Genomic DNA, 72,089 nt, shown 5'->3' with positions numbered 1-72,089 from the left:
GAGGTCCTGTATGTAGTCTCATATTAGCTGGCTGATTGATTTTGAAAAACATGTCGGACTCCTCAAAACGTAACAAATTAGAGGTCAATCAGAAAATGGATCATGTCAATTTGAATCTAAGTGAATTATTTTTTTGCAAAGTAAGCTGTAACCCCCCCCCCCCCTTTTCTCTTCATCTTTAGACAAGATACTTGCATCTGCGTCTGCGTTGGACATTATTTTTATGAATTGAAGCAGGACCGTTTCCTTCATTTTAACTATTAGTTCGGAGTGGTGAATAGTTGTATAAAGGACAGAAAAATCACTTGTATTATTACTATTTATAGAGGAAGAAGTTTGAGTTGCCTTTAGTCTACCAAATCGTTGGAGTTTTTTTAATAATCACATCTGATCCATGTTTCCCTAAAATAAAGATAGTTTTACAATAACTTTGAATTACAGCTTTGACAAATTATTAAAAGTGATGTTTATAATCAGGAACGAGGTTGAGTGGGCACTTGGAAGTCCCAACAACATAACGTTGTTTGTATTGACACTTCTGTGATGTAGACATCGATTACAGTGAAGGAAAGTGCCGATCTTCGATTGACCTTCAAAATTGAACATAAAATAGATCTATGATTCTTCCTTGGTCAGTGTTGTTGGGATATATGTTGAGTTTGTCAGTACATTCTCAATAAAAAGTACCGTTTTTAAAGCAGTCATTTTAATCGGATTTACACACTTTATCTGAGAAGACAACAAGATATTTGTCAAAGAGGAATATCAGTATCTTGGTTCTATGACGAGCTATGTTGCATTTGTATTTAAAGACCTCCTTTTTAAAATTTTAATCTCCATTAACGACAACATAGCCGTAGCCCTTTTGAAAAAGTATCTTGACTTAAAACATTAATTTTGTTCAAGTACCTGTTGTGATTCTAATTGTTAAATTCATGCTCATAATATTTCGAGACTTTTGAAAACACATTTCACAGAAAAAGTGTTGATAATTGTGATCAACTACATGTAATAACATGTCTAGTCAGATTATGTATGAATGGGGAACTAGTACTGTTGCATATAGAATTATAAGACATCAGAAACCATGTTAGAGTGGAACAATTGGACAAAAAGGGAACTTTTGCATGGACTGTTACATCCTTTGTAATACTAGTATTATGTAAAGACCCATGCACACTAGCATTTTTTTAATCGATCTAAATTAAACCAGTTATCGTGCATATAATCTTTAATCCTAAAAATGACATCGGTCTAATCTGAACCACTACAGTCACACAACAACAGAACAAGTAAACATGTAATTGGTTTGTCCTTATAACCCACGAAGAGAATTTCCTCATAGATACCAGGATTAAATTTTGAAAATGTAAGCGTTATTCATCATTAGAAATATTTAAGCAAAGTCATGATACATGAGCTTAAAAAGATAATTGATAATATCCTTCTTTCACTTAAATTAGTTTAGATGTTAATACTACTGTTTGTACAGTTTTAGTTAATTTTTCGCCTTTTTGCAAGTTATCCATTTTGAAATAATTTGGCGTGTTTTCTTATCGCCACACATGAGCACAAAGTCTATTTTTTGTTTAATCGTACTTGTGTATATCAATCTCTGCATTCACATTTAGAGTTGAATCGGTTTATTTTAAGTTGACTCAAATCAACTACCCTCATTTGTTGCATTATTGTACAACGTTTCAATATCGATTAAATATTGAATTCATATCGATCTAATGTAAACAGATTTAAATGTTTAATCGTAAACAAGGTATTTTTTCTCATTTAATTGCTAACCAAGACGAATTAGTCTACCTTAATAATACATGAAATTAATAATGGAAATGGTGAATGTGTCAAAGAGACAATCAGACCATATAGCAGACAACCTATATTATATTCTGTTTTTCAACCATGTAACATTTTTCTGTTCATTGTTATTTATATTGATTTTACCATATGTAGAAAATATGTATATTCAAAGAGAAGGTTTTGATGAAGTCATCTTTTTCACTAAAATTCAATTATAGTTTTAACCCTGTCAAAATAACATACTTTTTTTAGAATAAGATTAAAAAACAAATTGTCAGTTTATATCGATATGCCGTTTACATGGTTAATGGCAGTAGAAAATGTGTAACACGCGGACATATATTGCATGCCACAAGCGCACGTAAATAACAAAATCGAACACAATGAATGAAAAGTTCAACTCATCGGTGACGTAAATCATTCTACCTCATATCTATTAATTTAGTTGCTAAATGAAGCAAACGCTAAATTTATCGGACAAGGAAGTAAGATTAATCATGAAACCTTTTGCTACTTCTTTCCTTTTTCAATAACAAAGAGTTTAAAGTAAAATAATATTTGTTGATCTGTTATTAGAGGACAAAACAGTCAGAATAGTTTTATTCGATAAACTTTACCTGTTGTATGATATCAGCTATTTCGTTTAATTGTCAAGACAAAGACATATCTTCCTATTGTTGATCATTGTCAAAACATAATTTGTAGTCATAGGTACAATGCTTCAATATGATTAAGAATTTAACGCGCGATAATTCAAATTGAAAAAATGGTGTCGATTTGATTCGAAAGATCGGATAGTTTGGTAATGACATAATCGCTTATTCACGATATAGAATCACAGTTATGAAAATGTATGCTCTTTCGTGATGACAAGATAACATACTTATGAATCATTTGACATCGGTTTTAAACTTTTACCTTAAATAATTCATCCTTTATTAGCTCACTTGGTCCGTCGTCGTAAACTTTTTCAAACATATTCTCCTCTAAAACTACTAGTCATAATTTAACCAAACTTGGCTTCAATTCTCATTAGGGCATCTAGTTTACAAAATGTGTCCGATGACACGGCCACTCATCCAAGATTGCCGCCATGGCTAAAAATAGAAAATAGGGGCAAAATGTGGATTTTGGTTTATAAATCTGAAACCAAAGCATTTAGAGCAAATCTGACATGGAGGTTAAATTGCTCATCAAGTCAACATATATCTGCCCTGAACTTATCAGATGGATCGGATAACCAGTTGTTGGGTTGTTGTCCCTGAATTGGTGATTTTAAGGAAATTTTGCCATTTTTGGTTATTATCTTTAATATTATTATAGATAGAGATCAACTATAAACAGCAATAATGTTCAGCACAGATCTACAAGTAGGTCAACATGACAAAAATGATCAGTTGACCCCTGAAGGAGTTAATGCCCTTTATAGTGATTTTTACTAACTTTTCGTAAAGATATTTAATCTTTTACAAAATCTTCTCCTCTAAAACTACTGGGTCAAATTCAACCAGACTTGTCTACAACATTATTGGGGAAACGTTTTTTTTTAAAATGTGTGCGGTGACCCGACCAACCAACCAAGATGGCCACCATGGCTAAAAATAGAACATAGGGGTAAAATGTAGGTTTTGCTTATAACACCGAAACCGAAGCTTTAAGAGTAAATCTGACTTTGGTTCAATTGATTTCAAGTCAGGATCCATCTGCCCTGAAATTTTCAGATGAACCAGACAATCGGTTGTTGGATTGCTGCCCCTGAATTTGTAATTTTTATGAAAATTTTGCAGTTTTTCGTTATTATCTTGAATATTATTATAGATTGAAAAAAACTATAAACAGCAATAGTGTTCAGGAAAGAAAGATTAACAAAAAAGTCAACATGACCGAATTGGTCATTTGACCCCTTAAGAAGTCATTGCCCTTTATAGTCAATTTTTGACAATTTTCATGAATTTTGTTATTTCTTGTACATTTTTACGAAATAATTTCCTCTGTAACTAATGGGCTAGTTCATGTTGAATAGAGATAATTGTAAGTAGCAAGAATATTCGGTAAAGTAAGATCTACAAACACATCACCATCAACAAATATAAAAAAAGAAGATGTGGTATGATTGCCAATGAGACAACTATCCACAAAAGACCAAAATGACACAGACATTAACAACTATAGGTCATCGTACGGCCTTCAACAATGAGCAAATCCCATACCACATAGTTAGCTATGAACGACCCCGATAAGACAATGTAAAACTATTCAAACGAGAAAACTAACGGCCTTATTTATGTAAAAAAAAATGAACGAAAAACAAATATGTAACACATAAACAAACGACAACCACTGAATAACATGCTCCTGACTTGGGACAGGTACAAACATAAACAATGTGGCAGGGTTAAACATGTTAGCGGAATTCCAACCCTCCCCATAACCTAGGACAGTGGTATAACAGTACAACATAAGAACGAACTATAAAAATCAGTTAAAAAAGGCTAAACTCATCAGATAGACAAAAAATACAAGTGGACGTGACCGGGTACTTATACATCCCGACAAAAAAAAAGACACAATAAACAGATCTGAGAGTACTCGCAGTTATCGGACAGCTAGTTCAAAGCCACTAACAACTAATAAAAAAGCATGCCTCTTAGACTAAATAATCAATCCGTACACATCCAACATACAATGGATTTAGTGTAAAGACGTCATAAACAGCCAGAGAAGAACATGACCTTGTGCAATGCCAAGTTACAGGTATCGACAGATTGAATTGTAGATCCATGAAAATGTATATGTATATAACATACTAGTAATAATTAGTTAGCTTTTAATCTACTGATAACAAAATCAATATTTATACCAATAAAAACAATATTCAATGATCTTATTACAGTGTTGAATAGGTAACCTTTTAGAATAAGTTTATTTAAAGGAGCAACAAGTTTACATGGATTATTTCTAAATTTTCGGGCACGGTTTACAACATTTCCGTAAAAATGAGGATGTGCTATCCCGTTTGAAATAAGTTTTCTACAGGTACAACCAAACTTCAAAATCAAATCTTTATATCTTTAAAGCACAATTTTACCATGAATCCATCTGTGTCCTTGTTTAATACGCACATATACCAAGGTGAGCGACACAGGCTCCTTAGTGCCTCTAGTTTTTATTATCAACTTTGTGTTTACATAGTCTCACAGATCAAGTTTATTCGTTTATTATGTGTCTCTTTGTGTCACTTCTTTCTTTTGATTGAGTTAAGTCATTCCAATTTATATTTTATAGTGTGTCTTTCTATTTTGTGATGTTATACTACTGTTTCAGAAAAGGGAAGGTTTGGCACCATTAAAACATTTAATCCCGCTGCAATTGTTTGCACATATCCTAAGTCAGGAATCTGATGTTCAGTGGTTATCGTTTGTTTATGTGGCTCAAAAGTGTTTCTCGTTTCTGTTCTTTTTATATAGTTTACACCGTTGTTTTTCCAATTTGAATGGCTTTACATTAGTAATTTTGAGGCCCGTTAGAGCTTGCTGTTCGGTGTGAGCCTATGCTCTATCTTGAAGAACATACCTTGACCAATAATGGTATTATATTTATAAATTGTGACTTTGATGGAGAGTTACCATTGGCAATTATACCACAGCTTCCTATGTCTAATAAAGAAATGATTTTCCTTATTTATCAGACAATCGATTCGTCATTTTCGAAAATACAATTCCTCATTATTATTTGTTTATCTAAATTAAAAAGAACAATCCGCTCGGAAACAATTTCACAAGAATTATAGTAAATCATATAATTTTTCGCTGTATTAAAAAACCCATTGGTGACCTTCTGCTGTCGTCTGTTCTATGGCTGGGTTGTTGTCTCCTTGACACATTCCCCATTTCCATTCTCTATTTTAATTAGGTAGGTCACATTCGTGTTGAAAAAGGAAGTGGGTTGTAGTTACAACATAAGAAACATATCCGATACTATCTGTGAAACGGTTATTACTTAACGATCAACCAACTCGTGATGGCGCCCATAACGAAGGGATGATTTCAAATTTAACATTGGCGCCTTTTGGTTTAATAGCTTCCTTGTCAGCGGTAACCCTCTCTCATGAAAATCATGATAAGAAATACAAGCCGGGAATATTATTAAATATATACTCCGTAAAAGGCTCGACGCAATGAGTACAAATAAGCAACCGTAGAATAAACATATTTAGTACGATGAAAGAGCATTCCTGCACTTGTTTGCCTAAACTTTATATTGCATGCTGGTGATAAAACACTATTACCAATGTTTTTCATCGGATTGGGCGGAGCTTATGTTTCAATTTGCACAAGGACGGCCTGTTCGAAGACGTGTGTGATAAGGATGTTTGTTTTTATAATAATCATGTGTATGATGGAACTAAAAATTAATTATTTAAGATTATATCACATGTATGAGCTAAAAGTATCGGCTTTTGTATTATTATGTTGAAAACCTTTCAACGTGATTGATAAAAGGAAAACATAAAAATAAGATATTGAGACCCAATTGTTCCTTCCTTAATTTTGAAAAATTATATTTGGAACTTATCTCCGTGCATCCTTTACACAAAAGCAATCAGACTAAAGGCAGTTGCGGATCTAGAAATTTTCATTAAGTGGATGCATTGATTGCTTAGCTTAAGAGGGTGTCCGCTCTACATGCATTGATGGTACCCTAAATAATCAACCAAAATGTTCCCCAAAAAGTAAGGAGCAAACTAAATCCCCCACTGAAGTGAAAATAAAATGTATATTCAAAAGTTATAGAATAACGACATATGCTTATTTTACAACTGCTGTCGTGGAAATTATACTTTCATATCCACATATTTCAAAATGTGACAATTTGTATATGTTTTAAACTCCGCTTTACAGAACAATTGTTTTTTAGGGACAAGCTGAGATCCACCTTTATGTGTGGGATTTTCTCGCTGTGTTGAAGATGCTTTGGTGGTCTTCTGTTGATTTTGCTCTAAGATCGGGTTGTTTTCTCTTTGACACATACCTCATTTTCATTTTCAATTTTATATACCATATTGACAGGAACATTTTAAAAACTCATAGATAGAAAATAAACTAATATTGTTAAAAAGAAAAGGAAAACCCAGACAAATGCTAGTAAAATAGTTGCAACAAAGAACGCTAACCCAACCAAACACTGTGAGTGAACTCAGGTGCTCCAAAAAAGGTGAGCAGATTCAGCTCCACATGTGGCACCTGTGACGTTCCTCATGTTGTTACAAACCAGGCAAATAGTATAATACACTAGCAAACACAATTTCTGAAGCTATGATTTAATACAAATTTTCAATTGAAAACATTTTCTCTTTAGTTTTTGATATTCCTTTAGATATTATTTGCATCTCACTTTTCAATTGATTTCAAGTCAGGATCCATCTGCCCTGAAATTTTCAGATGAACCAGACAATCGGTTGTTGGATTGCTGCCCCTGAATTTGTAATTTTTATGAAAATTTTGCAGTTTTTCGTTATTATCTTGAATATTATTATAGATTGAAAAAAACTATAAACAGCAATAGTGTTCAGGAAAGAAAGATTAACAAAAAAGTCAACATGACCGAATTGGTCATTTGACCCCTTAAGAAGTCATTGCCCTTTATAGTCAATTTTTGACAATTTTCATGAATTTTGTTATTTCTTGTACATTTTTACGAAATAATTTCCTCTGTAACTAATGGGCTAGTTCATGTTGAATAGAGATAATTGTAAGTAGCAAGAATATTCGGTAAAGTAAGATCTACAAACACATCACCATCAACAAATATAAAAAAAGAAGATGTGGTATGATTGCCAATGAGACAACTATCCACAAAAGACCAAAATGACACAGACATTAACAACTATAGGTCATCGTACGGCCTTCAACAATGAGCAAATCCCATACCACATAGTTAGCTATGAACGACCCCGATAAGACAATGTAAAACTATTCAAACGAGAAAACTAACGGCCTTATTTATGTAAAAAAAAATGAACGAAAAACAAATATGTAACACATAAACAAACGACAACCACTGAATAACATGCTCCTGACTTGGGACAGGTACAAACATAAACAATGTGGCAGGGTTAAACATGTTAGCGGAATTCCAACCCTCCCCATAACCTAGGACAGTGGTATAACAGTACAACATAAGAACGAACTATAAAAATCAGTTAAAAAAGGCTAAACTCATCAGATAGACAAAAAATACAAGTGGACGTGACCGGGTACTTATACATCCCGACAAAAAAAAAGACACAATAAACAGATCTGAGAGTACTCGCAGTTATCGGACAGCTAGTTCAAAGCCACTAACAACTAATAAAAAAGCATGCCTCTTAGACTAAATAATCAATCCGTACACATCCAACATACAATGGATTTAGTGTAAAGACGTCATAAACAGCCAGAGAAGAACATGACCTTGTGCAATGCCAAGTTACAGGTATCGACAGATTGAATTGTAGATCCATGAAAATGTATATGTATATAACATACTAGTAATAATTAGTTAGCTTTTAATCTACTGATAACAAAATCAATATTTATACCAATAAAAACAATATTCAATGATCTTATTACAGTGTTGAATAGGTAACCTTTTAGAATAAGTTTATTTAAAGGAGCAACAAGTTTACATGGATTATTTCTAAATTTTCGGGCACGGTTTACAACATTTCCGTAAAAATGAGGATGTGCTATCCCGTTTGAAATAAGTTTTCTACAGGTACAACCAAACTTCAAAATCAAATCTTTATATCTTTAAAGCACAATTTTACCATGAATCCATCTGTGTCCTTGTTTAATACGCACATATACCAAGGTGAGCGACACAGGCTCCTTAGTGCCTCTAGTTTTTATTATCAACTTTGTGTTTACATAGTCTCACAGATCAAGTTTATTCGTTTATTATGTGTCTCTTTGTGTCACTTCTTTCTTTTGATTGAGTTAAGTCATTCCAATTTATATTTTATAGTGTGTCTTTCTATTTTGTGATGTTATACTACTGTTTCAGAAAAGGGAAGGTTTGGCACCATTAAAACATTTAATCCCGCTGCAATTGTTTGCACATATCCTAAGTCAGGAATCTGATGTTCAGTGGTTACCGTTTGTTTATGTGGCTCAAAAGTGTTTCTCGTTTCTGTTCTTTTTATATAGTTTACACCGTTGTTTTTCCAATTTGAATGGCTTTACATTAGTAATTTTGAGGCCCGTTAGAGCTTGCTGTTCGGTGTGAGCCTATGCTCTATCTTGAAGAACATACCTTGACCAATAATGGTATTATATTTATAAATTGTGACTTTGATGGAGAGTTACCATTGGCAATTATACCACAGCTTCCTATGTCTAATAAAGAAATGATTTTCCTTATTTATCAGACAATCGATTCGTCATTTTCGAAAATACAATTCCTCATTATTATTTGTTTATCTAAATTAAAAAGAACAATCCGCTCGGAAACAATTTCACAAGAATTATAGTAAATCATATAATTTTTCGCTGTATTAAAAAACCCATTGGTGACCTTCTGCTGTCGTCTGTTCTATGGCTGGGTTGTTGTCTCCTTGACACATTCCCCATTTCCATTCTCTATTTTAATTAGGTAGGTCACATTCGTGTTGAAAAAGGAAGTGGGTTGTAGTTACAACATAAGAAACATATCCGATACTATCTGTGAAACGGTTATTACTTAACGATCAACCAACTCGTGATGGCGCCCATAACGAAGGGATGATTTCAAATTTAACATTGGCGCCTTTTGGTTTAATAGCTTCCTTGTCAGCGGTAACCCTCTCTCATGAAAATCATGATAAGAAATACAAGCCGGGAATATTATTAAATATATACTCCGTAAAAGGCTCGACGCAATGAGTACAAATAAGCAACCGTAGAATAAACATATTTAGTACGATGAAAGAGCATTCCTGCACTTGTTTGCCTAAACTTTATATTGCATGCTGGTGATAAAACACTATTACCAATGTTTTTCATCGGATTGGGCGGAGCTTATGTTTCAATTTGCACAAGGACGGCCTGTTCGAAGACGTGTGTGATAAGGATGTTTGTTTTTATAATAATCATGTGTATGATGGAACTAAAAATTAATTATTTAAGATTATATCACATGTATGAGCTAAAAGTATCGGCTTTTGTATTATTATGTTGAAAACCTTTCAACGTGATTGATAAAAGGAAAACATAAAAATAAGATATTGAGACCCAATTGTTCCTTCCTTAATTTTGAAAAATTATATTTGGAACTTATCTCCGTGCATCCTTTACACAAAAGCAATCAGACTAAAGGCAGTTGCGGATCTAGAAATTTTCATTAAGTGGATGCATTGATTGCTTAGCTTAAGAGGGTGTCCGCTCTACATGCATTGATGGTACCCTAAATAATCAACCAAAATGTTCCCCAAAAAGTAAGGAGCAAACTAAATCCCCCACTGAAGTGAAAATAAAATGTATATTCAAAAGTTATAGAATAACGACATATGCTTATTTTACAACTGCTGTCGTGGAAATTATACTTTCATATCCACATATTTCAAAATGTGACAATTTGTATATGTTTTAAACTCCGCTTTACAGAACAATTGTTTTTTAGGGACAAGCTGAGATCCACCTTTATGTGTGGGATTTTCTCGCTGTGTTGAAGATGCTTTGGTGGTCTTCTGTTGATTTTGCTCTAAGATCGGGTTGTTTTCTCTTTGACACATACCTCATTTTCATTTTCAATTTTATATACCATATTGACAGGAACATTTTAAAAACTCATAGATAGAAAATAAACTAATATTGTTAAAAAGAAAAGGAAAACCCAGACAAATGCTAGTAAAATAGTTGCAACAAAGAACGCTAACCCAACCAAACACTGTGAGTGAACTCAGGTGCTCCAAAAAAGGTGAGCAGATTCAGCTCCACATGTGGCACCTGTGACGTTCCTCATGTTGTTACAAACCAGGCAAATAGTATAATACACTAGCAAACACAATTTCTGAAGCTATGATTTAATACAAATTTTCAATTGAAAACATTTTCTCTTTAGTTTTTGATATTCCTTTAGATATTATTTGCATCTCACTTTTCAATTGATTTCAAGTCAGGATCCATCTGCCCTGAAATTTTCAGATGAACCAGACAATCGGTTGTTGGATTGCTGCCCCTGAATTTGTAATTTTTATGAAAATTTTGCAGTTTTTCGTTATTATCTTGAATATTATTATAGATTGAAAAAAACTATAAACAGCAATAGTGTTCAGGAAAGAAAGATTAACAAAAAAGTCAACATGACCGAATTGGTCATTTGACCCCTTAAGAAGTCATTGCCCTTTATAGTCAATTTTTGACAATTTTCATGAATTTTGTTATTTCTTGTACATTTTTACGAAATAATTTCCTCTGTAACTAATGGGCTAGTTCATGTTGAATAGAGATAATTGTAAGTAGCAAGAATATTCGGTAAAGTAAGATCTACAAACACATCACCATCAACAAATATAAAAAAAGAAGATGTGGTATGATTGCCAATGAGACAACTATCCACAAAAGACCAAAATGACACAGACATTAACAACTATAGGTCATCGTACGGCCTTCAACAATGAGCAAATCCCATACCACATAGTTAGCTATGAACGACCCCGATAAGACAATGTAAAACTATTCAAACGAGAAAACTAACGGCCTTATTTATGTAAAAAAAAATGAACGAAAAACAAATATGTAACACATAAACAAACGACAACCACTGAATAACATGCTCCTGACTTGGGACAGGTACAAACATAAACAATGTGGCAGGGTTAAACATGTTAGCGGAATTCCAACCCTCCCCATAACCTAGGACAGTGGTATAACAGTACAACATAAGAACGAACTATAAAAATCAGTTAAAAAAGGCTAAACTCATCAGATAGACAAAAAATACAAGTGGACGTGACCGGGTACTTATACATCCCGACAAAAAAAAAGACACAATAAACAGATCTGAGAGTACTCGCAGTTATCGGACAGCTAGTTCAAAGCCACTAACAACTAATAAAAAAGCATGCCTCTTAGACTAAATAATCAATCCGTACACATCCAACATACAATGGATTTAGTGTAAAGACGTCATAAACAGCCAGAGAAGAACATGACCTTGTGCAATGCCAAGTTACAGGTATCGACAGATTGAATTGTAGATCCATGAAAATGTATATGTATATAACATACTAGTAATAATTAGTTAGCTTTTAATCTACTGATAACAAAATCAATATTTATACCAATAAAAACAATATTCAATGATCTTATTACAGTGTTGAATAGGTAACCTTTTAGAATAAGTTTATTTAAAGGAGCAACAAGTTTACATGGATTATTTCTAAATTTTCGGGCACGGTTTACAACATTTCCGTAAAAATGAGGATGTGCTATCCCGTTTGAAATAAGTTTTCTACAGGTACAACCAAACTTCAAAATCAAATCTTTATATCTTTAAAGCACAATTTTACCATGAATCCATCTGTGTCCTTGTTTAATACGCACATATACCAAGGTGAGCGACACAGGCTCCTTAGTGCCTCTAGTTTTTATTATCAACTTTGTGTTTACATAGTCTCACAGATCAAGTTTATTCGTTTATTATGTGTCTCTTTGTGTCACTTCTTTCTTTTGATTGAGTTAAGTCATTCCAATTTATATTTTATAGTGTGTCTTTCTATTTTGTGATGTTATACTACTGTTTCAGAAAAGGGAAGGTTTGGCACCATTAAAACATTTAATCCCGCTGCAATTGTTTGCACATATCCTAAGTCAGGAATCTGATGTTCAGTGGTTACCGTTTGTTTATGTGGCTCAAAAGTGTTTCTCGTTTCTGTTCTTTTTATATAGTTTACACCGTTGTTTTTCCAATTTGAATGGCTTTACATTAGTAATTTTGAGGCCCGTTAGAGCTTGCTGTTCGGTGTGAGCCTATGCTCTATCTTGAAGAACATACCTTGACCAATAATGGTATTATATTTATAAATTGTGACTTTGATGGAGAGTTACCATTGGCAATTATACCACAGCTTCCTATGTCTAATAAAGAAATGATTTTCCTTATTTATCAGACAATCGATTCGTCATTTTCGAAAATACAATTCCTCATTATTATTTGTTTATCTAAATTAAAAAGAACAATCCGCTCGGAAACAATTTCACAAGAATTATAGTAAATCATATAATTTTTCGCTGTATTAAAAAACCCATTGGTGACCTTCTGCTGTCGTCTGTTCTATGGCTGGGTTGTTGTCTCCTTGACACATTCCCCATTTCCATTCTCTATTTTAATTAGGTAGGTCACATTCGTGTTGAAAAAGGAAGTGGGTTGTAGTTACAACATAAGAAACATATCCGATACTATCTGTGAAACGGTTATTACTTAACGATCAACCAACTCGTGATGGCGCCCATAACGAAGGGATGATTTCAAATTTAACATTGGCGCCTTTTGGTTTAATAGCTTCCTTGTCAGCGGTAACCCTCTCTCATGAAAATCATGATAAGAAATACAAGCCGGGAATATTATTAAATATATACTCCGTAAAAGGCTCGACGCAATGAGTACAAATAAGCAACCGTAGAATAAACATATTTAGTACGATGAAAGAGCATTCCTGCACTTGTTTGCCTAAACTTTATATTGCATGCTGGTGATAAAACACTATTACCAATGTTTTTCATCGGATTGGGCGGAGCTTATGTTTCAATTTGCACAAGGACGGCCTGTTCGAAGACGTGTGTGATAAGGATGTTTGTTTTTATAATAATCATGTGTATGATGGAACTAAAAATTAATTATTTAAGATTATATCACATGTATGAGCTAAAAGTATCGGCTTTTGTATTATTATGTTGAAAACCTTTCAACGTGATTGATAAAAGGAAAACATAAAAATAAGATATTGAGACCCAATTGTTCCTTCCTTAATTTTGAAAAATTATATTTGGAACTTATCTCCGTGCATCCTTTACACAAAAGCAATCAGACTAAAGGCAGTTGCGGATCTAGAAATTTTCATTAAGTGGATGCATTGATTGCTTAGCTTAAGAGGGTGTCCGCTCTACATGCATTGATGGTACCCTAAATAATCAACCAAAATGTTCCCCAAAAAGTAAGGAGCAAACTAAATCCCCCACTGAAGTGAAAATAAAATGTATATTCAAAAGTTATAGAATAACGACATATGCTTATTTTACAACTGCTGTCGTGGAAATTATACTTTCATATCCACATATTTCAAAATGTGACAATTTGTATATGTTTTAAACTCCGCTTTACAGAACAATTGTTTTTTAGGGACAAGCTGAGATCCACCTTTATGTGTGGGATTTTCTCGCTGTGTTGAAGATGCTTTGGTGGTCTTCTGTTGATTTTGCTCTAAGATCGGGTTGTTTTCTCTTTGACACATACCTCATTTTCATTTTCAATTTTATATACCATATTGACAGGAACATTTTAAAAACTCATAGATAGAAAATAAACTAATATTGTTAAAAAGAAAAGGAAAACCCAGACAAATGCTAGTAAAATAGTTGCAACAAAGAACGCTAACCCAACCAAACACTGTGAGTGAACTCAGGTGCTCCAAAAAAGGTGAGCAGATTCAGCTCCACATGTGGCACCTGTGACGTTCCTCATGTTGTTACAAACCAGGCAAATAGTATAATACACTAGCAAACACAATTTCTGAAGCTATGATTTAATACAAATTTTCAATTGAAAACATTTTCTCTTTAGTTTTTGATATTCCTTTAGATATTATTTGCATCTCACTTTTCTGTTGTCTTCTGATTTTTGAATATCGCTTAGGTATTTTACTTACAATAGCGTATATTCATTGATTGAGTATGAGTGGAAATTTCAGTTCAGTTTATTGTCCCGAGGTTGCATACAATATACATAGGCATACGTGTAGTTAATATCCAGTCAGTAAGGGTTTTGTTATATAAAAAACGACAACATACAATACATGGTGGGAATAAATCAACTATCGTTATATAAAACGTAAAAACCCATTTATATACTTGCGGTCAAATAGTTTAATCTAGTTCCAATAGTTGAAATTTATTGACCAGAACGTAGTTATTCTTTCTTTTTTTTTTAAATATATGGGTTTGTGCAAACCTACTGAAGGTAAAAGCAGAAAATTTTTGTCCTGAATTTGTTTAAACGGAAAGATAAAGTATGATATTACATCTAATTTTCTGGCCCTGGTATTTACTTTTAAAAGTAGTAGAGTTGGAAAATGATGTGTTGAGACCAGATAATATCTTTTCGTTGTCAAGAGAAAACAGAATGATTGAATTTGGAAAAGAGAAAGAAAATAGATACAATATTATTGTAAACATACATAGCAGGTCATTATTATACATGTATATCTTTATACTTAGCAGGTTGCAAAAACAAATTAAAAATAAACTCTGGATGCTAGTGTTTCATAACATAAAACATGTAGAAGAGGGACGGAAGATACCACAGGGACAGTCAAACTCATGAATCGAAAATAACTGACAATGTCATGCCTGAAAATGAAAAAAAAACCAGATAACAACAGTACACATAACACAACATCGAAATTAAAGAATAAGCAAAACGAATCGCACCAAAAACTTGGGATAATATTAATGCTATGGTTCAAATGAAAAGTCCAACATATTTACATGTACACAATACATGTAAACGATTCACAAAAGATATTTTTGTGCAAATAACAATTGCTATAACATGTATAATTAAATGCATTTCTGACTCAAAACATACAAATATTACTGATTTATATTTGCTTACTAAAGGCGGTTTATAATACCTCGCTATTTTGGAACAACGCAACCTGCATAAACTAGTTTTGTTGGTGAACGCCTTAAAAGGCGTTGAACAAATCGCGTACGATAAAGCTCAATCAAGGGAACTTTTATCCGAGCTTGAAATTTCACTTTCAAATGTTACAATGCAGTTTATAAAATAGTGAATTGCAGATGATTTTTCAAATCAGTTACTATCATTTGAGCTCAAACAAATCTGTACCATATTTTCCAATATAATACCAAAAAGGATGAAGCATGTTTATAATGTCGGTTTTTATTCTTATAAATGAACATTCGCTATCGCAAGCAATTTTCTAGAACGATATAGAACGTTCATTTCTCGCAAATTAAATGTTTTAACGATTGTGTATAAAGCAACCTTTCCTTCTTCATTGCATATTAACACTATGTTTTTATCCTTACCAAAGTACACAGCTTGTGGTCTGTCCAGGCCGTCCGATTTTGTCAGTAATGTTTTTCTGTCTTTCCCGTCATGTTGTATAACTGTTAGATTATTGGAACGATAACCCACAACAGAAACGTTATGGTTTTTGTCTACTGTCATACCAAAATAATGTGAAACAGATTCACTTTTGACCTGCCACAGCTCTATTCCATCCATACGACAACAATGTACTATGTTCGTCCTGTAATCTGTATAGTATATCCTGTTCTTGAAAGTTGTAATGTTTAATATACTATTAAATGGTATTTTTAATGTTACAAATTCCTTTCCTGATAGTTTCATGACTTGTATTGTAGAGTATCCATTCCTCACGTAAAGTCTCCCATCACTGTAAGACATTCCATGGCAAACACTTTTTAATCGAATTCGTTTTTCAACAATGAAAGTATTGTTATTTAATATATCTAAGAAATGTGCGTCACTGTATGACAAGCAAATACGATTACGATTTATAATTGCAATATCAAACGGTTTACTTGAGACAACAATGTCACTGATATGTTCACCTATACCGCTGTACTCTATTAAATGATTGTCGTTTGTTGAATTCGCCATCAATAAATTACCATTAAGCAATATGACACAACCTGTAATATCCATTTTATTTTTACCTTTCATTTGGAATGTTTTAACTAGCTGAATCCCTTTGTTCGATATATTACCTAATGTTGGAACGCTGATTCTTATTTGAGTTTGTCTATTTTTTGGGTCATTGAAAGCTAACTCAGCTGCGCATTCCGAAGTCCTTATTTTTCCAAACTCTGTAACGTCGTTTAATAATTTCTCGATTAGCGTATGAATAGCTACCTTTAATTCATAATTCTGGAAGTTACAATGTCACTTTTAATAGTTTCTATCTCTCCGCAGATCGACTGATTGACCTGGGGCGTTCCAAGAAACACTTGAAAATTGTTTCATATGTAGCGTTTGTTTTCGTAAATATCATACCTATACATTTTCCATGAGGTACGTAATGTTATACATGTTAATATCCCATGAGGTACGAAATAGTCAAGGAACGAAATTATTTTTGCCAGGGTACGTAATGGGGCTACGAAATGGTTAGGGTACGAAATGACCATATATCGGAAACATTGAAATATCACAACTACAAATAATGGAAAACTTTTAAGGCAGTAATTCATATACAAATTGTTTTTATATTGCTAGATAGGTATTGGCCCATTGTTTTTGTTTTATGTGTCTTTAATCTATTTCAAAGATGCACATGCAAGGTACAATAAGCAGTTAACATAAGTATAATCAATGGTTAAATAGGACTGGGTTAAAATGTACGCGTTCAGATATCTTTTATTTAGAGCACCTGTCATTTAATTTGAAAAGAGGTCAGTGGTCAACAACATTTGTTTGGAAATACTCGAGTATTGAATGCATGTCTGTTTTAACTATGAATCGAAGATTCACTCAGATCTTATGCTTTAATGTGTCACGAACTATTGTTTTCGTGATATGCATTTTTATCCGATCAAAGTTTTGGCTGAATGTATTGTTTGGAAACTCAGTTAGAAATTATGCTTGTTAACACGTCCAAACATTTTCTTGAAGTATATTATAAATAATTTATGTTATGGGCGTGAATGTTTTAAGTTTTCTACCTTTATCTATACGGATTAATATAAACGTGACTCCAACAAACAAATTACAGATTATGAAATGAAAAAAATGCATGTAGCAAACCAAAAATACGTTTTAAAAAATTTAGAAATTGCATTTATAGTTGATTCCATTCACTTCCCAACGTAAATATGTTTTTTTAAAAGGATATTATGATAAAATAAAATAATATACGCTAGTGCAGACATATACATTTAGTTTGCATATCCCAATTTTCTGAAACGATAGGCCCAATATACTATGAACATTAAGGTTTGTAAAAGACTTTGTACAATGCCACATTTCCTTCTTCATTACATACAAGTAAAGTTTTTCTATCTGTATCAAAGACCACAGCTTTTGGACGATTCATGTCATCTGATTTTGTCAATAAATAATTGTAATTACTGTTTTCGCGTCATGTTGTATAATTGTAAGATTATTTGAATAAAAACCAACAACGTACATATTTTTGTAAGAGTCTACTGTTATATCGTAAGGAAATGAAATCAAGTCACATTCGAATTCCAATAATGCTTTTCCATTCAAACTACAACAATGTATTTGGTTTGTTTTGTAATTTGCGTAAAATATTTGTCTCTACTCGTGTTGATGGACGCCGCACCATTTGCTGCTGTTCTAAATTTTTTGAGTTGTCTCCCTGATAGCTCCATGACTTGTATGTTGTCTCCATATACTACGTAAAGTTTCTCATCCTCATGCGATACTTCGAAGCAACCATTTTGTGAACTAATTTTCTTTTCAATATGGAAAGTATTATTATTTATTATTTCTAGGTATAATGCGTCCCCGTACGTAACAACAATACGATTAAGATCTATCACGGCAATATCGTGCGGTTTACCGGATACTTAAATATCTCGGATATGCTCACCTGTATCACGGTACACTTTTAAATGATTCTCTTTTGTTCCATTTGCCATCAATAAATGACCGTTAGGTAATATGACACAAACATTAATTGTCATGCCTTTTGTTTTCTTTACTTGAAATTGTTTGGAAGGTTAATCTTAATATTGGATATGTTATTTGGTTTTGAGGCATTGATCATAATCTGAGATTGATCGATTTTTTGTTCTCTGCACTCTAACATGGTAGCGCATTCAGAGACATTTATTTTTCCAAACTCTTCAGCTTCGTTTGATTTTTCTATAAGGGTATGAAAAGCTACTTTCAATTTATAATCTTTTGCTGAACAAAGTTCACTCTTTATGGATTTTATCTCGCTTTCGATCCGCTAATTCATCTAAAGCTTTCCAAGAAAAACTTGTATGTCAGAAAAAAATGTTTCATATGTATCGTTTGTTCTTTTAGTTCGGTAAGCATTTCTTCTTTTGATTTTAGCTTCTGAACGATTTCCATATATTTTGATTTACACGTTTCAGTTGTTGACCTTAGATCTTGCAATAATTTCTCCATGGTGTTCACAGACCTGAGAGATGGAAACATTTTCAATCTTGCGGTAATCCTTTATTGTAATAACTTTATGGTTTCTTGATGTTTTACTTTTTCTATGAACATTTTCACAATCTTCACATATTCCTTTTTCACAGTTAGAACACAAGTTCCCTGCATCTTTTGTGACATCATCAAACAGACAAGGACCACATTGGATATTTTCTAAAGTCATTTGAAATCCTGTAAAATAATTTAATTACTTAAATTTAGTATCAATAAATTTATTGTTGTCCATCGACCATCCCCGATGTTTTTTGCATTAGATTTTATTGATAATTGGTTGGTAAAGGGATCTTCTTTAAACTCTTATTTAAATACTTAAGGAAATTTTGTTAACGGTGAACATTTGATTATCCACAAACCATTGATAAATTAACCAGACAAAAGAGTAATTAAAAAATCTTAATTTAGTGTTTTCATTAGAGAACACAATTTAGAAATTAAACATGTTAAACAACCTGATAAGCTGAAAAATCTGGACTAGCATTTGTCATTTCAGTTATAGAAGAGACATTCTAATTAGATGGAAGTGGCAGCATTTCCCCATACAGTGGAATTAGTCATTTGTTTCTCATTTCTTTTGCTACACACACAGTCATTTTAGAATTAAGGCTGTTTCTTGAACTAGTCAATACTGTATAAGTTTTCAGTTATCTAATCGATATCTGAAATTCTATCTTTTACGTTTGCCCATTACTGGCATTCATGACATAATACACCAATTTGTTAAAGTTTTTTTAATCGATCTAAATTAAACCAGTTACCGTGTATATAACCTTTAATTCTTAAGATGGTATCGGTCTAACAGTACATATGTAATCGGTTTGTCCTGCTAACCCACGAAGATAAAATCATCATAGATACCAGGATTAAATTTTGAAAATTTAAGCGTTGTTATCCATTCGTTTGATGTGTTTGGACTTTTGATTTTTGATTTTCCTTTTTGAATTTTCCTCGGAGTTCAGTATTTTTGTGTTTTTACTTTTTATCATGAGAAATATTTAATCAAAGAAATGATACATGAGCTTAAAAAGATAATTGATGATATCGTTCTTTCACTTAAATTAGTTAAGATGTAAATACTACTGTTTGTACAGTTTTATTAACTTTTTCGCCTTTTTTTAAATAAGTTGGCGTGGTTTTTTTTCGCCACGCATGAGCACAAACTAGTTTTTGTTTAGTCGTACTTGCGTATGTTAATCTCTGCGTTCACATTTATAGTTTCATCGGTTTATTTTAAATGGAATCAAATCAACTACCCTCATTTATTGCATTATTGTACAACGTTTCAATATCGAGTAAACATTGAATTCATATCGATCTAATATAAACAGATTTAAATTTTTAATCGTAAACAAGGTATTTTTTTTCTTTCCAAGACGAATCGGCCTGCTTAAATAATATAAAAAATTGAGAATGGAAATGGGGAATGTGTCAAAGAGACAATCCGACCATATAGCAGACAACCTATATAGTCTGTTGTTCAACCTTGTAACGTTTTTTTTTTCATTGTTATTGATATGGATTTTACCATATGTAGAAAATATGTGGAAAGTGGAAGTTTGTGTTGAAAAATGCATTATCTACAATTCTGTTGTTGATGAAATTTTTATAACATCAACAGAATCTTGAAGAAAAAGTCTTATAAATGCTGCAGAAAAGAGGCGTGATGATTTGTTCAGTTATTTAAATGAATTCTGCAATGAAACAACGATATTTAGATATCATAGGTCATGTTATAAAAGCTACACAAGTAAGCAGAATATAAAATCAGTATCATGTTCTTCAGCTGTAAGGGAAACACCAGATATAAATTCCGTTTTATCTAATTGTTTGGTGCCTGAAAATATGACCACGATACATCAAAGTGTATTATTTGCAAAAAAAAATGTCTCATAAAACGGTGAAAACATTACATACAATTTAATCTGCTGAAAGGTTAGTCAATCTTAAAGATGCTCCTTTGAGAGTAGCGACGATGAAATGATTAATCGAATAGAGCAAGATAATTTGCTCAACAATGCAGTGTATCACGCAGCATGTCTAACCACATACTTGGCATATAGACCAAAATCTACTCATCAATCTGCGTATGATTTGGCATTTAGGAGTTGTTGAAATTATAGACAGAAAAAAAGTCATCACTTTTGACAATGTATCAGTCTTTTTTACCTGATAAAATAAGTAAGACATACTGTAATTCCTCTAAACTTAAGGCTAAACTAGAGAGGCACTACAGGGATGTCATTTTTTTTGTATTTTTTGCTCAACAAGGACAAGGTAAATCTATCATTGCATTTGCTAGCCATATTTCCATTGGAGACGCTGTTAAGACAGCGAATAACATCAAAGCAGAATTAGAAATGCTTGAGATAAAAGCCGATTTAAGTTCATGTAGCTCCACCAAAACCAACACGCAAACCGATATGAATGTACTTTATGAAGCAGCCTCAATATTCAAACAAAAAAATGTCAAATGTTTACATATCTGGAGATTATTATCCTGTAAATAACCAAGTATCGTTGGAAATTGGACGGGACACAAACAACACAAAGGACTTCGTTGTGACTTTTACAGAACCATTCTAGGTTTTCTCCATGGTGCTCACAGACCTGAGAGATGGAAACATTTTCAATCTTGCGGTAACCCTCTATTGTAATAACTTTATGGTTTCTTGATGTTTTACTTTTTCACAATCTTCACATATTCCTTCTTCACAGTTAGAACACAAGTTCCCTGCATCTTTTGTGACATCATCAAACAGACAATGACCACATGGGATATTTTCTAAAGTCATTTGAAATCCTGTAAAATAATTTAATTACTTAAATTTAGTATCAATAAATTTATTGTTGTCCATCGACCATCCCCGATTTTTTTTGCATTAGATTTTATTGATAATTGGTTGGTAAAGGGATCTTCTTTAAACTCTTATTTAAATACTTAAGGAAATTTTGTTAACGGTGAACATTTGATTACCCACAAACCATTGATAAATTAACCAGACAAAAGTGTAATTAAAAAATCTTAATTTAGTGTTTTCATTAGAGAACACAATTTAGAAATTAAACATGTTAAACAACCTGATAAGCTGAAAAATCTGGACTAGCATTTGTCATTTCAGTTATAGAAGAGACATTCTAATTTGATAGTAATTAGATCAGAGCTAGGAAGAAAAAAGATGGAAGTGGCAGCATTTCCCCATACAGTTACACACACAGTCATTTTAGAATTAAGACTGTTTCTTGAACTAGTCAATACTGTATAAGTTTTCAGTTATCTAATCGATATCTGAAATTCTATCTTTTACGTTTGCCCATTACTGGCATTCATGACATAATACACCAATTTGTTAAAGTTTTTTTAATCGATCTAAATTAAACCAGTTACCGTGTATATAACCTTTAATTCTTAAGATGGTATCGGTCTAACAGTACACATGTAATCGGTTTGTCCTGCTAACCCACGAAGATAAAATCATCATAGATACCAGGATTAAATTTTGAAAATTTCAGCGTTGTTTATCATGAGAAATATTTAATCAAAGAAATGATACATGAGCTTAAAAAGATAATTGATGATATCGTTCTTTCACTTAAATAAGTTAAGATGTAAATACTACTGTTTGTACAGTTTTATTAAATTTTTCGCCTTTTTTTTAAATAAGTTGGCGTGGGTTTTTTTTCGCCACGCATGAGCACAAACTAGTTTTTGTTTAGTCGTACTTGCGTATGTTAATCTCTGCGTTCACATTTATAGTTTCATCGGTTTATTTTAAATGGAATCAAATCAACTACGCTCATTTGTTGCATTATTGTACAACGTTTCAATATCGAGTAAACATTGAATTCATATCGATCTAATATAAACAGATTTAAATGTTTAATCGTTAACAAGGTATTTTTTTTCTTTCCAAGACGAATCGGCCTGCTTAAATAATATATAAAATTGAGAATGGAAATGGGGAATGTGTCAAAGAGACAATCCGACCATATAGCAGACAACCTATATAGTCTGTTTTTCAACCTTGTAACGGTTTTTTTTCATTGTTATTGATATGGATTTTACCATATGTAGAAAATATGTGGAAAGTGGAAGTTTGTGTTGAAAAATGCATTATCTACAATTCTGTTGTTGATGAAATTTTTATAACATCAACAGAATCTTGAAGAAAAAGTCTTATAAATGCTGCAGAAAAGAGGCGTGATGATTTGTTCAGTTATTTAAATGAATTCTGCAATGAAACAACGATATTTAGATATCATAGGTCATGTTATAAAAGCTACACAAGTAAGCAGAATATAAAATCAGTATCATGTTCTTCAGCTGTAAAGGAAACACCAGATATAAATTCCGTTTTATCTAATTGTTTGGTGCCTGAATATATGACTACAATACATCAAAGTGTATTATTTGCAAAAAAAAAATGTCTCATAAAACGGTGAAAACATTACATACAATTTAATCTGCTGAAAGGTTAGTCAATCTTAAAGATGCTGCTTTGAGAGTAGCGACGATGAAATGATTAATCGAATGGAGCAAGATAATTTGCTCAACAATGCAGTGTATCACGCAGCATGTCTAACCACATACTTGGCATATAGACCAAAATCTACTCATCAATCTGCGTATGATTTGGCATTTAGGAGTTGTTGAAATTATAGACAGAAAAAAAGTCATCACTTTTGACAATGTATCAGTCTTTTTTACCTGATAAAATAAGTAAGACATACTGTAATTCCTCTAAACTTAAGGCTAAACTAGAGAGGCACTACAGGGATGTCATTTTTTTTGTATTTTTTGCTCAACAAGGACAAGGTAAATCTATCATTGTATTTGCTAGCCATATTTCCATTGGAGACGCTGTTAAGACAGCGAATGACATCAAAGCAGAATTAGAAATGCTTGAGATAAAAGCCGATTTAAGTGCATGTAGCTCCACCAAAACCAACACGCAAACCGATATGAATGTACTTTATGAAGCAGCCTCAATATTCAAAAAAAAAATGTCAAATGTTTACATATCTGGAGATTATTATCCTGTAAATAACCAAGTATCGTTGGAAATATCAGAAGCAATGTTGGCAACCTGTTTGATAAGTTTTGTTACTTGGCTCCTTGACAAAAAGTCTTTTGTTACATTTCTGCAGTATCAATGAATGTTTGCCTTCGCAATGAGCAGGGTCTTCCTTGCACTGATTTTTGTCAAAATGTAGATAGTTGTTACAATGTCCAGGCAGTATCAGCCGACATAGCTGATGACACAGATGAAATATCATAAAAAATAGTTTTTGTTTTAATATTTGGTAACTTTATTTTAATTTGCTTTAATTTTTTCGACGTTTCATTTGGTATGAAAATAAACTCTTCATAGTAACCAAAACGGTCATGTCTCAAGTTTTGAATTTGTTCTACAACACGCTTGCACTAATAGGTTAATATATCACAATCCAATAACTATATTATATAAAAAGGTATCTTGTTTTGAGATAGTTTGAATACATGTTAAGAAAACTCAGTGACACGTCGAATCCTTGACAAATGAAACCATATTTTACATGACTGCACATTTTGTTTAATTTATTAACTATGCATTTCAGATACTCTCTTCGAAAAACTTTTTAACTCTTAAAGAATTCAAGAAATGCTATTTGTCAAGGTCAAATATCAAGGTTATTCTGTTCCTGTTTTTCATCAGGCTGTTACATTTGTATACCACGGACTACCTTCAAAAAGTTATACAAAACGTTGTTCTGACGTCATGTGCAAATATGAAAAAGATTGTGCATGAACTAACGCATTTCTACATAATACTACTCATATAACTTATTGAATAGATTATTAATTTTGAAAAATATCAATGGTATTGTTTCTCTTGCTGAAAATAGAATTTTGTTTAAGTGATAACCTTTGACATTGATTTTCGGTATAATTTTACCAGATTTTATATTTACGACACATATTTGCAAAAAGGACAGGATTTCAGCTTTCCAATGAGCTATTAAAATCTCATGAGGTATTTAAGGCGAGCGCCGATTTGTGAAAAAGCCTCTCGTTGAGGTTTTTAATGCACATATCTAACACACAACTAATTTTGGTATCAATTGAAAGAAAAACTTCTAGAGCATACGGGTGGTCCTCAAAGTTCCCTATGGTCACGTTTCTTGCAAATCTCACGAGAACACAGACATGTCGAAATACTTTGGATTATACGGTAACATTTAACATTGAATATAAAGCCATTGTTGTAAATATATTATTCAATTTTGTCTAAAATAGTTTTGACTACGTTCTGAAAAGACATCGAATCAAAAAAATATGAAAAATTACTTCATTCAGAAACGTCTGTCAGACCAACCCTAAAATATAAAAAAAATACCATATTTTTTAAGATTGTCAGTGTCAATGACTTATTAAAACTCTCAAATGTTTTGTTTTTATACATTCTTTATACCTTGAAAAGATTGCGACACACGTCGAAGCTCAATGATGGATAGTAAATGTTTGACGACTTCTCCAAAATCTACGGTATTCCGGATCTGTATCGTGTTTATCCCAGACGATCAAAATTTTACTAAAAAAAATATTCGTACATGCGTTAACAAAAGACCATTTTAAGCATTACTAACGATATGGTCATGTGATATGTAAGCAGCAGACTGCATTTTGTAGAATAGAATATTCATAAATATTATCATAATTACTCATCAGGGATCAGTGTCCAAGTCCTTTGAAATGTGCGCCACCTCCATTGAAGCGAGGTCGCAGGCTACGCTGTATAATATGTAAACATATAACACAAGAGACTCTCAGTATGACAACCTTTATGAATGATGTAGGGTAAAGACAAGATGATGTGTTTAGGTTGTTTTTGAGTGAGGTTGATACATTAGATGACATTATTATGAACAACATAAAATATCCCAAAACTTGTTACAGGACATATACAAGCAAACACAACCGACCGTCTCCATCAAGTCGTTTATCTGCTGTAAAGTCAGGAACAGCAGTCTCAAGCAGAAACTACAAGTTCATGTTCATCTTCAAATATCCTTACTAGATCTAGGCTAAGATGTTTTGTTTATATCTTTTGTAAACACAAGACCTTTAAAAAAGATCGAAAACTTCATCGTGTTTCCTCGTCTATGAGTGTTCAAAGCCTTTTTGAAACAGCAACTAAACATGCTGACAATGGAATGCATTTTCAAATTGCAGATAAAGATTTCACATCAAATGCTTTATATCACTCTGGTTGCATAACATAATACCTTTTGCGAGAAGAAGAAATTAAAGCAGAAACCAATGAAAATAATACTGGTACCATGTACGATAAAGCATTTACCTCATTTGTTCAGTCTATAAGCGAAGAATTATTCATTAACAAAACAGTGTTCTCCTTGTCTTATCTCCTTTCTAAATATAACTCATTTCTGCCAGAAAACGTCTCGTCTAAATACATTTCTTATAGACTTCAACTCAGATTCAAAAATCACTTTCGAGAACATATTGTGGTTGATGTAAATCACGGTCAAGGGGAGTCTAACTTCGTTTATAGTAGTTCTCACACATTGTCCGAGGCAGTATTCAATTCTTAGACGTGAGATTAAAAATGCCGTTGTCCCTATGGATACTTATCCTTCAGTTGATGAAATGTCTTTATCGAAATCTCTAGAGACCATGCCCTCTGTTGTGACTGGCTTTATAAATTGGCTTATCGATGACTCTTACAATCAGGTAATAAAAACCATTTGTCTGGCATTCCATTTGAAATATAAGGAAAAGCTTAGCTTTATCTGAATGCATAGTTGCATTGCACAAAAAGATTTATTACCTCTTTACATTGGCTTTTCATAATTACAGTTACATCATATGCATGGTTTGAAAGCTTTGATCGAGACATTTACATTCGCATGGATTTTGTGCATCATATCATGAGGTAAGGCGATACCTTACAAGCCTTGCGTGCTCTGAATTATCTCTAATTCAAACCAATACATACACTCCCAGTGGAATTCCCCAATATAACTAATTCTAATTAACTAACTAATTATCTTAGGGACTGTAGAAGGTACATACCAATCCATGAGTTAAGAAAATCTCTTTCACCTTTACTAGCTAGCATTCTCCCTGAAGTTCATGCTTTAACTGGTTGTGATACCACTTCCGCAATATTTGGGTTTGGCAAAAAAGGCTTTATTCAAGTTGATAAGAAAAGCTTCGAGTAAGTTTACAAATCTCCAAAACTCTCTTTCACCTTTACTAGCTAGCATTCTCCCTGAAGTTCATGCTTTAACTGGTTGTGATACCACTTCCGCAATATTTGGGTTTGGCAAAAAAGGCTTTATTCAAGTTGATAAGAAAAGCTTCGAGTAAGTTTACAAATCTCCAAAACTTTGACAAGATTGATTTTTCCACATCGTTGTCAGCAACCAGAGAGCTTATTTCAAGCTTGTATGACTCGAAAGACAAATTCGCTTCATCACAGGTTGACCCATTGCGTTGTCAGTTTATTTTAGATTTATGAGTTTGACTGTCCCTTTGGTATCCTTCGTCCCTCTTTTTTGAATTAAGGGGGCTCGCGGGTCTGAATCATTTTTTTTTAAATTTTATATAAGATTTCGCTAATTTATTCTATAAATGAACTTTATCTTATACCTGATAGAAAAATAGAAAAAAAGAAGGGTCACCGATTATTTACGCTCACAATCTGCCTTCGAAAGAAGCATACAATTTTGTAAAGGTACTTCTTTTCTGTTGAACTATAATATCGAAATAAAAAAAGAAATTAATTACAGAAATCGCTTAAATTTTTACAATTATTTAGTTTATGCTTAGCTTATTTAAAAACATAAATAAAAAATATAGGTCACCGATGAGTGAATTTTTTTTTCCAATTTTAATGCAAAAAATAGCATTTTTGCACAAAAGGGAGATAATTTGGAGCTTCTGAAATGATATAAACATTTTGAAAGTCATCTGGGGCAAAACCGAATCAATATTTTCGGTTAATTTTTGCATCATATCATAAAATAATAACTAATAGTGCAATACATAAAATTTGTTATGAAAAAACAAATGTTTAATTTTTTGCTGAAATTTTTGAACCCGCGAGCCTCCTTAAACAAGTTACGTGTTTAATAAAATTAACGGTACCAATTTTCTTGCACCAAATGCGCATTTCGACAATACATGTCTCTTCAGTGATGCTCGTGGCCAAAATATTTGAAATCCAAAGCTTATATAAAAGATGAAGAGCTATAATCCAAAAGGTCCAAAAAGTATAGCCAAATCCGTGAAAAGAATCAGAGCTTTGCATGAGGGAGATACATTCCTTAATTTATAATAATTTCTAATATTTAACTTGCATTATGCAAAGACACAGGTTTGTTGCGATTGCCACCAAGCGAATCTGCATTTAAAGAAAATGTTTTGCGGTCATGTCTTCAAACGAAAATTCGGATGTCCTCACATCTCGATCACCCAAATCCTTTGTCACCTTGCTAGTGATCTTTGACCTTGACGTGGTTGGCAAGCTTAAGACAATTAAATCATAATGCATTTATAACTGTCAAACTAACAGGTGATCAAAATAACATAAATTTTAACTGTTCTGTAAACTAGAAAATATGCGCTTTAAAGCAGTTTTACGATATGTTTTAATATAGTTTGATCAATATTTTGTCGGTATAAATACATGCTAGGCGAGACATAAGAACTTAGAAAAACAAGTTATATATGTTGCGTCATTACCCGTAAAAATTCTGATTTTCACAAAAATACGAGATTTTTTCATTTTAAACACTTTTTTGTAAAATTTTATTTCAGAAACAAAACTAAGATAGATTATAGTTTATCAAATGATATATTTCATATTATATTGCAGATGATTTTTTTTTTAACTGCATTTTTCGAACAATATCGTCAAATTGTGACTTATATTTTTTCCTCTTTTTTGCCGGATTAAGAAAAATGTGACCATTTCCCAATTTGACGACCAGGCAACTCTGAATGTACGTTTAAAGACCTTTCAAATGATATATCATATAGCCGTGTGTTAGGTAGGTGCATTAAAAACCTCCGAATCCTTGTTTTGTCGCTCGTCTATTTAGGTTATTTAGATTTTTAAAATTGTCCTCTCCTCCGCTTCACTATTGCGTACATGTGTCAAGATAAAGACATGTATTCCTATTGTTGATCATAGTCAAAACATAATTTGTAGTAAAATGTTATAAATTTTTACCTTGTTGAAAGCAAATGATCGGATATTTTCTGGTATTGACACTTATTCACTATTTCACCGTTAGAAAATATATCTTCTTTCGTGGTGACAATAGAACATAATTATTAAAGAAATGATTTTCCTTATTTATACGACAATCGATGCGACGCCTCATGATTTTTTCAAAATAAAATAGTGCACTCCATTTGGAACAATTTCACAAGAATTATAAAAAATCTTATCAGCTAAATTTGGAAACTGTTATAAAATTAGGGTTTCAAACTCTTCATGGATAATGGCATTTACTAAATTTGATTATTATTTTCTGGATCTTTTTAATTTATCTTTCGAAGTAGTCCGGTTTTTATACAGTATTAGTTTTCCTATTATAGTATTTGAGTTTTCAGAACACAAAACTATTTATAGAGAGCTATTTTCTTTTACTATGAATTACAGATAAATTTTGTTTTTATTATTTCGGTTTGTCAACTACTCACATGTTACATTTTTCACCCTTTTCAACCAACGTTGTCACTAGTCACTGAAAAAACCCGAACCTTCCGACCATTTGTATCTTACTGTATCATACATGCATATAAGACATGAATACTAGTAAGAAAGAGGTAATCAATATTTATGTGAAAGAGGCGATAAATGTCGATACATTATACATGTGTTATACTCGTCCTGAAGATGCACTTGCAACAAAATGTTTTGCATTCAACAATAAATCATTCGGTTTTTTTTCGGTCAATTGTTTTCAAAAACGTAAATTATCAGACCTTTACTCTTCAATATAAGTAAATACTTGGAATCAAATTTATCTGTTTTGTTCACACATCGCTGTAAATATAACGAAATCTGATGAAAGGTTTAGCGCTATAAAACGAGTTTCAATCCACCGTTTTCTACATTTGAAAATGCCTGTACCAAGTCAGGAATATGACAGTTGTTGTCCATTCTTTTTGATGTGTTTTGTTATTTGAGTTTGCCATGTGATAAGGGACTTTCTGATTGAATTTTCCTCAGAGTTCAGTATTTTACGTTTTACTACATACATCCCTCGAATTTAACCCAAAGGAATGAAAAATAGAAACTTGAAAAAGATGTGTACGCCTCTGAAATCTGATTGGATAAGCATACATTGGATATCTCCTCATATTTCCGTATCAAAATAAATATGCATTCTCAATATGCAAATCACTTTTATCTACTTACAAAAAAGAGGAAAAAAGAATGAATATAACGATAGAAAGGCTGACATTTATAGCATTTTGGAATAATGGACATGACCAAAACTACATCAAACAATTGGATAAGTAATTTGACATTAATCGCTAAGAAAGAGGCGCGAAAGAAAACAAGGGGACAGTCAAACTTATAGATTAATAATAAACTGACAACACTATTGCTAAAAAATTAATAGACAAACAGACATTTTATAGAACACAAAACACAACATAGAAAACTAAAGACTAAGACTAAGCAACACAAACCCAAACAAAAACCTTGGAATGATCTCAGGTGCTCCGGAAGGGTAAGCATATCCTGCTCTTAATATTACACCGTCATGTTGCTCATGTTATTACAAAGCCGGTAAATAGTCTCATCGGTAGGTCACACTTAACGTGAAAAGGGAAGTGCATTGTAATTACGACATAAGGCACATAACCGATATCATATGTGAAACGGTTATTCCATAACACTCAACCAACTCTCAGATGGCGCCCATAACGAAGGGATAATTTCAACTTTATTATTTGGGACTCTTGGTGTAATAGCTTCCATGTGAGCAGCAACCCTCTCTCATGGAAATCATGATAGGAAATGCAAACCCGGGAATATCGTACCAATTATTAAATATATACTCCGTAAAAATCTAGACGCAATGAGTACAAATAAGCAACATTAAAATAATTATAATTATAATTTGAAGGATGAAAGATTATTCTTGCACTTGTTTGCCTAAATCATTATACTGCGTGCTGGTGATAAAACACTATTACCAATGTTTTTTCAACGGATTGGACGGAGCGTATGTTTTAATTTGCATAAGGACGGCCTGTTTGAAGATGTGTGTGATAAGGATGATTGTTGTTATAATTATCATGTGTATGATATGGGACCAAAAATGAATTATTTAAGATTATATCACACGTATGTACTAAAAGTATCATTATTATTATATATATAATAATGTATTATTATGTTTAAAACCTTTCAATGTGATTGTCATTTGAATGGGAACGAAATATGGCACTTTTAAAATGACAGCATCAACTTTGAAATTATCTCCGTGCATCCTCTACACAAAGGCAATCAGACTATAGGCAGTTGCGGATCTAGAAATGTTCATTAAGTGGATGCATTGACTGCTTAGCGTAAGAGGGGTCGCCCTACATGCATCGATGGTACCCTAAATAATAAACCAAAATGTTCCCCAAGAAAGAAAGGAGCAAACTAAATTCCCCTCTGAAATGAACAAAAAAGTATTTTCAAAAGTTATAGAATAACGACATATGCGTATTTTATAACTGCTATCGTGGTAGTTATACTTTCATATCCACATGTTTCAAAATTTGATAATTTTATATGCTTTTAAACTTCACCGTACAGAAGAATTGTCTTTGTTTAGGGACAAGCTCAGGTCTATCTCTGGTTGCGGGATTTTCTCGTTGTGTTGATGATTCGTTGTTGGTCTTCTCTTGATTTTGCTCTAAGATCAGGTTATCTATTTGACTCATAACCCATTTTAATTTTCAATTTTATATACCATGTTATTTAACAGGGACATTTAAACTCATAGATCGAAAAAAAAAACAGATATTGCTAAAAAAAAAAAAAGCACAGAAAAATAATAGTAAACAAGACGCAACAAAGAACACTAATCCAACCAAACACTGGGAGTGAACTCAGGTGCTCCAAAAAAGGGTGAGCAGATCCTGCTTCACATGTTGCACCTGTGACGTTACTCATGTTGTTCCAAACCCGGTAAATAGTATAATGCACTAGCCAACACAATCTTTGAAGCTATGATTTATTACAAACTTTCTATTGCAAAACATCTTCTCTTCTGCGGCTACACGAACGTATAAACAAGAACTTTACGAAATTTACTTAACTTTGTACTTTTGAGACATTTGTAATATAACGTGTTTGGCACTAGTAGTCTTTTCTTGATTGAGCATATGAAATAAATTCGATTCATTAAAGAAAAGGAGTATAATATGACAAAAGCTATTTTTTTACCAGGATATATGCATTTAAAAAGAAATCTTCTTAAAAATACAGATCATGTGTCAAAAATTTGCTTAGTTTCACTTTCTGTTCTGTTAACTTTAACATCTTGAAGATGTGTATTTATCCGATAAAACCAGATGATTCCGATTTTTTTTAAATCAGAAAGTAGAACGGAGCATGTTCAGATAATTGCAAGCAAAGCTTTGACACAAAATCTGTATTTTCATCTGATTTTTTGTAACTCTTGTGGATTTTGTTTTATTATGTACATATCTTTATCTGAATTAAAAATTCAGTGTATTTCTGAATGAAAAAAGCTTATTCTTACTACAGTAGAAATTAATACCGATAGTTCTTAAACAAAATAGATGAAATGATGTCATTACGCATTAAGTTACGCAATATAATACGCAATGTTCTAAACCTTTACTTGAAAACCCACAGCTAAACATAAAGTATCCTTAGAGTCCGGTATGTTTGATTTTTTACGTATTACTACAACTGAAAAATGGAAGAAAATACCAAGTTATATATCAATTTATTATGAAGGCAAAATTCATCCTTTTCCTAATGAAAAAAAAACGTGCATTGTCTTTTGTAGGTACTAAGTATTTTATGAAATGTTCTAGCACACAGATTTCTCATGTGTTGCGATGAGAGACAATTTAAACGACTTTGAACAACAAAACCTTTCCTCCATCGTTGCATATCACCAATGTTCTATTTCCCTTGTCATAATACGCAGTTCGTGGCAAGCGAAGTCCATCCGATGTTGTCAGTAACGTCTTACTGTTTTTCCCGTCATGTTGAACTGTTGTTAGATTTTCGCTATTATGGCTTACAACGAAAACATTATTGTAACAATCTGCTGTGATATCTCTTGGAAAGTTGATGCTGTCATGTTCAAAATGCCAAAATTCGTTCCCATTCAAATGACAACAATGCACTATGTTGCTATCCCAATCTGAGTAAACTATCTTTTCGTTACTCAAATAGATGCGTGATACACTTTCAGATGCCGTTTTTATTGTTTTCAATTGTCTTCCAGATAAATCCAGGACTTGAATACAGTCTCCTTGAGCAACATAAAGTTTCATATCCGCATGAGATACACCCCAGCAACTCTTATGTAAACTGATCTTATTATCAACGTTGACATAATTGTTATTCATTATTTCTAGGTATGATGAAGCTCCGTACGTCACGACAATACGATCACGATCTATCACGTCAATAGCGTATGGTGGGCCAGATACTCGTATATCACGGATAAGTTTACCTGTATCGCTGTACTCAATTAAAAGTTTATCATTTGTGTCGTTCGCAATCATTAAATGACCATTAGGCAATATTACACAATCTGAAACATTCAATTTATCATAGTAATGTGTCTTCGCCATTTGAAAAGATTTGATTAGCTGGAGTTTGATATCGGATATGTTTCTTGGCGTGGGGATGTTGATCTCTATTTGAGCCTGGTCTATTTTTGAGTCCCTAAAATCAAGGTTGGTGGCAGATTCTGAAACAAACATTTTACCAAAGTCTTCTACTTCGTTGGATAATTTTTTGATTAAGCTATGAAAAGATACATCTAATGCATAATTCTTGGAAACACCGAGTTCAGTATTAATGGTTTTTATCTCGTCTAAGATCTGCTTATTGATCTGTCGCGTTCCAAGAAATACTTGTATGTCAGAAGAAAATTGTTTAATATGAATTGATTGCTCCCTGAACTTAGTAAGCATTTCTTCTGTTGATTTTAGCTTTTCAAGGATGTTCTTGTATTTTGATTTACAAATGCAAGATTTTGATCTTAGTTCGTTTAACAAATTTTCCTCTAATTTGTCGAGATGGACGTTTATTTTAGTTCTCGTGTCAAGAACAATGATTCTGACCTCCAGTTCTTGTTTTTCGATTTCCTTTGTAGCAGATTCACGATTCTTGATGCATTGTTGCACGTTGCGCAAAGTTCCCTCAATCGTCTCCTCTAGATCATTTAAAGCAGAGGATTGTCCTGAATTTGCTGAGTTTGCACTTATTGGTATAACATCAGAACACGTTTTGTGTTTGGACGGGACACATACAACACAAAGGACTTCGTCGTGACTTTTACAGAACCATTCCAGGTTTTCTCCATGCTGCTCACATATTTGGGAGATTGAAACATGTTCAATCTTGCGGTAATCGTCTATTGTAATAACCTTATGGTTCCTTGTGGTTTTACCTTTTCTGTGAACGTTTTCACACTCTCTACATAACCCCTCTTCACAATTTGTGCACCATCTCCCTGCGTCCTTCGTGACGTCATCAAACAAACACGGACCACATAATACATCTTTTTCTAAAGACATTCGTACTTACTGAAAGAAGTGAAAAATAAGATTTAGTTTCTTAAAATCATATTCACAATCGTTGTCGTTGGTTTGTTCAAAAGCCCATCCCCACTTCTAGTAATATGTTAATGTTTAAATATATCTTTCAAAATCATCAAATAATTTATATGCATTTACTACTATTGATAAATAATTGATACACCTCTTCACTAGAATTTATCAAATTTTAACATATTTGTTATGTTAGGGTAGTACCTATTGGACAGAAGCTTGTAGTATATCTAGAGGAAAAGTTTCCTAATTTTTTCCCGATTTTAGTTGGGTCTGTGACTAATACTTGGTTTTGCGGAACTCTTACAAATATTTGAATATGAACTTGTGCTACGACCTAAATTGAGCCCAAATCATTTTTAGTCTTACTTAGCCCAATATAAAAAAGAAGATGTGATTGCCAAATGAAACAACTATCCACAAAAGACCAAAATGACACAAACATTAACAACTATACGTCACCGTACGGCCTTCAACAATGAGCAAAGTCCATACCGCATAGTCAGCTATAAAAGGCCCCTATAAGACAATGTAAAACAATTCAAACGAGAAAACTAACGGCCTTATTTATGTAAAAAAATGAACGAAAAACAAATATGTAACACATAAACAAACAACAACCACTGAATTACAGGCTCCTGACTTGGGACAGGCACATACATAAATAATGTGGCGGGGTTAAACATGTTAACGGGATCACAACCCTCTCCTAACCTGGGACAGTGGTATAACAGTACAACATAAGAACGAAAGACTATTTTATACCCTTATGATATGCTTTTTGTATTTTTTATTCCTTCCATTTCCATTTAAAGTACATTTTATACATATGGAAGGATTATTTAAAAAAGTGCTATAAAATATTCCATCTTTATGTAAGGCCCCCCCCCCCCCCTTTCATTCGAAAACCTCTATTATCAGACACAGACTCATTTGAATTTGGAATAATTGTAAAGAATCTGGTACTTTAGATGAGTATTATATTGCTTAAGGTACATGGTAGATTAATTATTAAGGCCTTTAAAAAGTTATTTTTGTTATATTTGAATTCGTAAAGTCCCATATCTTGATAGTTGAAAAGACAATAACAATCAAAACCAAGGAGTAAACAAAGACTCACAAAACGAAAGGACATTTACAACAGTTATAAATAATAATTAAGAAACACAACGAACTCCACTAAAAACCGGGAGTGAAATCAGGTGCTCCAGAAGGGTAAGGATTTTCTGCACCCTTTTACGGCACCCGTCGTGTTATTTCATTGTTCAGTTCGGTAATGATAGAAGGTTATTATAAATCATCAAGAATATCAGATGTGATTTCTGACACACTTTTGTCAAAATAGCCAATCAGCTCATGATGGCGACCGTGAAATTTCTGGAGAAGTGACCTTAATTTGATTGATTCGTAACCCTGTCTTAGCAACTTTTGAGAAACAGGATTCCTCGTTCAACAAAATCAACGTACTTTGAGCTAGCTCTAGAGTAACGTATCAATTGAGACACATATACTCCATATGCTGGTGTCGCTGGGATGTTGCTACACAGAAATGGAAAGTTGACTATAGGAAAATCAAAATAATCGCGTTTGTCATAAATTTTGGTATTCAACCTTACATCAGTAGTCATTTCGAGAAAAAGGTATAAATATGAAGCAGATTTATCTGTGAAGGTAGTATCTTTAATTTCAAGTTCACTTGGATATATTTAATGTTAGTGTGAATCTATTATTATTAGAGACAGTACATCATCAATATACCGAAAGGTGAAATTAAAAGACTGGGCTTATTTCTTTTCTCCTTTCTGTACACGCCCTTGGATAAATTCTGATTCATATGAATAAAAAAAAAAAAAAATTTGCAAGTAGAGGAGCACAATTTGTACCCATTGGGATTCCAATAGTCTGTTGGAAGACCAAACCTCCAATGTCAACAAAATGTTGTCAATTAAAAAGTCCAGCATGGCAGTGATATCCTCGTCGGTATATTTTTTCCTTGACTCTGTATGATTTAACACAAAGTAAGCTGAATTCCAGCTCACAACTAGATATTTAAAACGTCTAGTGCCCTTTTTGTTAAAGAAGCATAAGCTGACAAGTTCTTTCTTCAAATTAAATATGGATTGTTGAATATAAAATTACTTCATATTGTCTATAAAATATATACTTTTGTCATGAAACTTAGAAAGCAATCACAAAATTCATTCAAATTTTGTCATACAAAGTTTTGTTCTATTTTATTAGGTCCGATTGTTTGTTAAAAAAGTACGGCCTCTAATTGTAACTCATATATTGTCAATTAAGAAAGCAAGCATCGTGATTAATAGTATGTCACTTCGAACCAGATTGATTTTTTACAAAGTATGAATTTGATCTCTTCATAAATTAAGATAATTATATTTACGTCGGTCAATCTATTTATGAAACAAAGCCGTACCATTTTTTTTCAAATTGTCATTTAGTTTGGAATACTTGTGTAAAAGATAGAAAAGTCATATGTTTAATACTACTGCAAGAGGAAAAAGACTGAAACAGATTATATTAGTATCCATATCTTATTCACGCTTGTCCTAAAAAAGTTAGTTACACAATAACGTGAAGACCGACTTTGATAGTTGATCAAACTAATGTAAATAGATATAAGAAGATGTGGTATGAGTGCCGATGAGACAACTCATCATCCATGTCAAAATTTATAAGAGTAAACCGGTCAAGGAAAGGTCTTCAACACGGAGCTGAGACTCACACCGAACAGCAAGCTATAAAAGGCCCCAAAAATTACTTACAATCAAGATACACAGGCAAATTTTATTCACATCAATTTCACGTGAATCTAAATTCATGTGAATTTCACCTCAAACGAACTTATACATGAAACTCACGTGAAATCAGTTTATGTGAGTTTCACATGAATTTCACGTGAACATCACATTAATTTTATTCACGGAAAATTCTCATGAAATTAATAAATAAAGAAATTCATGTGATTTTTTTTCACGTGAGAATCATGTGAATCTCAATTCACGTGAAATTCACATGAAAATTTTCACTTGAGTTTCATGTATAAGCTCGTTTGAGGTGAATCTCACGTAAAAATTTTAATGTAAAATTCACGTGAGCAAATTTTGCCTGTGTACCAAGTCAGGAATATGAAATTTGTTGTCCATTCGTTTGAAGTGTTTTATCCTTTGATTTTATCATATGATTAAAAGGAAATTTCCGTTTTGAATTCTCCTCTGAGTTCAGCACTTTTGTAATTCAACTTTTTTCTAGAAATAAGTTTGAGTGACCACTTAGAAGACTCAACAATATACAATTGTTTGGTAAAATTCTGATGGCATTTAAGCATCCATTACAGTGAATGAAAATTAAGTTTTTCATCATTGAAAATTGAAATTGTAAAGGCCCATTGAACAGCCTTATAATTTTCAAGATTTGGTCCTTGGTCAGTTTCGTTGGAGGTACATGTTGAGTTATCAAGTTAATTGTAAATACCTGAATCCTTTGTCAGTAATTAATGTAATTTAACTTCAATTTTTATCAACTATCATGTGTCCGAAACATTTTTAGAAATTGTCACATGAGAGTTTCCAAAATGGTGTTAGAAATAACCATTGTACAGTAGGTTACATTCTATGTTCACTGTATATATATTTTTTCTTTCGAATTAATGAGATCACTTCCAAGTAGAATGCATCTTCAAAAATAATAAAATATGGTGTTTTTTTTTCTCTTATAACTTTTGTTGATTGATATTCAAAAGAAGGAAGTTATAACAAAAGTCATAATTTTGATACATGCTTTAAATGACAGTTAAAATTCTTACAGAATAATGTTACTTTTTTTTTTAATAAATAAGGACAAAAAAGTCAATAGTCAATATGTGTCGGTATATAATTGTTAACAGCGGTGGAGAAATTTGTTTCAGGGAACATACATATGTCATATTTTCAGCGCCTGTAAATGACAAATAATGACACAATGAATGCAAACCCAAGTTATTTTACACAATATTTTACTTTTCAAAAGTGCATGATAAATAAAGGCAACAACAGTATACCGATGTTCAAAACTCACAAATCGATAGAAAACAAATCCGGGTCATAAACCAGAACCAAGGGAAACACATAAAATACAAGAGAATGACATCACAACATTAAAATGTAACACACACAGAAACGAACTAAGCAGTAGACAAAATCCGATGAGAATAACAAATATAACATCAAAACTAATTACATGAATTTCGGATAGAAAAGTACCGTGACACGTTTTATAATAATATGAATTTACACTCAAATATAAGAGGGAACAAACGACACAAAAGGAACACAACGTTAAAATGTAACACACACAGAAACGAACTATAATATTACAAAGACCATATTTCTGACTTGGTGCAGGACATTTTTTAAAGAAAAAAATGGTGGGTTTGAACCTGGTTTTGTGGCATGCCAAACCTCCCTCTTTTATGGCCATGTAAAATATAACATTAAAATGACAAGACAACATTACAGGACTACAATACAAATAAATAGGAGCGTAGAATTGAAAAAGAAAACACGAATAATAGCTAACAAAAGGCAACAGGTTTAGAATCTAATACGCCAGAAGTACGTTTTGTCCACACAAGACTTACTAGTGACGCCCAGATACAATAATTTGAAAGCCAAAACAAGTACAAAGTTGAACAGCATCGAGGACCAAAAGTTAAAAAAAGTTGTGCCACAAACGGCCAGGGTTTTCTGTTAGGTACCAGAACATCCCTATGTTTTAGAATAATTTATACTTTTGCAAACAGTAAATCTTATAAAATGACTACATACAAGATATACATGATAAAACTGAAGTATTGAATAATACAGAAAACAACGGGATACAATACATAACCCGACAAAATCCAACACAATTCAACACAAAAGATAGACACACCCGAATTAGTCAAGGCCTCAACGCAAAGTGACGTCACATTTTAAATTGTAAAAAGATAAACACGATAAAATTGAAGTATTAACTAATACAGAAAACAACCGGATACATTACATAACACGACAAAATCCAACACAATTCAACACAAAAAATAGACACACCCGAATTAGTCAAGGTCTTAAAGCAAAGTGAAGTCACATTTTAAATTGTAAAAAATGACAAAAAAATGACGTCACATCTGCATTTGTAAAACAGAACATCAAAAATGATTATGACGTCACATTTAAATGAATAAACCTATCTGTCACAAATAAGATAGAATTATGATTGATTTGATGTTATATTTGAACTAAAGACTGATATAACATTAATAACAATGAAAATTGCAATACTGAGGTAGCAATTAGACAATTACCTATTTTCTATGTCCGGTTAATTCAGAATCAAACTGCAACCGTAATAGAATACATAGAAAGTGAAAACGTCAAGGCATAGATCTTGTTAATGTAAAGGAAGTCAATAAAGCTATAGAAAAACTTAAGGTAGATTCATGGTATACCGCCATCTTGGATTGAACAATCACAGTAAAAAATCGGTCTAGTTATTTGCCTAAATCTGCAAATTTGGAGACAGATTTGCAATTTGATGGTTAGACTGTTTAATAATATAAAGAAAACTTGACAATTTATTGTATAATTCAAAATAATTAAACAAATATCATGTTATTTTGCTTTTTGAATCATTTTTTTCAAATGAGCCATTTACGGGAAGATAACTCTTTTAGTAAAAAATTTATACTGGACAGATAGGGAATTTTTTTCTTTTTACTTGTAGCAAGAAAACAAGTTCGGTGACACCATTTTTTCTTTTTATTTTCTTAAAACATATTACAAAACCTTTCTTTTCACAATTTATTTCAAAATTCTATCTCATAGATTATTTTTTATGCACACAATTGTGTTTTTCCATTAACAATCTAACCAAATTTAGGCAATTTTCAACGACTCATAGCTTGAAAAATAACACGGTGACCCCTACTTTTTATTATATTTTTGAAAAGAGCATATTAAAATCTTCATTCTGGCTAAGTATAAGAAAATTCTGTCTCAAAAAAGATTTACTTATGATCTACCTTAAAGCAGGAAAAGCACCAGATAAAGATGGAATTTCGGCAGAACACTACAAACATGGGATGGAAGAGTTAAGTCCCTTTATAGTACATTTGCTAAATTTAATCTTAACATATTTGGATGTATCAATCTTCCTTAATGCGGGGTTCACACATTGCCGATTATTAGTTAAAAAGTCGGATTAGTATCCTCAATTATCTGGAATGTCCTATTATTGTCTGAACGCAGTCGTTTTAGTTCGTAACAGATTCCTACTGGTCGGGAAGGGTCCGAATAGTTCGGCAAAGCACCCCGACAGTTAGGTGCGTCCCGTAACATTCGGGGAAACTCAGCCGATTTTGTCTAGTCGGATTACAATCGTGACTATGTCGTGACAGATTCTGCTGTATCGGATCAAAATCCTAACAATGTTCTGTGTATTCTGGACGGTGTCCTGTGGAACGGGAATGATCTGGAGAAATTTTTCATTGCTGTTTTTCTGCCGATTGAGTCAAGATTGCATCCAGATCGTGTCGATTGCGAACCGTTTTTGCCGAAACCGTTCCGAAACAGTCCCGTTATTAATTCTAAATTCGTCAATGATACCCACGTCAGAGTCCCGACAATTACAGAATACAATACGACTGAGACCAGACAAAGCCGTTTGCAATGCGATAGAGCGGACCGTGATAGGATTACGTTCCGACAGTACCTGATCATCCCGAGTATGCCGACAGTTTTCGAACGGATAACTTCCGTCAGCGTCGGTTCACTGTCTTGTCACTATCTGATCTCTGTCGGATTACATTCGGTAGAATCGGGACGCAGTCGTGACAGACTCGGTCGAATTTTACCTGGCGAAAGATACAAATCGGATTAGAAGCGGATTTAGAACGGGATTATCGGGATAAATTCGCTTGGAAACGGTTGAATATCGACGCTTCCTGAACAATATCTGATTGTTGTCGTGATTAAATTTTTTTTTTTACAAATTTTAATTAAAGTTTGAATTTCCATCCACGATTCATAGGATCTTGATCAGACTTTTAATACATTTTAATCGGGAATGGTCCTGTTAAGGACGGCAGTAAAAATCGTGAATGTGTGACCCCAGCTTAAGACAGGGATTCTAAAAGCAATCTTAAAGAAAGAAAAAGACCAAACATTACCATCTAGCTATAGAGGAATAACTGTAACTAAAACCTTTGCAAAAATATTACAAAGTATATTGAAGGATAGAGTTGACTCTGTATTTAACAACAAAACTCCCTGCAAAGAGGCTTTACAGAAGGAGTATCGTCACTATGTGCAACATTCCTCACATCAGAAGCAATCGAAGAAAGTAAGAAATAAATGATACTGCTGATCTTAATAACTCTTGATGCAGAAAAGGCATTTGACAAGCTAAACAATGAAATACTATTCAACAAACTGTACCATTATGGAATAAAAGGAAAACTCTGGACATTACTGAGAAACTTGTATAAAGGAATGAGCATTAAGGTTAAATGGGAAGGGCAATGTACAGAAGATGTAATGGTGCTACAAGGAATTCAACATGTTCAACAGGGTGAAAAACTATCTACAACGCTATATAAATGCTACAACAACTTCATACTGGATAGCATATTAAAAAGTGGACTTGGAGCATGTATTGGTGATATACAAGTCCCTGCACCAACATGTGCCGATGACATTGCTGTCCTGGCAAATAGTACTGCAGATGCACAAGGAATATTAGACATAGTACAACACCATACAAGCAGAGATCTAGTCAAAATCAATCCAACTTAATCTGAAGCTGTTCTTTACAATGCAAAAGGCTCAAATATATCAACATTGCAATTTGAAGACAATGACATCAATATAACCAATGAAAAAAGTAAAATCACAAAGATACTGAACTTAGAGGAAAATCAATTCGGAAAGTCCATAATCAAATGGCAAAATCTAGAAACCAAACATCTAGGTATATAAGAAACGAACAAAACCGTGCAAATATCTCAGAAAGAATAAGAACCGATAGGGCAACAATATACAGCCTTCTTGGAGCTGGGTAACATGTCAGAAGGGGATTCTCACCCATGGTTGCATACAAGCTATGGAGAACATATGCAGTACCAAGAAGCATATACGGACTTGAGGTGATGAACTTACTTGCAAAAGAAAAGGATATGCTAGAACTGACAGAGAGAAAAATCCTCCGACAAATTCAAGGGCTTCCAAATAATACAGCAAATATGGCTGTCTATACCCTGGTAGGAGCAGAACTTATTGCCATCACATTAGACAAAAATGTACTAACCTTCTTCATGAATATTGTTCGAAATTCAGGAACCATAGAATGTGAAATTCTGCGCCGACAAATAGTATTTTCAGACCAAAGAGGAAAAGACTTTATCAACAGAGTAGAAAAAACTCTATCAAAATACAATTTGAAATCTAGTAGCTACTACATAGAAAATCCACTGAATAAAATCGAATGGAAAAGACTAGTAGGAATAAAGATCGAGGCATACTGGAAAAATGAATGTCATAATGAAAAAATGGAAAAAAACATCACAATCCATTAGTACTCAAACGTACATATTCCAAGCCAAAAGAGCTAAGTTCAATCCGAAAGTTAACCCGATGTGTAGAATCTGTGAACAGGGAAATGAAGATCTAGAACATTTTATACTACACTGCAAAGAATTAGAGCAGCAAATTAGATCTAAATACTGCTAAAAAATCAAACAGACAATTAATGAAATTGATACCTCAACATACAAGAAGATCATACAACAAGGTAATTTACTGCAGCTCATAATGGACTGTACTAGCAAGGACATAAACTGTTACTCAATTGTTTATGAAAACATTAAAACTCTGGCTAGAAATATGTGTTATGAGATGCACTTGCTGCGCACAAAAAGGATTAAAAAAAAACTTGATCACAAGTACAGTATAAGTAAACTTTTTAAAATAAAATAGTTCCTTACTAATAGTATATCCTCTTACTATTTTATGACTTATAAACTTTTATTTAAAGATAAATCTTTTCTTTTTAAAAGTGTAAGATATCAGTTATTATTTAAAGAATAATGACAAGATCTCCATATAGTAAATTAAACTGTAAAGAAAATTTATGTATATATTATAGCTTAAATTTTTTCCAAACCCCAACCATTTTACATAAGTCTTATAATATAAATTTACATTATAGTTCCCGATGTATGTATAGCACTCTTAACTAATAATTATAAGTAATTTTAATTTGAGACCATTTTGATTCTTATTTGTAAATATATGCAGTTGTTTCTTAACATTTTCTTACACCCCAGCAAATATGAATTATTATATATTTTTTAAAGCTTTATGATGATAATCCTATGAATTAATTATGATATTTATTATTTAGTGATTATTATAACCGAATTCAGTCATCTGTCTATAATTATTTGTTTCCTTATGTTTTAAGGTGTAAATAGTTGCTAAAACTATACCCTTTGGGTTGTGCTGCACAATTAATGAAGGAATATACAAGAAACTGAACTGAATGCATTACGATAATACGAAAGAAATTTAGGTATTCGAAAACAGAAAAGAACTTATACAAATCTGTCTACATTGATCATATTTAAACTATGATTTAAAGAAAATTGCAAGATAATGTAAAACCAATATATACATTGGACGAGGAAGTGAAATATACCACTTGATGCGCAGTTTCGCTATTCCTATTCTTTTCAATACCAAAGAATATAAAGTAAAATTAGATTTATCATAACATTAAGACAGTAACGAGGATTATGTTCAATACGTTAGATAAACTTTACCTGTTATATTATATCAATTATATCGTGTATTTGTCAATTCATATTTCCTAACATTGATGTCATTGATCATTCGCAAACAATGTGTGTAGTCATAGGTTCAATAACTCGTTTTGAAATAAGATTAAAGCGCGCGAAATTTCAAATCTAATAAATCGTAGCAGAAGAACTATATTAAATTGTAACTATTTAATTCTTGTTGTAATTCTGTTTTCCTGGTAAAAGTTAATTATCTGTTCCTTTAGTTTGGAATTGAAGAAATAATTTATATGAATATTATCACGATGCAGAAATACTCTGTGAAAATGTGTTATCTTCCGTGATAACCAGATACCAAGGACAACGTTAAACTTATCAAAAGAAATGAACTTCCTTTAGGCTATCGATGGAACTTGTTTAAAAAAAAAAATCCACGTTTTGTTCTATGACAAGAAAAACCTTAAAATCTGCATTATAGTATCTCTTTTACCGACTTAAGTGGGATATTCCTTTCTAATGCGTTTGGGTATAAATACGCCCTGCGGATCATTTAGAATATGAAATAAAACTCATTAATTAATCCAGATATAAACCTGTTAAAATTATTATCCATACACAATAAAAAATACTACTGTAACTGCATGTAGAAGGAAACAAATGAATTGTTACCACCCGATAACGGTGTATGACAAATACAAGACGCATTGTAAGTTATTTATTGTAACAACTTAGTTTATGGAATAGAGGGAATATGTCTTTTTCTATTTGTAATTACATTTCTATCCCGGAAAAGTGGTTATTTAGTCAACAATTTTAATTGCATCGAATGAAATATTCAGAAAAATTGTTTTTCTAATAGCAATTCATTTTTGTTGCTGTTGTCTGTTCTAAGGTCGGGTTGTTGTCTCTTTGACACATTTCCTATTTCCATTTTTAATTTTATTTAAACAGATAATAAGGATATAATTATATAACATACCCAACCGACTGTATTCAATAGAAAAAAAGGATATCTTTTGATAGAGTAAAAGGTATAAATAAATTTTAAAAAGTTAGGAACTGACACGAAGACGAATATAAATACATGTAGGTCTCAGTAGGATTTCTTATTCAGTGTGTATCGTTCTAGGCCTGAACATGCATGAGATATTTGCCACTGGACGTTAAGCAAGCAATCAACAATAAATCAACCTATTCAGCATGTTCAGTGTGTCTCAATAAATTTTTCAAAATCTTACACTCGAATATGTTAAATTTGCTTTATTTTATGAACGTATACTTTAAATTTCATCTCACATATATGATAACATTTCTGTATTGTGGCGATAATTAACAAAACTTCACCTTATATTTGTTTCAAAAATTAAAATGCGTGATAAGACGATTTCTTTTACACCTATCATCGATTGCGCTATCAAAAATAAATTCCAAATTCAGCAACAGACGAAAATGTTTAAATCTAAAAAGTAAAATCACAAAAATACTGAACTTAGAGGAAAATCAATTCGGAAAGTCCATAATCACATGGCAAAATCAAATAACAAATAAGCCCTTTTTACTGGTTAATTCACTATGAACAAAGGGTCCAGAATTGTCCAACTGGTTCTAATCATTTTGTCTACTTTATACTTTCAAATGAAGAAAAGAGACGAATAAGGGAGGTTTACGTACAAAAAGATATTGAAAGAGTCAAACAGTTTTCCTTAACTCCAGGGGCAATTCCCTAGAGAGTGTTCGGACTCCATTATTTAATCAATAGAGCCTCACACGTTGTGTTTCTGATGCTCTTATGCTGTAAATTTTGCATTATGTGGGCACTGTCGAACACTCACCTAACATTGGCTGGAGTTTGACTTCACAGATTAGACCAACATTTGTGATGTAGTAATTTAATATAGCCAAATCTCTGCAACTGTCCCAACCAAAATACAACAGGATAGAATAACAGGATTGACCAGCTGCATATAATCAATATCTAATATTCTCACTATAAAGAAAACAAATCATTTGTATTTAAAAAAAAAACATTATACTATGACTGAAAGTAGTTAGCAAACTTTAATTGTGCATTAAAATGCATGTTCATTAAAAGATCATGACCATCCCATTCCTGAAAAAAGACTGTCCAACATAATTTTTGAGTGATATTGAATCGTAAAAATTCCACATTTATAAGTTAAAAATTGGTATAAAATTGGTTTAAATGCCTAAAACTCCTAACAGAAGACATAATCTTTAAAACAGTTTAATTGAAGTCTCGAGATGGCATGTCAGTTAACTGCTAGTAGTCTTTTTTGGTATTAATGCATTATTGACATTTTATTTATTTTTCTTTTGTTACATCTTCTGACATCAGACTCGGACTTCTCTTGAACTGAATTTTAATGTGCGCATTGTTATGTGTTTACTTCTCTACATTTGCTAGAGGTATAGTGGGATGGTTGAGATCTCATAAACATGTTTACACCCGCCGCATTTTTGCGCCTGTCCCAAGTCGGGAGCCTCTGGTCTTTGTTAGTCTTGTATTATTTTTAATTTTAGTTTCTTGTGTATAATTTGGAGTAACGTATGACGTTAATTATCACTGAACTAGTATATATGTTTGATTAGGAGCCAGCTGAAGAACGCCTCTGGGTTCGAGAATTTTTCGATGCATTGAATACCTTTTGGTGACCTTCTGCTGTTGTCTGTTCTATAGTCGGGTTGTTGTCTCTTTGACATATTCCCCATTTCTATTCTCAATTTTCATTTAAATGTAGAAGATCAAAGAGAGGAATTTATACAGGCAGTCAGAAGTTTCTAAAGATACTTTCACACCCTTAGCCATAGTTTGAAAATATAGGTGAAAACAGTTCTTTCCCAAGTACTAAAAGTGATGGTGACATTAACCAATTTGATATACATCCTAAGGCTACAAAAGTTAAATAATGAAAGCAAATAGAAACAAAAGTTTCTTTATGCAAAGCTGACAAATTTATACTCACAACCCTTAATAACATATTCAATGATGACAATAATGGTTTAACAGATGTGAATACACAACTGGGTATCCCCAATCATTCAATGAAAAAGTTCATGCCTTGATCATGGAGTACACAGACATAATATGGATAATAAAATGTGATGGTCTGTAGATATAAATGTTAAAGATTGTTAAAAATATTCGATAAATTCTTATAATGGATAAAGGAGAAGTCGAGGTTTCCACCCAAAAAAAATCCATGCCTCGGTAAGCACAAACCTAAAATTATTCAGATGAAATAGAAGATGCCTATGAACATTGTACTGTTAAGATTGTGAGAAAGTGTCAATGAATTATTATAAGGGTTTTAAAAGGAGTTGCAGATATTAAGTGGTCACCCCAAAAATGTGCACCAAAGTGTGCAGATCCATGTCATTCAAAATAAACCCAAATAATAATTTGAATAAAAAAAGTTAAATAAGAGGTGCAAAAGTATATCCTGTGATTAAGTTGTTCTAAGGTTTTAAAAATGTTGTCGTGCAAGTTAAGTGCAGTTACAGATACAAACGTGGGACACAAGGATGAACGAACGGACGGACTAAATCATAACTATTATACCACCCCTTCAGAAACCGCGGATATCAAAATATATATCAATAGAAATTTATAAAATGTAGTGACATATGTATACTATTTGTTTACATAAAACAAGCGCAAAGCAACCAGACATTGTTTTAGCTTAATGGTATATACAGATCATTTTTATTTTGAATAATGGTGGTAAAAATTCTTGAATGATTATTCAAATATGGCGCACCCCTTTTGCTTTGTAAACCACAGCGTAATAAAAATTTTAATATATCTATACTTATTCCACATACACAGCCATGTTAAGTTCTTCTTTAAGATACTTAGGATTTTGATGACTTCAAACAACACTGTCTCTTTTCAAAATGAAATTCTAATGGCTACAAAGCCTGCAGAGTTTAAATAACAGATGTTCAATTCACTTGCAATCTAACTACTAATTCTTATTTTATGATGATCTGAAATGTAAATATATAATGGTCGACTAAGGATTAAAGTGTAACCTTTGCTATTTTAAACCAAGTCGTTCACCAAGTTGGCATCATCGGGAAAATATATCACAGGACTAACAATCCTCATCTTGCAATGACAAAAAGAGGGTTACTGAAGTCGACAATTGGAAATAACGAAACCATATGGATGCAATTACAAAATTGATTGTATCGGTATTCTATCTAGTCCTTCCTGTAGCTCGTTGAATGAGATATTTTTTTCAACTCTATTCCTCGACGTATACGCAGTCATTTTCATCGTCATTTTAAATCCTAAACTATCCATCATGTCTCTATAAATGACTTGCTGTCATTTACAAAGCCATTTTGTATTCATCACATTTGCACGAAGCTTTATTCATTACCCCTTTCAAAACTTCATTTTCTGTCCTTTTTATGTATGGAAACCACTATTACAAACCCCTTATTCAAACCAATACAAACTGTTTTTTTCTTTCTCCAAGCCACTTTATTATGAATTATCCTGATTGATAGCATCATCAATTGTCATGGCAGAAGGTAGTTCATTTAAGAAATCAAAAATCTCCATTTTACAGCTTAGGAATCTTATTTGTTTATTTGTTCTTCATCTGCAGCAGGAATGTGTAAACCACATACAATTTGAAATCGAGGGGGAGTAATTATTCAACAGCAATACGTAATGTATATGATTTGAAACCTATTTTGTGTTATATGCGAATCATACAGTCGTTGTGGATTTAAGTATTTTCCTATACTAGTTGGTTTTGTACGTTGTTTTAACGTTATGTCAGCCTACGAATCGATATTTAAAAGGGAAAGGGGCAATGTCTCAAAAGCTAGAAGAGTCTTCTGAATTTTCCTTTCATGGTCTAAAGTCAGTAACCTCGTAAGTAGTTGTCGCGTGAGAGTTTTGTCTAGTTTGGGAAATTGTATGCGTAAAAAACCCATATGAAATTACAATAAAACACGGTTGAAGAAATCATCGCATCTACCTAGTACTAGATAGATATAGAAATAAAAAAAAATTTGGTATGAGTGCCTATGAGACAACTCTCCATCCAAGTTACAATTTATAAAAGTTAACTATTATAGGTCAAGTTACGGTCTTCAACGCGGAGCCTTGTCTGACAACGAACAGCAAGCTAAAAATTGCCCCGGAAAATTTTAATAAAACTTCATCATAGGCTGGTAAAAGCTTTGACCCTGCACACATTTTTAGAATGAAGCGTTTCTGCGCTTTATAAAAAATGTACTTCGGTCAACGCTTTTACACCCCAATAAAGTTACAAAAAGAAGCATGCAGTTCTTAAATGAGTTGCACTTACTATAGTATAACATCTATATTTTATCATACATGTAAATAGTCTATTATAAAAAAAATCACCTACCTAGATTTTAAATTACATGAATATTTCCGAAATACTGCGTCTTGAGTTCAAAATTCGCATGTTATTTTCTTTATGAAAAGTTTACAAAAACAATGACCCAAGCAGACTATGAAGCTATATTGAAAAGTGGTTGTCTCCATACGTTATGAATTCATTATAAACTAGCTTTAATCAGTAAAGACTCATGATTTGTGAAATTGTCGAAATCATTGTTTGTAGCTCATATTAAATTTTACTGTTTTCATATGGTTTTTTAAAACATATATCATTCTTTTTGACAAAGTGATTTTTATATTGCTCCAAATAAACAAATACAATTGAAAACCTTGTGTTGATCTAAAGTATTTTTATATGACGATTGGCAACAATTTAGCAGTGACTTAATAGGCGTCAAAAATATCAACTTTAGTTATTTTGTTAATAGTCAATTGAAAAAAAAACACAAGAAAACACGTTATTCGTCACCCATGTGTTTATACTTGATCACAAATCTTTTTGTTTTTTTATTTATTCTAAACAAACAAAACAATAAAACTCCAATGAACAAAGTAGACCATGTAAACATATTGAAAGGTTACAATCTTTCTACTTCACGTATTCATTGTGAAAAGTCTTCAACCAGTGCGGACTCATGACCTGTAAAATTGTTAAATCATGGTTTCATTTGTAAGTATCAAAACAATAAACCTATTCTTTTGAAATGTTTATGGACACTCATAATAGACAAAGCGATAATGATTGTAAATTTGTGATTTCTTTATACACATCAGATTGAATAGTTTTGACCTTTTTTTCCTGTAAAGAGTTAACTACTAGATGATTGACACGATGTTAGGGTAGTGCCGTATGAACGAATGTTCAATGAAAAGCAAATCAACTCTATTCCTAAAATAATCCTTTTGTATTAAGGATGTACTTAGGTGAGGTTTGGGAATTTGTGTCCAATATTCGAACTTCTTCCATTTTTTTTTCTCCATAAAAAAAAATGTAAAATATTTTGTTCCATAACACCCATTTATCTTTTTACATAAGACTGACTTGCTCATAAAGGGTTATTTGCCATAATTTAAGCAGATTTTACTGTTTTTTTCTTTTGATTTTGGGACCCAAATAATACCAATGCAAATATAAAAGAGGGACTAAGGATACCAAAGGGACAATCAAACTCGTAAATCGAAAGAAAATAAACTGACAACGCCATGGCTAAAAATTAAAAAGACAAACAGACAAACAATAGTTCACATGACACAACATAGAAAACTAAACAATAAAGAATATAAGGTATAAGGCCGAGTTAGCTTTTCCAAGCCATATTTGAAAAAATCAAATATCTCGAAAAGGAGCTAAATGACTTATCAATAATTTTAGCTCATTTTGTTACTGAACTAATGGTCTTCTGACTTATAGTATCAAATCTAAATTCTTTATTTTTTTTAATTTCACACACCCTCACCTAAGTACATTCTTAACATGTTAAGTCAACTGTCAAATAGTCGTTTAAACGTCATCCACAAGATTGTTATAAGCTAATCTCCAACACTGGAAGTAAAATGAATGTTTTGTTGATATTCCTACAGGGTAAATTGAAAAGTTTTTTTAAATTTGATGTGAAGTAACGTTACGATATTTGAACTTATGAACTGTGTCAGCAAATACGTTTATTTTTCGTAAAAGAACAAGAAAGTGCCTAAGGGCAAAAAAAAAAACACAAAACATTTAATGAAATATATTTAATAAATTGTAACAAATCCCAAGTATTAAATATTTTTACAAATACGTTTAAGTCATTTGGCTGAGTTACTGTGACATGGGAATGTTAACGTTACGTATTGTCAATTTGAATATAAAAAAGAAGATGTGGTATGATTGCCATTGAGACAACTCTCTACAAGAGACCAAAATGACACAGAATGTTTACTATATAACTGTCAATACGTCTTCTGATGATTGCATAGAAAAATACGCTTAACATGTCAACACACTCACTCTTTTTGAAGTTGAAGCGAATCTCTCAGTTTTTGGTTAGTATTTAGAGGTACTACCAAAAGTTTGTTTTACGTCTTGATCTGTTTCCCCTATATTGATACAGATGGAAAATTGGAAAAATCTTGGAAACACGTTGATTTAAATATCAGATTTTTCAAATCCCGTTTTTTAATGTAACACTAATCCATGTGCACACTGAAACAGACTTCATCAACAGAGTATTCTTTTAACCCAAAAAAAATACTGCACCAAAATAATGCCGGGAAAGCATCTGACACTTCACTCGTTGTAGGGTCACCATCATAATTTGATGACTAATACGATATGTCGGTGTCCAAACGCTTTTTTTCATGATGCATTAGTCAATGTTAAAGTATCAGGGTTAAGTTGGTTAAGTTGGTCATGTTCGCCAGCCGAAGGACGCCTCCGGGTGCGGGAGTTTCTCGCTGCATTGACTCTTTTTTGACTCTATTAACTAGATTTTAATATCGACAACTCTCTTCTTGTACATCTTATATTTCTTCAAACCTTTATTTACAAGTTACGTACATATTTATTTCTTTAAACATTGTTCATTAAGGCATACAATTCGCGGTTCTAACTCTAAGAAATATAAAGATAGGTTGGTTTCTCTCTGAATGTATCTGTTACAAGAGGAGGCGAGAGAAAAAAACCAAAAAGGGGGGGGATGGGGAGATTAAAACGCACAAGTCAAAGTGACTATGATAAAATTGAGGCAAAATAAGAACAAAAAGTGACGAAAAGGCGTACAGCAGTTTACAAAACACTTCGTCAAAAATAATTATTCTATGATAATTATTTATGTGTAACTATGTCAACAGGTCGTTTATGTAAAACAAAAATACGAAGGTCTAGTTACGAAAATACTCAAAACATATTCAAAATGTTCTTTTTTTCATACGTTTTCAATAAAATTCAGAAACAAAATGGGAAATGTGTCAAAGCGACAACAACCCGACCATAGAGCAGACAACAGCCGAAGGCCACCAATGGGTCTTCAACGTGTTTTTCTTTTGCAATGATAAAATAAAAGACATAGGTGAATCAGATTTCCTGGGTCAGTTTAATGTTGGTGACCTGTAAAGCAACTTCGCAAACATTGACAGTATACACATTTAAAAAAAAACATGGTTTGAAGATTTTTGAATAATATGACTGGAATAAAACCGTGCTTTATTTGACCAGAAAGTAAAAACAGGAAGTCCTGTCTGACTTACATTTACTGAAAGTGAAATTGGGGACATTGTTTAGGTTTGTTGAAAGTATGTTAATTATTTTAGGCTGAATTTTTGTAAAAAAAAATATACCTGGAGAATTTAAGGAAATGATATCAAAAGTTATATAGGTACATGGAGACAGGAAAAATTTTCTAAGTCCTCTCTTTTTTTTCAAAGTCCGTTATTATTTTGTTTTCTGTTATATTCCATTATTTTCGTGTTTCTGTATACTTTGAACATATTTCTATATTATAGATATTAAAGTGTATTTCATTTTCTATTAACTATTAATTCTATAAAGTTTCTTCTCAATGGCGATCACTGCTATTTTATTTAGAGAGTGTCTATATATTATAGTAGTATATTAATCATAGTAAACATGGGGATAATTTTCAATTTTCAATCTTATGGTGATCTTCAATTGAAATAACACGATGGGTTTTATTTAAAGATAAATACGCATGAAGAGGAATCGAAATTGTTTTTGTTATCTTATCCTATATGTTTGTTAAAAAAATCAAAAGAAAAGATTTTTCAATCTTATGGTGATCTTCTATTGAAATAACACGATGGGTTTTAGAAATTTAACTTTTTCTTTGAAAATTTTCAAAATCTTCACATAATCCTTCTTCATAATTAGTACACTATGTCCCTGCTTCTTTTGTGACGTCATCAAAACTACATGGACCACAGTGTATAATAGTTTCTAATGACATTTGGATTTTCTTAAAGGTACAAAAAGGCAATTTCACAATAATGGTTTTTGGCATTATGTCTTTGCTGATTGATCGTTTAAAATACCCTCCGCCATTATCAATATGTAAATTTTAGATATTTGCTTTGGAAAAGTCGGCTTCATATTCAGATGATAAATCATTGATCTAGACCTACATTAAAATTGAGCAAGTTTGAACAAAGTTCTGTGATGACGGTAGATGTACATACCACACTCTACTTTAATATAACAGACTTCTTTTGTTCTATTATTAATATTACTTTTACTTTTGGATTGTTTTCTGTGATATCCATTTATCGTGACTCGGTACTTATACATCCTGTCAATGTGTTTGTATTATCTTTCATTTTTGCTTGTGTGTTTTGTATAATGCGACTTTTTGTGTTTCCTTGGTTCTTATAACGTGACTCTGTACTTTAATAGATCCCGTCAGTATGTTATTGTTCTATAATATGTCATAATGTTATATTTCTATTATAAATTAGAAAATACGTTGAACCCTAAACGTCAAAATTATTTAATCACATAGTGGAATGAACCATTTGTGGATTCTATAAATTCTAAACTTTTGGACTATTTTTAGTCTGGGGTCTATTTCTGAAATTGATTCTTACATACTTTTGATTTTTTAACCCTGTATGATAACATTGCATATGTGAACTTTTCAAATTGTTTGTATATACATTGAACGACACAAATATGTGACGCATAAACTTTTCTGACGTCAGACACGCGAAACAATTGTTTCTTCTAAAATTGTAACACGATGATGAATGCTGTACCCATATTTTCACTATTTTATTTATTATGTCGTTTAATTCACGCATCACTGTAAATATAACGGAATTTGATGAGACTGTCATACAAAGTGAGAGGTTTAGCGCTTTGAAACCAGATTTAATCCACCATTTTCTACATTTGACAATGCCTGTACTAAATCAGGAATATGACAGTTGTTGTCCATTTGTTTTTGATGTGTCTTGTCATTTGAATTTTGCCATTTGAATTTTGCCATAAGCAGGGACTTTCCGATTTGATTTCCTCTGCGTTCAGTATTTTTGTGATTTTTTTTTAAATCAGTTTTACTGTGCGTTTTGTTGCGGTTTTGTTCATGTACATTGGCTAGATATATTAAGGACAAGTTAATATCTTTTTCAAATGTTATACACCGCTACATTTTAGCTCATGAACTTTGTCAGCAACATTTAGCCTTTGATTGTCTTGTGCACTTTTAACTAATGGTTGATTTCTATATTTTGAAGTTGATTATAGCGGTTATTTCGCTGAACTGCTATGTATTATTATTAAGGGCCGCCTTCTTTGTGTGTTGAAAACCTCATTGTAGCCTCGCGGTGTATTTTTGCTCGTGGTCACTTTGTTTTTTCTTGGACATATTCTTCGATTCAGTTCTCTGTCTTATTATGAATCTTCTTGGTTGATAGCTTGATTCATTGCTTTTGAGGTAGATAGTTAATTTTAACATTTTAAGCAATTAAAAACATCAATTCTACAGCTTATTTTACTTACATTGTATCTCTTTATTAGTACTTCACCTGCTGCAGGAATATTTAAACCCGATACAATTTAAAATCGAGGAGGAATTATTCAACAGAATTATTCAAACTAGCTGGTTTGTTAACCTACCGATCGATATTTTAAAAGGTGAGTGTTAATATAATGTGTCAAAGCTAGTTAAACCCCATTACATTTTCCTATGACGTTCCGACGTCAGCAACCTTGTTAGTAGTTGTTGCATTAGAGTTTTTTTCCAATTTGGGAAATTATATGCGTTATTTAAAAGAACAACATAAAAGGATACGAATAAACGCAGTTAAAGAAATCATCACCTCTAGCTTATACTAGAGTTCATTTGAAGTTTTGCATAATATGAGAAGCTAAATCAAAACAAGTGTTTTAATTCTAGCATTTTAAACAGTAAACAATTTGCACTTATGATAGTATAATATATTTATATCTTATCATAAAGATATATAGCTTCTTATAGACAATATCACATACCTTGATTTGAAATCACATTAATCTTCACGAAGTATTGTGTTTTTAGTTCAAAATTCGATTAACAAATCGTTCGCCTATTCTTTATTATAGATTAAACAAAAATATTTAAAATAAATGATCCTAGCAGACCATGTAGCTATATTGAAAAGTGGTTGTCTTCATACTTAATGCATCCATTATAAACTAGCTTTAATTAGTAAAGACTTATCACCTGTGAAATTGTCGAAAACATTGTTTGTAGCTCATATTGAATTTCGCTGATTTCATCTGGTTTTTAAAAACGTATAATATTCTTTTTGACCAAGTGCTTTTAATATTGTTTCAAATAAACATATTTTAAAAATTGAAACAGTTATGACCTCTTCTCGATTTAAAGTAATTTTCATATGACGATTGGCAACAATTTTGATAGTGAATTAATAAGCGTCAAAGGTGTCAACTCTTGTTATTTTTGTTAAAAGTCAATTGAAAAAAACATGCTTTGTCGTCAACCATGTGTTTATACTTTATATCAAATCATTTTGTTTTTTTTCTTTATTTTAAATTAACAAAACATTAAAATTTCAATGAACAAGGTAGACCATGTAAACATAATTAAAGGTGGTAATCTTTATACTTCATGTATTCATTTTAAAAATGCTTTAAGAACTGCGGACTCATGATCTGTGAAATTGTAGAAACTCGAGCTCATTGTTTGTAGATCCTATCAAATTTCCATGGTTTCATATGTTAGTATCAAAAAAATATACTTATTCTTTTGACATGTGTATACACTTCATGGAATTCCAAAATAGACAAGGCGATAATTAAATATAAATTATTGATTTCTTATACACATAAGATTAAGTAGTTTTGACCTTTTTTACTGTAAAGAGTTTATTATTGGATGATTGACATCATGTAAGGGTAGTGCAGTCTGAATGAATCTTCAATATAAAAGTAAATCAGCTCTATTCCTAACACATTCCTTTTTGTATTTTAAAACATGTTAAGTCAACTGTCAAATAGCCGTTTACACGTCAGCAACTAGATTAATATAGTCTAATCTCCAACCCTGGAAGTAAAATGATTGTTTTGTTGATATTTTTTTAATACAGGACACCCATCTTAAAAAGAAAGAACCTAGTTTTTTAATTTGATGTTCAGTTATGTTACGCTATTTGAACCCTTTAACTGTGTCAACAAATACCCTATTTCGTAAAAGAACAAGTAAGTGCCTAAAAATTATCTAATAAATTTGTAACAAATCCCTGTTATAAGATATTTTACAAATTCGTTGAAGTCATTTGGCTGAATTACTGTGACATGGGAATGCAAACGTTACTTATTTTCAATTTGAATGTTCACTATATTACTGCCAATACGTCTTTTGATGCATACATAGAAGTCAATACACCCAGTTCATCTCCTTCTGGAGTTGATGCGAATCCATCAGTTTTGGTTTGTAACCTTCTGATTAAAGATACTACCGAAATTTTGTGTCATGTCATGTCTGTTTCCCCTATATTGACACAGATGGTAAATTGGAAAAAATCTTGGAAACACGTTGATTTAAATATCAGATTGTTAACTTCCCGTTTTTCAATGTAACACTTACGCATTTGCACACTGTACACTTCATCAACAAAGTATTCTTTTTCAAAATAAAAACTGTACCAACTTAATGCCGAGAAAGGTTCTGACACTTCACTCGTTGTAGGGTCACCATCATGATTTGATGACTAACACGATGTGTCGGTGTCCAAACCCACTAGCGACATTTTTCCCGTCTTCGATCTGAAGTTACATGTATATGCATAACCTTTATTTGTACTGTTTGTGTCATTTTTCCGATTACGGCATTTCGAATGGTTGAAAATTACTCCTTTGGGGTTCAGGATATTTCATCATTTTTTGTTTGTGTCCTTGATTTGTTGTTTTTTTCCCTTTTTTACGAGATTGGAACATCGGGAAACCAGTATCGCCTTATTTCTACTTAAGCAGTACTTTCAGAGTCAACCGCAATTTATTTTTAAGCAATAGGGAACTAATAGAAACTGATTAAGCAAAACAATGCAGGTTACAAACTGAAATCAAGGAAAACAAATTAACTATAAGAGAAAAACCGCGAAACAACAAAAACATTAAACTGCAACAAAAACAAACTTCAAAACACATAGAAACTTACTCTTTGATAACGATTGCCATATTTCTAAATTGCTACAAGACATTTTTTATACAAAAGTTTATGGATTGAACCAGGTTTTTAATGATTGTAAGGTGCACGTGTCAAACTTGCAGGTGTCATCTGATCTTGATCTAACTTTTATGGTTCAGTGGTTGACGGTACGTTTTTGTGTTTTGGTCTTAATCTCGCATACAACATGTATATGCAACTATATTTGGTGTATGGAAATATTTTATGATGGTCATGTAAGTCTGGAAATTTTTATTTGACCTTGGCCTCATTTTCATGGTTCATCTCTCAATGTTAGGTTTCAATATTTTAGTCTGTTTACCTTAAAAAAAACTAACAAAGCCTTTAAACAGACTTACTAAGAAGGGATATAGTAACGATACTGTTGTCAGATCATTAAAGATTAGATATTTTGGCTTTAAGACTTATAGGATATTTGCATACATCGGAATCAAACACATTTATTCTAAAACAAATTGTTGGTATGACACGGGTTATGTTCATCTGATATATTTTATGATGGTACAATACTAAACCCCTAACAAGAGGGATTGTGCCTGATATTCATATGATGAAGTCACAATCTTTCATTCAGTTTAACTGAGGTCTGGAGCTGTCATGTCAGTAACTGCTATTTGTCTGTTGATATTTAGATATAATTGTTATTTTGTTTATTTTCTTTTGTTTCATATTCTGACATCGAACTCGGACGTCTCTTAAACTGAATTTTACTGTGCGTATTGTTGTGCGTTTGTTTTTCTACATTAGCTAGAGATATAGGGGAGAGTTGAGATCTGAAAAAAAAACATGTTTAACCCCGTCGCATTTTTGGGCCTGTCCAAAGTCATGATCCTTGGTATGACGTCCATTTTTTACTGAACTAGTATACATATTTGTTAACGGGCCACATGAAGGACGCCTCCGGGTGCGGGAGTTTCTTGCTGCTATGCAGACCATTTGGTGGCCTTCGGTTGTTGTCTGCTCTGTGGTCGGGTTGTTGTCCCTTTGACACATTCCCCATTTCCATTCTCAATTTTATTTAAAGGCAACAACGATTTTCAACGTGTTTACTTATTTATTATCTTCTATCTATATATGATATATTTCAATATCATAGTCAAGAGCTCAGAACAATCATGTTTGATATAATTATACGTTTGACTAAATTCCGGACATGTATGACAATTCCATCTTGATTGAGATACCAATAAGTGGAGAACAACACTCTTTATAACACAAAGTGAACCACTTAGCTGAACGACAGTAACGTAGTTCTTTCATTATCATCACACAATTATCCATCATCAAAACATAACAAATAATGAATCAAATGCCAAAAGGAAAATGGAACATTATAATGTCATAGTATTCTGTTAACACAAGGTAAACAGAATCAAATAGTATCGATAGTATAAATTCAGTTACTCGTTTATTCTAAATATAAATATTCCAAACCACTTTGTATAACTAAACATGCCAGTCATATTGCCTGCATATGAGTATTTATTTTGGTCTCCTTGTCATAGTATACAGTTCTCGGCTGATAAAGACCATCTGATTCGCTCAGTAATATCTTACTGTCTTTCCCATCATGTTGTATGATTGTTAAATTATTGGACCTATTTCGTAGATCGTTTACGTTATCTTCATCGTCTACTGCTATACTGCAATGACTAGTAATGGATTCACTTTCAAACTGCCATAACTCTTCTCGATTCATAGGACAACAATAAATAGTATTCTCTGGTATTTCTATATACCTTGTCTTTGCTAGTTGCGATATCAAAAATATGAAATAAATTTTCAGAACTGTTTTCCAAATTTCCAGTGTTTTGCTTGATATATCAAGGACGTGAATTGTATAGTAACGACATACTAAGTTTACCGTCCTTTTGAGACAAATAAGTGGAGAACAACACTCTTTATAACACAAAGTGAACCACTTAGCTGAACGACAGTAACGTAGTTCTTGTATTATCATCATTGTAAATGTTGATCTTATTTCGCATAACAACTGTTTCTGCAGTTTGTCAAGGTTCTCGTTTACCTTTGTTTGCGTAAGAAGTTTAAGGTTTATATCAAATTCTTGTTTTTTTTTATTTTATTTGTAACAGACTTACAATTCTCAATGAATTGTTTTATATTAAGCAGTGTTCCCCTAATTGCATCTTCCAAATCAGACTAAGCTGTTGATTCTCTTGCATTTTTGGAGGCATGGGTTATTGATATAAGATCCGAGCATGCATGTAAATTTGACTGGATACAAACATCACATAACAATTCGTTTATACCAAAATAACCTCATGTTTTGTGATATCTCGTTTCTTCTGTGAACTTTTGCGCAATTTTCACAAACTCCTTCGTCACAATTAGTACACCATTTTGTTGCCTTCTTTTTGACTTTTCTATACCTACACGGTCCACATAATACTGTTGCTGCCATTGGTTCTACCTGAAAACGGTTTGAAATGGTGTATTTTATAATCAGCATCGATATTTGTAATGATTACTTATTTTCAAGACTGTCTCCATTTCCCTGTTCCCCTTAAACGTAACAACAAATATCTGTCAGGTAAATTTTTTTTAAAGGAAGTAAGATGTTTTTGTATGTGTCATGACGTCATATAGAATAGCAATTTGACATGACCTCAACTAAGGACGTCATACAGATTAAATATTTGGACTGACGTCATACAGTGAATGGAATTGATATCGCGACGTCATACAGATTATTAAGATGTGATAAGATATTTTCAACCCTAATGACACAGCACGATTGTCGTTGACTGTATTACAAATGCAATATATCTGCATAAGTACTTAGTCTAATACTAAGTATTCGATAATTATAGAATAACTAATCGAAGAGTTCAAATAGAAAAAAATATTCAACGAGTGACCTACAACACATTTAATCACGAATGCGCGTAGCGCATGAGTTAATTACCAGTGTTTTTCGGTCACAAATTGAATATTTTTCGTCATATACACAGTCAATATTATCAGATTATTACATGGCATTTTTCATATCGCATGTTTTATCAGCCCTTGGATCAATATCATCACAAGAGCCGCATGGCTTAAGGGCTGATATTGACCATGGGCTGATAAAACATGTAATATGAAAAATGACATGTTATGATCTTTGTATCATATGCTTCAACAATGGAGAAAAATAACAGTTTCATATATTGATCCTTTTACGTGGTTCCCAAATAGAAGTTCAAAGAGTGACAAGTTCACGCACGTCGGACCCCAAATTTAGTACATTCGATATGAAATCTTTCTATTATATGCCTCAACAGAAAAAAAAATTCTAATAAGGACGGAACGACAAACAAATAATTCATCAATATACGTAATTAACAGTGTTTGGAAAAGTCAACTTTTTTTTCAAAGTAACTTTCCAAATTATGTTTGAAACTTTTGAAAAAAAATGCATTTATTTAATATTTGATTGTTGGGTTATTTTTTATTATTTTACAAAATATACTTTACAGTATCCAAATAATTGTTTTGTACACTACTTTGTAATGTTTTTCAGTAAAAACGTAGCATTGAGGTATAGTTTCCGGAATTTGCCGAGTTTCACCGAAATGCCATGCGATAACGTTACGGAAAGGCATGTGATAACACTTGAAGCATGTGATAAACTTTTCATATCAGCCCGCTAAGCACCAAAACTTTCAGAACAATAACAATTGTCACCACTACCAGGCAAACTCAACATACATTATTATAAAAGAATTCAACTGACAAAAACGCTTTCTTAGATTACATAATGGCCGTTTTGGCGTCATCTGCTAGAACCTGATCAGCGTATCTCCAAATAGCGATGAATGTTATTTTGATATAAAACGAACATTCCGGTTGGAGCAAACAATTTGTCTTAAAAATATCTTTGTCATAAAAAACAAAATGTAAGATTATGTTATATGATAGCAATACGTTTATCGTCGTTATAAAACAGAAGTGAACAATATTTCCAAATGTAATATGACTAAAAAGTACAATAACCTAATGTGCAACAAAACCAAAGTATCAGTACCTTTTTTTAATGTAACAATGCTGTTAAAAATTTGAAAACACTAATTTGAAATACAATTACACGAAAATATCAATTATTGGCAGTCTACATGTTTAAACTAAACCTGCTTATATGTCGTCAATCTATGATTTTGAATGTCCCTCTTGTATATTTCGCCCCTCTATTAAAATGCATGCATAGGAGTAGACACTTTTAATGTCGACACAACTTGTCTCGCTTTTCTTATGTCCATTAGATTCCCGCAGTTTTTATTTGATGTCTTAATTTGTCTTTTTTTAATCGATTTACGAGATTTGAACATCGTCAACTGCTCTCTTCTTATATCTTTTCAAACCGAAGTCACCAGTGTTTATCGTAGTTGTTTTTGCTATTGGCTATAATAAGATTCTCGATATTAAATTTCATTTAAAACATGTGGAAAAATTTATTTTAGTTTGAATGTTTCTTTTAAAAAAGGGACGACAGAAATTCCAAATTGGCACTTAAAACTCACATGTTGTAGAGATTATGACAAAGTAACGGCAAAATAAAAACAAAAATGTCAAAAAGACAAACAGCATATTACAAAACTCTTCGTCAAAAAATTAGTGAAAACACACATGAAAAAAAACAATACAAAAACATAGTCTTTATAAATGTTCATTTTTGTTCAGAAAATTGAGGTGAAAACTTTTCCTTATGCAAGATGTGAAATATTTCTCTTCTCAGGAAAGCATTATAATATGGCTGGAAATAAATAGTGCTGTTACCTGACCGAAAATAAAACTGGAAAATAGTTCTTTTGGAATACTAAAAAAATGATATCGACATCTTAATATATTCCTTTCGTAACAATTGAAGAAAAACAACAGTACAGCCAAGCTGGTATGTTAAGGATAACATAGCAGCCAATTGAAAGTGATATAGAACAAAAATATCTGTCTCATTGTTTTTGAAAATTAAATCATGTATATCAGCTTAAACGTTTCTTTTCATTTTTGTGAACAATTATTTATATGTGGATACCTTATTCAATACTATTAATTAAAAAGTATGTAAGTGACCTAATGCGATATATACGGGGTCAGTAAATTCCATATAGGGTGAGAGCGAAGCTCAAACCCCATATGGAAGTAACTGCCCCAGTATATATATCACATCAGGTCACTAGCACACCATGTAACGAACTTATCTTACCGACTATCTTTATTTGTTGAACTAAGATTAGAGTTGTATTATTTGCTTTCATAACACATCTTTTTATTTCTATATTAAGGTGTACAAGTATTCAATTTTAAGAACCTTCTTCAATTGGTCACACTAAAAACATAATGCAAACAATAACTATTTATTATCTACAACCTTGATATGACAATATTAAACAGAACTTTCAATACTTTTAGATAATCAAACAGTGCCAAAGTCGTAAATCCACTACCAACCGTGTATTGAATTAAGCCCCGCCTCCCTACTAACCTTATATTGAGTATACACGGCCTCCACACGGACTTTGTTTACCAATCATATTCCTAGATATGTATAGGAGCTAAGATAAATGTCTATACTAACAAGAATGTGTCCATAGTACACGGATGCCCCACTCGCACTATCATTTTCTATGTTAAGTGGACCGTGAAATTGGGATCAAAACTTTAATTTGGAAATAAAATTAGAAAGATCATATCATAGGAACATGTGTACTAAGTTTCAAGTTGATGTAACTTTAACTTCATCAAAAACTACCTTGACCAAAAACTTTAACCTGAACTTCGCACTATCATTTTCTATGTTCAGTGGACCTTGAAATTGCGGTCAAAACTATAATTTGGCATTAAAATTAGAAAGATCATATCATGGGGACATGTGTACTAAGTTTCAAGTTGATTGGACATCAACTTCTTCAAAAACTACCTTGACTAAAAACTTTAACCTGAACGGAGGCACAGACCAGAACACATAATGCCCCTCTACAATCGTAGGTGGGGAATAATTACAGTAAAATTCAAAATCGATCACTCGTTAACAAAACAGATATATCCTATCCTTACACACACAAAAAATGCAACATTTAACGATATGTTGTTCACGAAAACTCATATTAAAAGCAAAATTTTCACTTTTTTGAAAATAAAATGTCATTCTCTTTTTATGATAAAATTTCTAAAAAACAGAGGTCTGATCAATTGCATGTTAAAAGTTCTAAACGACTTTGTACAACGCAGCATTTCCTCCTTCATTGCATATGAGTAATGTGTTGGTATTCATATCAAAGTCCACAACTCGCGGATACAATGTAACTCAATTTCTCCGATTTTGCCAGTAATGTTTTACTGTCTTTCCCGTCAAGTTGTATTATTGTTAGGTTGCCTGAAATACAACCCGCAACGTAAACGTTATGGTAATTGTCTAATGTTATACCGACAGGAAAATTAATGCTGTCAATTTTGCTTTGCCATATATCTTCCCCATTCAAATGACAACAATGTATCTTGTGTGTGTTGTAATCTGTATAAAATATCTTGTCCCTGATCGACTATGTAAAATATACACTGAGATCCTTTTTTAAATGTTTTCATTTCTTTTCCTGCGAGATAAATGACTAATACGCCGTTTCCATTTGCTACGTAAAGTTTCCCATCCTCGTGAGATACTCCGTAGCAATTGTTTTGTAAACTCATTTTCTTCTCAACGTTGAAAGTATTGCCATTCATTGTTTCTAATATTTTGGATTTACTGTACGTAACAACAATAAGATCAAGATCTATCACGGAAATATCAAACGGCTTGGCAGAGACTTGAATATCACGAATATGTTTACTAGTATCGCTATACTCTATTAATATATTTTCGTTTGTTGAATTCGCCAGCAATAAATGACCATTAGGCAATATGACGCAACCAGAAATATTGATTTTACTTTTTCTTTTCTTTGAAATGATTGAATCAATTGAAGCTTTATGTCGGATATTGATCCCAATTTGAGCTTGATCGAACTTTGGGTCTCTGAAATCAAGATTGGTGGCGGATTCTGAAACCATTATTTTACCAAACTCTTCAACTTCGTTGGATAATTTTTCGATTAGGCCATCAAATATATATTTTTAAGTTATAGTCCTTCGTGACACTTATTTCGTTCTTGATGGATTCTACCTAGCTTCCGACCCACTTATTCACATGACGCGTTATCAGAAACACTTGTATGTCAGATGAAACTGTTTCATATGTATCTTCCCTTAGTTTGGTAAACCTTTCTTCTATTGATTTTAACCTCTGAAGAATTTTCATATACTTAGATTTGCAAGTGTGAGTTGATTTTAGTTCTTGCAACAATTTCTCCTGTAGCCTGTTTAGTTGTCCGTTTATTTTCGTTCTTGTTTCAAGAACCATGGTTTTTAAAGCCAGTTCTTGTTTTTCGAGTTCCTCTGTAGCAGATTCACGATTCTTAATGCATTGTGTGATGTTACGCAGAGTTCCCTCAATCATCACTTCTAGGTCAGATAACGCAGTTGATTGTCTTGAATTTGATGAGTTAGCACTTATCGGTATTACATAAGAACACGTTTTGTGTTTGGACGGGACACAAACAACACAGAGGATTTCGTCATGATTTTTACAGAACCACTCCAGGCTTTCTCCATGGTGCTCACAGACCTGAGAGATTGAAACATTTTCAATTTTGCGGTAATCGTCTATTGTAATAACCATATGGTTCTTGTGGTTTTTCCTTTTCTGTGAACGTTTTCACAATCTTCACACAATCACTCTTCACAACTAGTACACCATTTGCCTGCATCCTTAGTGATGTTATCAAACATACAAGGACCACACGAAATTTAGTTTCCTGAAGCCATTTGCATTTACTGAAAAACACGTAAAAGTTGATTTAAATTCTATAAAATACCATCAATATCTGTTGTTTTTTTTTACCTCACCAGACATATTTGAATCAAATAAAGAGTAGGTGAGAAAATAGTTGGGCTGGAAGCATTCTTGAATGCAATATCTAAAAAAAAACGTATTTGTTTTGTCTATTATACAGTCATTGTTAGATAAAGTGCTTTCCCTGAACTGGTTTCTTCAGTGTTTTATCATTCTTTACAGGTTGTCATATGAAAGTTGCACAATCAGCAAGGAAAAAACCATTGCGTGACAGATTTTTTATGAGCATGCTATACATTTTCTACTTTGAAATAATGAAATAATTACAAAGTAGATTTTTCTTAGTTGATTTTGCCACCTTTTTATGTTTTTTTTTGTGTTTGTTTATACTAGTAATGAATGTAAAAATGAGTACGCAAAAAGATGGGGGAGGGGGATAAAATATTCATGATTGGTAAAAATTCCTTCATGATCTTATTTTATAAGTTTGGTAAAATTTTTAGCTTGTAGATTAAGACTAAATAAAAATTTTCAAGGGTTTTTTAATTACACTAGATAATAAAACCCATACCTTAAAATTTAGCCGGCTTGCAGACGACACCACTTTATTTCTAAATCCAAAACAAGAAATGTCAATTACTTTGAATATTATAGAAATTTTTGGATCACTTTCAGGCCTAAAGCTTAACCGAAATAAAACAGAAGGTTTATGAATATGCTCAGCAATCAAAGTAAGGTTAAAAACATTCAGTTTACACAAGAACCCAGAAAAGTTTTTGGAATATACTTTGGACTTAATGAAATGAGTGTAAAAAATCAAACTTGCAACGACAATACGAAAAATCTGAAAAAATAATTAAAGACTGGAATAAAAGAAATTTAACTGTGTTAGGTAAGATAACTCTTGTTAAATCATCAAACTTACCGAATATTACTTATGTTGCATCTGTAACCGAAATTGATAAATAATATCTAGCAAAATTAAAAAAAATATATATAGTTTTATATGGAATAATTAACCAGAAAAGTTAAAAGGAATATAATAAGTAAAATTTACCATGCTGGCGGGCTAAAAATGATTAACATAGATAAATATCTAGAAGCGATAAATATTAGTTGGGTAAAAAAACCTCATCGATAACGAAGATCTATCACCCAATTGGAAAGTCTGACCAAAATTTTTTTTGATAAATTTCGACAACAATTCCCTATATTTAAAATGAACTTAACAATATTAATTTGGTCAATGAACTTAAAGAAATAATTCCACAATTTTACTTAAGATAAACCATATCATGGATAAAGTGAATTTCTGAAAAAGAATCAGATCAACTATCATATTAACAAATTACACAGCAGGTTATATGGGACAATACAAATATATAATCAAACGGTAAATGTCTCATTTTCAAAAAATGGATAAACAGTAAATGACATTTGTAAATGACATTATTGATAATAAAAGAAAATTTAATCAAAACACGATCTTAGATAAACTATCATGCCATGCTAACTGGTTTTCGGATTTTTCTAAATTAATGAAAGTAATAACAGTGGTAACAAGAGCTAACTAAATAAGAATCAATTAAAACAAAAGTTGCTATTGACTCCGAATATAAATTTAAAAAGAGAAAAAGAAAAAGGGTATCATTTAAAAGGAATTCTTACGAAAGACATTTACATCCCTCTTAAATAGATATTATGAAAAACCAACAGGACATAAAAAATGGGACAGTATGTTTATCTTAGAAAACAACACAAGCAAGAGCCAACAAATGCTGAACTATGTCTTTTATTATATTCAAGATAATAAATTCAAAATATTAAGATGGAACTTTCTGCACTACATTTTACAAACAAAACAATTACTTTTCTCTTAAAAAATATCTAAAACTCCTCTATGTAACATTTTTCATGTCATCGAATATTATGATCTCTATTTTTTTAATTGCAAATTTCTAAAATTATTTTGGGATCAAATAAATGTATTACTTGATAAACTTAAAATAGGACATCATATATTACCAATTAGATCACTTTTGTACGGATACACAATAAACGATACAAGTTAATACACTATTAATGATTTAATAACAATTATACTTTTTACTGTATACATGTATACATACTATATATCCGAACAAAAAAAACAAAAAAAAAAATTAATGTGTTTGAAATTTTAAAAAGGAATTTCTTCAATATCATGAAATATTGATAAAAAAAAGAAGGCAAATATGAAAAATTCCATAATCTGGTTGCAGCAAAAATCAAATTAATTTCATGAATTAGGATTTATAATATATCATGTTATCTTATTTCTATTCAGTTGCATGTATGTCATTACAACTATATATTATCAGATTATTACCTGCCATTTTTCATATCGCATGTATTATCAGCCCTAGGTTCAATATCATCCCAAGAGCCGCATGGCTCGAGGGCTGATATTGACCGAGGGCTGATAATACATGCGATATGAAAAATGACATGTTAATAGAAGTTCAAAGAGTGAAAAGTTCACGGACGTCGAAATCCAAATTTAGTTTCATTCGATATGAAATTTTTCTATCATATGCGTAAATAGAGAAGAAAAAAATATTTTAATATGGACGAATTGACAAAAAAAATAATCCAACAATACATATAATGAACACTGGTTGGGAAAGTCAACTTGTTTAAAGTAACTTTCTAAATTATACTTAAAACTTTTAAAAAATGCATTTCTTTAATATTTTTTTAATAATTTTTTTAGTTTGTATTTTTTCAAATTATTTTACACAATATACTTTCAAGTATCCAAATATTGTTTTGTAAACTACTTTGTAAATTGATGTTTTCACTGAAAACGTAGCTTTGATGTGTATTTTCCGGAATTTGCACAGTATCACCGGATTGCCTTGCGATAACGTTACGGGAAGGCATGTGATAACAATCGAACCATGTGATACACATTTCATATCAGCCCGCTAAGCACCAATTGGAAAAATATGGAATTTGCGTTAGTTGATTGCTATTATCATACAGTAAAAATCATATGTTATTTAGTCTAAGTATATGAAAAATATATATATATTGTGCACTAACACGTACTAACTTTATCACTGAAATGCTATATAATAACTTTAACGAGGCCGGGATAAAGTATCGGTACTTTATGTATCTCTAACAAATGTAAAATGCAAATAAAATAATATAACACTTAAAAAAATATATAAAAAAAAGTTTATTAAAATATCAAAAGAATAGAAAAAGGTTTCACGTCACTTAGTGCAGATAAGTTATTTATTACGGTTAGAATTTCTCATTGCTCCATGAAACGTCCATAGATAACAAGATCAAAACTTTAAAGGACGGTAGGCAAACCCATTTCCGAGATGACAGACACTATTCGGCACCTTGCCTTTTCATTAAATGAAATATAGAAATAACGAAAGGAAATAACTCAACCGAACAAGGAAACTGAATATATTTCAAAATTCCCCAGTATTTCTTTCTTTTTATCGATAACAAAGAGTTTAAAGTATTGTTAAGTTGTAATAAGAAAATAAAAAAAGTAACACAACGTTTGTCTAATAAACTTTACCTGTATTATGTTACGAGCTATTTCCTATATTTCTCAAGATATATCTTGTGAACGTTGACCATTGTTTGTAGTCAAAGGTCAAATGTCTCAAATGAATAAGATTCAAACCTTTTAAATCTTGTCGGTTTAACACAACCTGTGTGATAATATAACTGTTTCATCTTCTTTTATGAAATTTCTTTTTATTTGAATTGTTGTAGTTTTATCCCGGTTGATTTTAGATAACAGGTGCTTGTTTGTGGCTATGACGTAAAAACCAATTCACACGATGCATAAACGAACTTTTTACAGAAACAAATATTCTTTAGAGAGCTGACAACACAATAATGAAAGCAGTGAATTAAATTCAAGCCATAGATATTCGCAACCCCGTCTTGTTTTTTTAATGAAAAATTAACGGTGTAGTATCCTTCACTTACAAATCTATTACAACAAAACTGTAGAAAACCCTATATCCTAAATAGAAACTATTAACAAACTAGGGTTTCAGTTTTCTCGTTTGAATTGTTTTACATTGTCTTTTCGGGGCTTTTTATAGCTGACTATGCGGTATGGGCTTTGCTCATTGTTGAAGGCCGTACGGTGACCTATAGTTGTTAATGTCTGTGTCATTTTGGTCTTTTGTGGATAGTTGTCTCATTGGCAATCATACCACATCTTCATTTTTATATTTCAAATCCTTCCTCAAATTGCAGCTTAGATGGATGTATCTACACTTCTCGATTCCCATTTTGGTCATAATGTAGTGAGAGTATTTACACATTATTGGCTCTCCCTTTGTTTGATTTTAACCTTTCTAAATCTAAATGCGTCGAACGTACACACTTTAGACAGTGCTTTGTTTATTTGTCTTAAATACAGTTAGAGGATATGCTTTATCTTTGGTCAGACAACTTCGTGTGTGCTACTTGTTTAACATCATGACCATTTTCACAAAGTTATATCAATATTGAGGGGACCCGATTAAAAATACATTTTTCGTTCACTTCTGACTACATGATATTAGTTCATAAAAAGGATTGATAACGATGTAATCAACTATTTTACAAAAATGACATGAACATGATGACGTTTTCCAGAAACTCATGGGTGATAATTATATTGTCAATACAGTATACTCGTCCTGAATATGTTTGACATAATTGCAAACGGATTTTTAGCAAGCGACAATCAATTAATCAATCAAACACTCGGTTCTTAGATCAATCTATTAATCAGAAAATATTTAGTCAATTCAGAGATTCGTTGCTCTATTAAACCAGTGCAAACATTCAAGTTCAGCGATCATCGAAGATTTTCACCAATTTTTTAATCCCGCTCTTCTGGAATGGCTTGTAAAATATCCCACAAATAGTTTAAAAACCAGATAATGAGATAATTATTCAATATCCCCCCTAAAAAATATTAGACGCAATGACGGCCAATAATAATAAATTTGATAACGAGTGAGAATGGGATATCGCTTGATATCAATTCGAGTTATTTAATTTCAATATAATATTAAACGATCCTTCGGCGGGTAAATAATTACTCTTAATTAAAATTATATAATGAGAGCTGATATCAAGCAATATCCTATTCTAACAAGATGTGTCAGCTATTTATTTTACGTTCAACAGCCTCATTGTGTTTGATTAAAGATTCCGCTAATTGTTGATATAATCTTTTGCACATTCCAGTTTGACGTCATATGTCCTTTCCTATGTCAAACTTTAGCATCCAATAATTTAAGACTTTTTGTACGCTTCAGAATATAATAAAATGTGACAAAAAGAATATATCCGTTCCCATGGATGAAATGTCGTAACTGTTGTAAGTCATCACATTCAGTGCAGTGTGATACGAGAAATATCTATTCGGAAAATTATCTAACTGGAAAAATCATTCCATCTAAAAGCTCCTGACCTTTCTTTCTTTAAAGATATCTCAAATAGATATTTATGTTTCGATATCATAAATCGATAGAAAATAGACACATCAAGGTAACAACAAAAACCGGTAGAATTTGTGCGCATCGATATGTCAACGCTTTAAAACAAAACATAAGTATAGCTTATCAATAGTGATATATTTAGTTTCTGTTAATCAATGGTTGTCTCATATATAATATCTGGATACGTTATCA

At 32.1% G+C, this 72,089-nt stretch overlaps 1 protein-coding gene across 1 annotated transcript; it reads right to left on the bottom strand.

The window, feature by feature from the left end:
* Positions 1 to 33,361: 33,361 nt before the first annotated feature.
* On the bottom strand, positions 33,362 to 35,047 carry LOC139504164 (uncharacterized). Its single transcript, XM_071294227.1, has one exon. The coding sequence runs from the start codon at positions 35,045 to 35,047 to the stop codon at positions 33,362 to 33,364; it is 1,686 nt and encodes a 561-aa protein (XP_071150328.1).
* Between the last annotated feature and the right edge of the window lie 37,042 nt (positions 35,048 to 72,089).

Source organism: Mytilus edulis, chromosome 14 (genome assembly GCF_963676685.1).
Source record: "Mytilus edulis chromosome 14, xbMytEdul2.2, whole genome shotgun sequence".
Lineage (NCBI taxonomy): Eukaryota > Metazoa > Mollusca > Bivalvia > Mytilida > Mytilidae > Mytilus > Mytilus edulis.
This window is presented reverse-complemented; position numbering and strand designations above follow the sequence as displayed.

Bases quoted from the DNA above. Each gene is read 5' to 3' on its own strand.
- LOC139504164 (XM_071294227.1), bottom strand. From the start codon at position 35,047: ATGTCTTTAGAAAAAGATGTATTATGTGGTCCGTGTTTGTTTGATGAC.